Raw genomic sequence first — 72089 nt, 5'->3', positions numbered from 1 at the left:
ATCATTGCGTAGTATATGTCCTACCATGTTGTCTCTTCAAACTTTTTTGATATACCAAAGTATTCTCTTTTCCCTTATTCCATGTACTACTGTTAATTTTGTATTCTTTCCATCCGTTTAATCTTTATAATTTTACAATAACACCATATTTCGAAGGCCTCTATTTTTTTTTTCTACTATACTGATAATAAATATAAGTTGACTAAAAAAAAAAAAAAAACAATTATCGGATTAAATTCTGTAAACATATAACACCCTATTCGCAAAAAATTATTCAACAGCACGAATTTTTTCTCACTTGTCACTATTTATGTCACTGCCCGTCAGAGTTTTTAAACTAATGATGGTAATACTTTTAAATATATACATATAAAAGATACTTTAACATCACAAATGTGTGTATTTATCGTAGTATACTAATCCATCATACTTTAAATATTATATTTTTAATAAAAAATATGTTCAAAATAATTTTATTGTAATTTTTCTTCCTTATAAGTTTTGTCTCATTTTTTCTTTAAATAAATATAAAATACAATTTTTGGATGAACGATAAAATAAAAATATTTACAATCTAAATAAAATTTCATAGGCCAATATTTATAGACATATTTGAATTATTGTATTTTGCTTCACCAACAAAATATACATAAAATCAAACCTAAAGGCTTATAGTTTTATCAATTTTATGCCGGTATTCTGTCGGATGTAACAAGAAGCAATGGACAAAGGCAAATATTCAGTTTGTATATCTTATTAGATTAAGTACTTTTTAATTTTAGCAAAAGTCTATCAAATTTAAAATTTTAGTAAATTAACATTGCTTATGTAGATAATGTATCAAACATTTTAAAGTCTTATAAATCAATATAATAATAATAATAAAAAAAAACCTCTAAATTATGGGAGTTACATTGTTTGTTTAAGATGATATTTAAAGTTAATTCATCAAAGTTTAATTTTAAATAAACTAATTCAAATATTTCTACATATATTTTCTAAATATAGAAACCTAATTGAATTTATAGATTTAATCTTTATAACACGAGTATAATAAAATGGACAATACATTTTAACATAAATTAAATATAATTCTAAATAAAAATAATTGTTTATATGAACTTGAAGTTATTTTTTTAATATTAAATTGAATCTTATTCAGATGCATTTTATATGAGTTTATCAAGCATAGTATATATTTTGAGCAAAAACTTCTTGGCGTAGAATGTTTTCCATTGGAAATATGTTTGTGATTCGTTAATTTTACTTCGTGCAAATATAATAAATTAAAATTGTAATTGTTAATTAACTGTAATAGTTAATAACTAAAGGTTCTAAAAAAAAAAAAAAATTGTAATTATCTTATGATAATTTACAGTCTTATTTTGCCATTTTGAGTCACATTTATTTTCATATAGGAAAATCGATATTTTGTGGATTCATTATAAATTAGACATATCATGCTCCATCAACTTCAAATGTGTGCAACTGATATTTATGAACACTCTGTCATTGAAACATATTTATCGATTCAAATAAATGTATTACCTACATTATCAAATGATTTGATAAAATTTTGTTTATTAACATACATTACTATTAAACAACAACCTTGAATTCAATACCGAAATAATAAATACAAAAATGTAATATAAATAAATATATAATAACAATAATTTATTGTATTGATAAAAATAACGTAAAATCAATAGCAAACCTTAAACTGTAAAAAAAAATAAAAAATAAGTACTTTAAAGTTTACATTGTGTGTACGTAAGTCTTATGATATAAATATTATTACCTTAAGATGCATGAAATAACCGTTTTATAGCATATCTTAGATGCCATTATTTAACTTATCTAGAGGGTTGTAACACAATTGCGCTATTTTTCCCTTTTTACCTATTAAAATCACAACACCATTGCGCACCAAATAATATGTATATGTACTATGTAGGTATAATAATTTATGTACAATTTAAAATAATGTATACAATACATACTTTCTATATATAATTTGCACATATATGCACTCAAACTTATTATCTATTAATTCACAATTTTCCTTCCTAATTATTACAGGCTTAGGACTGTCAACAAATTATCATCGTTGGCTTGGTTTAAAATTGTTTTTTTTCTAAATTTCATATATGCTAAATGTGTATACTGACAAGGTCAATAGTCAATATTTATATTATAACTATCATTAGATCAATCAACTTTTCATTTCGATTTTGAAAAAGTGCATTTTATGAATTAATAGTTTGAGTGCATGTATATGAACATTATAGAAAGTATGTATTGTATACATTATTTTATGTTATACCTACATAAATAATTATATATAGTATATATACATATAATTTGGAGCGCAATGGTGTTGTGATTTTATCAGGTAAAAAGAGATCGGGGCACAATCGTGTTTTAATTTTTTTTTTTTGTGCTATCATGGTGTAATTAGTCGTGTCAAAAAAGAAAAAATTGCGCAATCATGTTGCACCGATCTGGAGATTAAAAAAAACGTATGGTGCTTCGAGAAAATAAATAAAATCCTACGAATTCATATGGTACGTGTTATAACTAAGTGTTTTGCTGTTTGAGCCAATCAGCAAATATTCAAAACAAATTTTATTCGTATAACTTATCATATTGAGTAGGTAGTTTTTTTTGAAACGTCTAGTAAAAAAAAAAAAAACTATTGTAAAAATACGCGTAATAATAATATTATTACAAATTATTAGTGTTGCAAAACTTGTCGTTTCGTAGAAAAACCGTAGTATGATCTGGAATAGGGTTTTTAGAAGCGTACCGCGATCGACCCGATTTCAAATGCTTGAAATAAACACATTCGTCCAATGTCATATATTAGAACCATTTATATAAATATTTTTATTTATTGAGAACATGATAAAAACTGTTGTTTTAAGGGCAAAACGAGCGTACGGAAACACAGCTATTCACCTGTGTGGAACGAGCAGATTGTTTTCTCTGAAATGTTCCCGCCTCTATGCCAGCGGATTAAAATTCAACTGAAGGATAACGATCCGGTGAACACGATCATCGGTACGCATTTCATCGACCTCAAATCCATATCAAACGACGGTGAAAGAGGTAACTATAATAAATGCTGTTGAGTCTCACACGACGAGCAACGAATATTCGCAGCACACGTGCTTATACGGACTGCAGATGAACACGTGCCATTATTAAATTCACTTGAAATATTGTACGTGTTACAATATTATTCCTCCATTAAAATGTAATTATAATTTTTATATCACGGTATCGAATGAACGGCTAAATTTAAGGGCCCGAAAGTAATTTTTCCTTGGAGTTTTTTCAACCTTTTTTTTCATATCAAATAGCTGTAGAAAATATAATATGTGAATTCGATATACAACTTTCGACTACTAAATAAAATGTGTCCTATAATACTTTCACTTATTACAGAAATTGCCAGTGTCTTGTTTTAATTACAAAAGTAAAATTGTCATTATAAACTATTGTATTTACAAATTGAAAAATTAAAAATACACAATAAGTTTTAACAATTCTGCTCGTGAATATAGGACGTATATAGTTCGCTATTGTTATGTGCATTATACAGTTAATGATGTGATAAAACCGATGATTGAATAGTTGAACATTTTGATTTTTTACTAAAGGAGTAAAGCATAAAAATAAATTTAAGATAATTCGAAACGAATATGATTGAAAATGAAAAGGAAAAACTTAAACTTGTTTTTTATCGATTGTTCAAACACAAAAAATATTTTACCCGAGTAACGTGAATATTTTAAATACTAATTGGCACATAAAATACACTTTTAAACACCCTATATCGTTATAACTATATTAAAATACTCGGTGCGATGAATAAAACATAATTGTTGTTAAAGGGTTTCCACCGACTTTTGGCCCAACGTTCATACACATGTATGGATCAACGAGGGATTACAGTATTTTAGACAAGCACGCCACACTCAACACTGGACTCGGTGAAGGGGTCTCGTACAGAGCTAGATTGTTGGTAGCGATTCGAACTGAAATCACCGAAAATACTGAATTTATGAACTCCGGTGTAGATGTTGAACCAACCTATCCGATCACAGAGGTAGAATATAGTCTTTACAAATAATAATAATATTTTGTTTGTAGATTGTATTAATTTGTACATGAATATATTTTTAAAATATGATTTTCAGACATCGTACTGTAGAAACGAAGAATTTTTTTTATTCATGACCATTTTAGACGCATCGATGATAGACAAAAAACTAGGAGAGAAACCGATATATTTCGAACTGAGTATAGGGAACGCCGGAAATATGATTGATGGTCATAACGAGTCTAGTTCTCAAGAAGATCACGATAAAATCAATGTGCTTGGTACTTGATTTATTGTTGCTCGGCTTTATGAATTATTTATATATTTATTCGTATTGTATTACAACAGAAAGTGTAATTTCGGAATCCTGGCAAAGCACGACGGCAGCCATAAAGCCAATATCCAATGATAAAGTGTATTATTACTTGCCGTTACGAGAGGACAAGCCCTGTTTACATGTTAAATCTATATGGCCGGATTACAGGAGGAGAATGTATAATTCGAATATTATTAACAAAATATCAGATAAACTAGTATGGAAATCTTGCATTTTATATATCCGATTTTAAAATTCTTATAATATCATGTTACGTTATATGCATATTTAGGAAGAAGGCTTAAACGAGGTATCATTCTTGGTTGACGATGATGATCCGGGTAAAGAAGAAAAGCTAAAATTCGTCCTAGATGAACTATCATCTAGTTGCAACCGATATGTAAATTTCACTAAGGGTGTAGGCTGTGGTCAAGGCTTAGGAAAAACAAAGTTAGACAAAGAGAGGATGAAACTATGTCTCCGGGAGATGGTAATTATTATAATCATTGAAATTGGTTATGAATAATGATTATGAATGGGATTTTGTATATATTAAAATACAGGAACAAATCGGAAAAATGTCAAGAACGTTGAAAGCTATAGTTACCAAAAATTCATTTAAAGAACGGTACCGAACCGCTACAAGCTATTTACAAAAGATCAAAGCACTCATCGAAGATGTAAGTATCATTACTTATTTGAAGTTTTTTTTTTTAATCTAACTGAGTGCGTTTGGTTTTTTAGCCGCAACATTCTTTGCCTGACATTTTTCTGTGGATGGTGAGCAACGGTAAGAGAGTAGCTTATCAAAGAATCATGGCTAGGCACTTGATCTATTCTGTAGCCGACGAAGAATGTGGAAAGTTTTGTTCAAAAGTTCACACCATGTTCTTGAAGGTATGTTTTTTATATTTTCCACTGGAAGCAACCACAAAATTAGAGATTATTAGTGAGATAGAGAGATTGGATATAGAATGCAGACAATAGAATACGAATTGTATAACGCGCATTACTTTTACGCATGTTGCAATGTATAGTTGTTGTTGTACGATCCGTTACGATTTCAGTTGCCGGGCAAGAAAAACTACGGTTCGTCGGGTTGGTCGGTGCCTGCTAAACTGCAAGTGTACACGTGGCTGGGAGAGATGAAGCACAAAAAGTACCTGGCCAACGGACTGCCGAAGGGTTACAATATCACACCCGAACTCTTCAATGCGGAAAACCCAAGATTGCCACCACCGGCCTACATTCATTATTGCGAAAAATACGTTAGTCAAGCGATCACGACGCGATAACAATTATAATTTACATAATATGTATATATTATATAATTATATACGTATAATAATATACAACTATTTTTTCAGACGTTCCAGCTGAGGGCGTACATGTACCAGGCCCGATCATTGATTGGTTCCGATGCGTCCGGTTTGTCCGACCCGTATGCGCAAATCATATTTTGCGAAAATTCGACCAAAACACAAGTGACTGCCGATATCATTATTGCTATTGTAATTTGTATCAAATTTTGCGTTATGGTTTTTTCCACGATTTGTCACAGGTGATAGACGAAACATTGAGTCCGACATGGGACGAACTGCTAATCATCGACGAGGTGATACTGTACGGGACGAAGGACGACATCAAAACGCATCCGCCCACCGTTGTCGTGGAGATATTCGATCAAGACAAAGTGGTAATCATTCAGTTTTGTATGGAAAATTTATACTGACAGTTTTCGTGTGTTGCGTAGGGTAAATCCGAATTTATTGGTAGAACTGTAGCCAAACCACACATAAAACTTTTGGAAGACGAATACGTCCGACCCGAATTTCCGCCGTCGTTGGAATGGTATGACGTGAACAGAGGAATGGAACACGCTGGAGAACTTTTAGCTACGTTTGAACTGTTACAAGTTAGATTTATTTTTTTTCAATTTTAATTTCTTTAATTTTCATTTCGTTACATCATTAATACCAATGACATTCTAGCTTCCCAACGCCCTAATTGGCGAAAGTGCATTGTTACCGCCTCTACCGAATCCTAAAGACGTTTATTCGATAACAGACGGTGGTCAACAATGTGAACTAATTTTACCAATTCCAAAAGATATCAGACCCACTTTAGCAAAATACAGGTAAAATAAAAATATATTAAAAAAATAGTAATAATTACCACAACTGTTCTACATAAAACGACATTGCTAGAAACATAAGAAACTGATTTAATTTTTAAAAACCGTAGATTCGTCGATTGCGTATATTACTTACGATCTGAAACGTGTACAGTGCCATTATTTATATATTATTTAAACGTTTAATAATTTAACAATTATTATTCAATGTGAATTTACACAAATTGTTTTAGGATTGAAGTATTATTCTGGGGCCTCCGAGATCTGAAACGCGTTCACTTAATGACCGTAGACAAGCCGCGGGTCGATATTGAATGTGCTGGCCATATACTATACTCGTCCATCATACAAAATGCCCGTAAAAATCCAAACTTCAGTACTCCTGTCAAATTTTTAGAGTTAGTAAGTAGAGCTTATTTAAAACCTATTATCAAAATGACAGGATGATTACTTATATTGCGTTAGTATACTTAATCGCAAACTCATTTCAGCTAGAATCAGTACTCTTTTCGCAGTTTAAACCGTGGTAATGGAAAATTTATATTTTACAGGAACTTCCGGAACAAGAACTTTATCGGCCACCTCTCACGATACGCGCCGTCGACTGTCGAAGTTTTGGTAGATTTACGTTAGTGGGCACACATCTAATAAATTCAATTCATAGATACATGTACGTTCCAATCACAAAAAAGAGAGAAGCACTCGAACGGAATAAATCACCATTACAACAATCACAACGTAAGAATTTTTAAATTATTTATAATATTATTAATTCGTGTATGAATATTAATCAACCACTCGTGACTTTTTATAGTATAACGACATTAATACTAATAATTTACAGCGTATTCAAACGTTTTCTAGTAAATTATTGGTGGTTAGTTTTAAACCACTCCAATTCATCAGTAAACTTATTTTATTACGAACATTTGTACTGTTAGAATTTGAATGATAAAAATTTTAAATGTCTTAAATATTCCAATTTCAAAATATTTTTACTAGTTTAAAGTAATAAACACTTATATGATAGTTTAGCGTTTCACTACATTAAAAATAAACTGTTATGTATTGTTAACTAATGATGTTATTTAGGTAATCAGTGTAATTTAATTATTTTTGTAACATTTCTATACGAGTACAATGTCTTAACACATTATTATATTCTTTGTAACTATAAGTTAAGTATTTTCGTATTAAAAATTACTTTAAATTATTTCATTCTGAAATCAGACAGAAACCATAGCATATCTTACACAGATTAACTTAAAAAGAAAACTAACTTTCTCGTTTTTGTAATTTTTACAAATTTTCTATTAACTCAAAAAAAAAAAAAAAGAATTTAACTTTCAAACACATCAATATGAAATCTAAATTTATCAAAAACTCGTTACAACTAATATTCCCTTCATATAATTTCTAAAACTGATTACCTGCAATAACTACAAAAATTTAATAACTGATAACAGTGCAGCATTGTTTGCTCTCTTTCGTACTTATAATTTAAATTAATTCATTATTCTAAAATATAATGTTAGAATATTTTTGATAGACTATTCCTGTATCTATACTGTGATTGTTTTTGTGTTCATGCCGATCCCTGGTACTGCTAATTCTTAAATAATATAAATTCACTTATTCCTATGTTTTGAGATGTACATGTCTTATCAGTCCTACGTTCAACTTCTAAATAGCTGATCGATATTGTCTTCCTCACAGGTGACTTATACGCCTTTCTTGAAGTTGCTTAATCTACTTATAAAATAAAATATTAAATTCGTGTTGTTTGGGTCACCGATTTTTACTTACTAGGCGTTTCCATATTAGTGTTACATACTCATAATATTTTATTAACTTAATCTTTACGAAGGGTGGCCCATCGATAATGTGGCAACTGAGCTAATTAAATAAACTAAAGCGATTCTCATTGTATTTATTCTTAAAAATATAACAGCTGCGTCCATATTAAACTTAGAAATGTCTGCAATTATTTTTGGATGAAGTACATACGAGGGCCGGTTCTCTTGCTGGTATTAATTCAGATGAGATTGCCAAATTCTAAAGTCCGTGGTTTCTGTACTCGTTTCAATTTCTTCAAATAGTCTTAAATTACAAGATAAGCTAAATCACTTCACGTTTGCTACACCGAGTTTTTTTTCCTATCAAAGCGCTTACTACGAATAATATTTAGTTGCTAATACTACGTTACCTCGCCAGTTATGTCCGTAAAAAGTCTTAGCCCACTAGTGATCCCAAATCTTGCTGGCTCATATACTTCCTACAAGTTGGTTGTTGGTACAAACTGTAGTGGCTCGTCTGGGTTTTCTGCTATACCCGTTGTTAAATTTGCTGATATCTTTGTCTCCAGATTCTGTCCTGAGGTCACAGTTAATCAAGTTAAGCTTGAATTCTTTAAGAATATAGATGTAAAAATCACCCAAATAATTACTAAGCATCCTTCCTATGCTTCTTTTCACGTGTGCAAATTATAATGATGCGTCATTTGCCCTTCGTGATGCTGTATATCAATGGATCATAAATTATGTCCCCGAGGTTACGTTCAAGAAATCTAATTTCTCTATATAGTTTTCAAAAAGGTTAAAAGATATTGTCATCCACAAAAGAAATGCTCACGTATTTTAAAAAAATTATATTAGCTCACAAGATTATTACTCTTTTTCGCATCCTTGGGCACAACTTAAGTATAAATCAAAGCTATGTTTTAAAAGATTCATCCAAGATACTGAATCCTCAATTTCGTTAAATCCTAAACTTTAGAAATTTGTTCGTTTAAAAAAATAAAACAGTTTCCATGCATCTATTTGCTTTGATGGCATTTCTAGAAGTAATAGGTGTGATATGTGTAAGTTTTTCTCTAAATACATTAGTTCTGTTTTCTCTACATATACTCCAATTTGGATACTAATAAAACTGAAAAATCTTCTTTTGATTTACCTTCTACCTGCCTGATTAATATTTATGATGTTGATGCTGTTCTTCGCAAATTTAAACAAGTTAAATCAGTCAGTTGGCCCGGATGGTTTTTCTGATATATTAATTCTAATTTCTTGATAATATTAATTCTTCTCTATTCTGCCCTTTGTTTCTTGTATTTAATATATCACTGCAAGAAGGAGTCCCTCATTGGAAAGTCTCATCAGTTACTCTATTTTTTAAATTTGGTAACGTGACAGATGTAAGTAATTATAGACATATTTACTATAATTAGTCATTTAGTGAAGCTTTTTGAATTATTAGTGTTGAGGCATGATAATAGCAGCGACGACGGTCGCCGCCGTCACCGCTAATCATGTAAGTCAATGACCTAATTAAAATTAATACATATGTCTACTATCACCGATTGACCAACACATACACGCACTTTAATATTAAGTTTATTTTAATAAATGTTTGTGAATTTTTATTGTGTGATATGTAACTGAAAAGGCCGATAATGTGTGTGTGTATTATTGTAATATTATATGTGATTTCTCTCACGCGCGAACCACCGTCGAATGCGGTGTAGAGCAGCGGTCTTCACTAGAATTTTAGAAAGGGCCAAATGTAATTTTTGAAAATTACTTGCGGGCCGCATACATTTACAATAATATTAACAACCGTAACATTGATTTTTTTTTCAGAAAAAAATCCATTTTTTAATTCAACTAGTTTGTCTTCCCTTATTTTAGATAGGTGGAGATAATTTTTAGAAAATTCAATTTACTGAGTTATGTAATGACGATTAATATTATTAAGTTTTGGAATATTTATGGTTTTACGACAAATTAAATATAAAGCATCATGTTTCTTACCAGAAATATAGAAAAATTCAATCTCCCAACTGTCTTGAAATATTCTGTGTTCATCTTTGATTTTACGTTTCGCCATGATAAATAATTAAAATGTACGTGATAAAATACAAACGGACAATAAGCGATAATAGATAAACTTATCATACAAGACTACGCGGTGGAAATGAATAAACCCATAATCGTAGGTACCTGCTTATCTGGCCAACTGGTAATTCAATATAAGTTTTAAATAAAAAGATAAAATAAATAAAAACAATAAGATAAAAAGCAACGTTCATTTTATTCCCTGTTATAGAATTTTGGATTTTCGATTAAAATTTAATTTTAGTGAGGGCCGCATTAAATTTGTTAAAGGGCCGCATGCGGCCCGCGGGCCGTGTAGTGGGGACCGCTGGTGTAGAGTGTGTCATTATTATTATTTTATGTGTGCAAATCGCCGTATTTTATTATATTATTATTGAAATTGTTATATGCACTATTTTATATTATTTATTATTTAAACTACATTATTGTGAGCGCTAATCATCACTGTTTTTTATATTACTATTGTGTGTGTGCTGTAATCACTACTATTTTTAATTATTATTATTGTGAGTGTGTAAAATTATTATAATTTAGGTATAGGTGTGCAGCTGGCCAGTCTGCGCTCCATCAATTCTTTAAGTTTTATATATTTTTTATTTTAATACTTATTATTGTGCCAAAAAGGCCACATATTTATATTTTATTTGTTGGGCCAGAAGGGCCGATTCTTAAAATTATTTATATGTTATTACTTAATTATTTTATATATTATTTATTTTTGAGCCTAAAGAGCCGATTCTTATAATATTCATATTTTAATACAGCAAAATATAGTTACCTACCATTTATACCATCTTTATCTTAGTTACCTCTTTTCCATAATTTTAAGTACACACAAAACACATACATATATACACACATTATACATTTAAACACCACATAGCTCACTGATATTTGCGCAGCGAACCCAAACACTGCTAGCTGAATTATATACCGCACTACACACCTTACAAACACAATGTGTCAGTGGCGTGTAATACAAGTAAAAATCGGTGACCGGGAATGCGCACATTATTTGTAGCACCCGGCCTAAACAATTAATTCTGAATTCCTTTCAGAAATCAATAAAAGGTGTTCTTATTGACGAGCAACATGTGTTTCGTCTTAGTCGTTCTATAATATCGTGCTATGTTTTTTTCACTATGTTCTGAAATTTTTTGGTAATCACTCACAAGTTGACATGCTTTACACTAAAGCATTTTATCGTGTGGACTATGTTGCTCTAATGAAAATATTGCTATTATTAGTGTTCGAGGAACCACTTGTTTTCTGGTTATTATTTTACCTCTGGTATTTCTCAAAGTAGTAATTTATTTTCTTTTTCGTTTTCTCTGTTTATTAACGGTATTTAAAAAAATTTTAATGCATTGTCATTTTTTAATTTTTGCTGATGACATTAAATTTCTTCTGCGTATTCATTCTATTCAGTATTGTATGCATTTCCAAGATGATATAATGTGTTGCCTAATTGGGGTGAAAGCCTCGGTTTAGACCTTAATATTAATAAATATTATATCATCTCATTCACTCGATCTCGTTATCCTTTTTCTTTTAAATATTTAATCCAAACGTTAAATATAGTGTGTTGGATCTTGATATAATATTTTAACATATATTAAACTTTCACATATAAATTTAGCTTTTTTAAATAACCTTATAAGTGGTCATTTTGATGCTCCTGCGTTACTTTCGCATGTCAACTTTAGAGTTCCAATGTATAACTCTCGTTTAGTTTTTCCATTCTAACTTCCTAACTATTCGGCGAACTATTTAAAAAACTGTCCCTTATTACGTATGATGAATTTGGATAACGAGAACCCATCTTCCCTCATTAAGCTGTGTATTATACTTTTTGTCTTGTTTATACTAGCATATCCTCTACTTATTATAACTCTTAATGTAGATTATTATTTATAGCTTCCCTTTGTCGTTATATTTTTTCAATTCTTGTATTCTTTGTATTTATTTCTAATTTTTTCTTTCTCTTGTTATCTTTTCTTATATATTATTAGATGAACACAAATCATTTCATTTTGATTAATTTAATTTAATAAAATAAAATTATATTGGGCTAGTCCCGTTTTTTACCAATAAATAAATATCTATAATATCCATAATATTCTAATTATAAAATATTTGAATTAATGACAATTTATTTGTTTTCAATATTCACCAACTAAATATTCGACGTAATTCATCACATCAGATAGAGTATCTATTTTAATAATGCTATGCAGTGAGTTGATTAACCGAATAAATAACATCCGACGTTTTCCCTCTTATCTATAGCTCGTCGAATGTATCTCGCTGAAAAGCAATATATATGCACCGTTCCACTAATTTCCTTTTAAAACCAACTTATTACATTTTACCTTTTGTCGGTTCCCAGAAGAAAATTGAAAAATTAAACTTTAGTAGATTATTGATCGTTTCTTTTCATCAAATCTACTAAAACATTTCTTAATTGGTTTTTGAAATAGCTTTATTATTTGGTTTCGTGTTTTTTTAAATTATATTAAATCCATAAATAAAATAAAAAAAAAAAAACTTTTGATCGTGTTCGGTTTTAGTGTGTTTTCTTCTCTTTGTCTCCATTAAATATTCCCAACTACTTGTTCAATTAATTTTACTGAACTTTTGTAGTTTGGTAGATAAAGTTTGGTCCATAAAGATGAAACAACAGATTTATAAAATTAACTATTGCCAGTGAACGATGGAAGTTTAACCATTGTTAACTTTTTCAGAATAAAAAAGTTTCTTCTTCTCCTTCGACTTTCTCCCAACTATTTGGCGTCGGCCACCTTTGTCCTACTGATTTTCAATCAAACATGTATTTAACTCTAACTATGTTTTAACATATTTACCTATATTATATTTTATATTATAAAACATAGTAGTTTTATTATGTCTAAAATGTCTATAGATTGTAAATAATATTTATATTATACTTTACGAGTACAATAATTTTAGAAGTTGACTTAAAAAAAAACCAAACAAACATCAGTCGATTTACCAAAAGCGATCAAAATTCCAGTACCAACAATAACACTCAGTTGATTGGAAAAAATCATTTATTTGATATAAAAGATAATGACATCATAACCATTAGCTATGTGAGTAGTAGCAATCATTGTGAAACAAAATTGAACTATTTGCTGTTTTTACTTTTTTTTTATTTTTTTTTTTTGTTATAAGGGTTCTAGCCATCTGACCCAAAAAGATATAAAAACACAATTCAACAAAAATCGTAAACAAAGTGCCGAGGAAGTGATAGAATTAAAAAATGACGACAGTCGAGATTGGTGGACGAAATATTTCGCATCTGTTGAAAGCGCCATCGTTGAAGTTCGTATTGCTTGAATATCATGTGCAGTTACGATGCATTTTATTTACTCTATTGTTCTATGGATGTTTTAGGAAAATCGAAAAACAGCTTACGGAGATACTAACGGGTTATTGCCAATCCAAATAGAACCTACCCAGAACGATGTTAAACAAACCAAAAAAAGTACAAAGACATCACGTTTCGTGGCGAAATTGAGTCCAAAAAAATTTCAGAGAAAACGGGAAATCACTAAAATCGCTACTATGAAGGTGAAAAATAAATAATGTTTCCGTATAATAAATTTAACTGAATTTATTCAATAATAAAAAATTACTTAGTGTTTAAATGTATATATTAAATTAATATAATTTAATATAATATGTAATAAATTAGATATATTCTAATGAACTTGAAGCGCAATCAGAATTTAACGGCTTTCGGGAATGGTTATTACCATTTGACTTGTATCGAGGTAAAAAAACCGGTGACGATGTAGAAGATGATGCGAGGATCGTGGGGACGTTTAAGGTAACTTTTAACACGCATCTCGCAATCAGGTCGCAGTAGACATACGTATAAGTTACAACTAATTTTAGGGTTCAATTAAAGTATACAAATGGCCCCTACCGAAGGACATCGAAGACCACACGATAATGGGGTTTGATCCTCAGTACGGATTCTTTCAAGGTTTACCTTCGAACGATCCAATCCATGTACTAGTAAGAGTCTACATAGTGAAAGCTAACGATCTCCATCCTATGGACATCAATGGCAAAGCTGATCCATATGTAGTGTTGCAATTAGGCTCAAAAAAAATTAGTGACAAGGATAATTACATATCTAAACAACTCAATCCGGTTTTTGGAAAGTACGGTCTATTCTGTAAAACTTACCAAAAGGTTTTAACGCATGAATAAATAAACATATTTAATATTGCGTATTTGTTAGGTGTTTTGAAATAGAAGCGACATTTCCTCAAGACTCTATGTTAACAGTACAAATATTAGATTGGGATCTGTTGGGATCTGACGATTTAATAGGAGAGACCCGAATAGACTTAGAAAATAGATTCTATAGTAGACACAGAGCGACCTGTGGTATTCCTAAAACTTATGAATTGTAAGTATGATGTCGGATATTTTAAATTTGGTGTACAAATAATTTTTAATCATTAAATTATACGTTTGTTTGAATATTATCACGCTACATTATCCAGATCGGGGTACAATCGATGGAGGGATTCGATGAAGCCTACACAGATATTAGCTAAACTATGTAAAGAAGCCAAATTAGATCCGCCAGTGTATTTAAACGGAACCGTGAAAATCGGCACGAAAACGTTCTGTCTTCAAAACAATACTGAGGATACCATTGAATGGTATAGCTCCAAAGGCAAGTGGGATGTGGGAAAATATGTACATAAACCCACGATTGTAGACTCATCCTAATGTCAATACTTTTACAGGCACGGAAGAACACATGGCGTTAGCCGTCTTGCACAATTGGCATGAAATACCCCGGAGAGGTTGTCATCTAGTGCCCGAACACATCGAGACCCGACCACTGTTCATAGCAGACAAAGCTGGAATCGAAAGAGTATTGATTGAAACGTTTGAAATAATATCCGTGGGCATCTTGATTTGACTTGTGTACGTTTTGTACTAGGGAAAACTGGAAATGTGGGTTGATATGTTTCCGATGGATATGCCTCTTCCGGGGCCGGCGTTGGACATATCACCGAGAAAACCGAAATCGTACCAGCTTCGGGTGATAATTTGGAACACGGACGACGTAGTGCTGGAAGATGACGCTTTTTTCACGGGGGAGAAAATGAGTGACATCTACGTTAAAGGGTATGTCTGTATGCTGATTTCGTAGCGAAATATTTCGAATAAAATGCGTGCAACAGTCAACGGTAATAATTTATTATATTGTTCGCGTGCGTTGTCTTAAGGTGGTTGAAAGGTCCGGAGGACTGTCAGAGCACAGACATACATTATAGATCGTTGACGGGAGAGGGTAACTTCAATTGGAGATTTGTTTTTCCGTTCGACTATCTGGTAGCGGAAGAAAAAATTGTTATATCTAAAAAAGAATCGCTCTTCTCGTGGGACGAAACAGAGAGCAAAATACCAGCCAGGCTCGAGCTCCAAGTGTGGGACGCCGATCATTTTTCGGCTGACGATTTTTTAGGTAGGTAATTGCATGTTTCGTGTTCGAATACTATGCAAATATCTTTCTATATCCAATCAAATCGAATCAAATGTCGTTTGTACAGGAGCTTTGACGTTGGACCTGAATAATTTCCCACGTGGTGCCAAATCCTCGAAATTATGCACATTGGAAATGCTCAAGTCAGATGGGTCAGTTCCAATGGTTAACATATTCAAACAAAAACGTGTTAAGGGCTGGTGGCCATTTTACGTCAAAAAAGAAAACGAGGAGATGGAATTGACGGTTTGTACCAGATATGCAGAAAAATCAATAGAACATAATATGACGTTTAGTATTGGTATCATACGTTTCGGATTATTAAATATACATTATTTTTCGCAGGGAAAAGTTGAAGCCGAGTTGCATTTACTTACCACCGAGGAAGCAGAAAAAATCCCTGCGGGTATCGGTCGCAACGAACCGGACCCATTAGATAAACCTAAGTATAAATTAATTTTCAATATTCCAAACCTCATTCCTAATATTGCGTGATATTATTTTGTTCGCAGCCGACCTGACGCTTCATTCATGTGGTTCCTAAATCCGTTTAAATCTATACGGTACATCATTTGGCACAACTATAAATGGAAGATTTTGAAGGGTATCATTGTATTGGCAATATTGGTTATGTTGATACTGTTCTTCTACTCTATTCCTGGTTACATGGTTAAAAAAATGTTGGGAGCTTAATATTTTGTTTTACCAAAAGTATCATGATATAAAATCCTCAACTCACTGTTTTAGTGTAGTAAGGTAAACATCATGTGTACTTTTAATCGTTATTTTTATTTTACATATCAATATCGTTATTAATCTATAACATATTCTAAAAGGTAAATTTTTACATTTATGTCCATCTTGTACCAAACTAGTATTCAATACATCAGTGGTTCAAAGTAGTTCCATATAACTTTTATATTATTATCCGAATCTCTACAAAAGTGTGTTCAGCAAAACGGTTTCCTGAAACTAAACCAATTTATTATATAATTGTCATTAAATAATTTAATATATACTAATATGTACTAGAGTAATTTCGATTTCCCGTTTATTTTTGATATGACACACAATGATGGAATTTGAGCTAAAATGTAATTTTTATCAAAATATAAATAAAAAGCTTTAGTAGTTTGATCATATTTCTATAAAAGTAATAAATTAAACCAATATCACTAATATGGATTAGAAAAATTGTACATTACATGTTAATTAAATTACATACAATGTTAATATATTAAGACAGCAGCAATAATATATATATATATATCATGATTCATTATTTAAGTTGAATGATTCTCTTAGCAGATATATTTGTTGTTTATGAACTTACAATACATTATTTTGAAAAAAATAGCTTAACCATTGTTATTAGTTTATTTTATTTGATTATTTTTAAATATTTTTAGATTTTAAGAAACTTTAAAAATAATAGTCATAAGTCTCATTATTGTTAAAACCAAATATTCATAATAACAAAAACTGATTAGGTATACACATAAATTAAAAAAACTCATAACAATAATAATTAAATTGTAATATAATAAAACATAATAATACGTAAAAATATAAACACGCACTGTGCATCAATTGATAACAACTAAAGCTACCTGAAAAATAACTATACCATTGTAATTAATAGTTTTTTTTTTTATTTCTTTATAGACAACATGTTTGAAATCAATCATAATATATTATATTATTTATTGTAAAATATTAAATATGACAATAATATTTTTATGTGAAACTTTTTTAGAATATCTACTCTGTCTTATTATAACCGATATAATACATAGGTATTTATTTATTTGATTTTATTAAAATATTTAATATTTTTTTTCGGCATATGTATATTTTTCTTTTTCTTTTTTTTTTTTTTTTTTTAATATCTGACCTATGAGTCACGTAGAATAATTGTCATTAGAATAATTTAAGCTAAATTATTCATTAATAATATAAAAATGTTCTTTATGAAGAGTTTTAAAATAAAATGATGTAACATGCAAATGTAAAATATAATAATTTTGTTTTGATTATTTAAAATGTTATAAATTTCAGTATTCAAAATATTTTAATATGTTAATTATAGTTTTTTCACTAGGTTTACACTGTTAACGCAGTGCTATGTAAAAGTTCGATTTCCGTGCCTATAATCAGTGCTCGTCTTTAGAGAGGATACAGGGGGACGGAGTACCTTTTCTAATTTTTAGACATTTTAGCGTCCTCCTACTCTTATTACGTTAAATTATAACGCTTAACAAGTTTTAGAAACACAATTTTTTTTCAAGCAAACAGAGTTCCCTTTTTTAATTTTACCAAGTCGAGCACTGCTTATACTTGAACTATAACATTCCTGGAATGTAACCTCTGTTTAAACGAAGGATTACTGTTACCGGACAAACGTTGAGGTCGATTTAGCAGATTATACTCAATTTCTATTCGTGTAGTGCGCTCTGACGGCCGACGCTCTACGTGCATTCGGCTGATTAGTGCAAACCTATACATGGGCATTTTCATGACTCACAAAATCGTTTCATACTTCCTGAATTAATTTTTATTTTTAAACCTATTAACTTGAGTCAAAAGTTAAAATTATTATAATTTTTAACACTTCAACACAACCTGGAAAATTTTATTCCTACATTAGAAATAATATTATAAATATTATACGTACAACATTAATTATTTATATTATTTTTTACGATTTGTCAATTTGGACGTAGTATGTACTGGATGTGAAGATGTGATATAGACGGGGAATAGTAAGTTCCTAGACGAGAGTAACAGGTAAATAATTACATACGTTAGTTCTTACACGATAAAAACTAGGTACATACGTCAGTTTCTACACGGCGGAAAAAATTAAATATGTATATAAAAATCTTAAAAAAAACAATGTATAAAGTGCCACAGCACCAACAGTCATATCATTATGTTGGGTTATTTCTTATTGAAACTTTGAAACATTCAAATACTATATTAAAGTATAGTATATTGGAGTATCAGAAAAACGTACACAAAATTACGGAAAAATACAATAAGATACAGGCTGATAATAATATCGCGACTTGACGTAGGAAAGGTAAAATATCTTATTATTACGACTTTTCTTTACGGATAAAAATGATACAGATTTGATTTTGGTTTGATAATCTTATAATTTGTTATAACCATACACCGTAAAATGTCCATCTAGCTTAAAAGTATTGTTAGTATTGTTCGAATCATCCGTGTGTCCGTACATATCCGTATATATCAGTCACAATGAGCGAGAATATATCATTCATGTTAAGTGAAAAAGACAAACAACTGCTGATTTTAAATTTTTTAAATATCACACATCTAAAAAAAATGAAAATACGGGCGTTCTGTTATATTATTTTTTTACCTGGTTTTTACCGTGTAAAAACTTACATATGTATCTATTTCTATCGTTTAAGAACTAACGTACATATTTTTTGTACCTACTACTCTTGTTGGAACTTACATTCGCCCATATAGACCAGCGAACGCCACAGATGGTCCACGATAAAATATTGAATGTTGCAAACAACTCTGAAAATTATTTGAATTGTATTAACCTTTGGTTTAGCGATCGATGGCGAAAGAGATATGACAATATTATACAAAAATATAATATTCAATAACGTCATAATAAAAAAAAATCCTTTATTATTATTGTTTTACTAATATATTTTTTATTTAATAGAATATTTTAATAATCTCTAAATAAAAACCTAAAACCTTGTGTTATAAATACTATAAACACTAACTTTATAGTGGTCCGTAGAATTTAGAGTTATAGATATAGTGGTATATGAGGCATAATAGATTAGTGACCACCAGTGGCGTATTTATAATGTGGGGAGCGGGTACCACCCCGCCAAAAATATATTTAAAAACGTCAAATTTTAAACTTATCAGTAATATAATAATTTTAATTTGTTTATTCAATAATGAAAAAAATAATATATATATTAGGGTGGCCCTTCGTCAAATAGGTGATTTTTTTTTTATAACATTTTTTTCAGTCTTACCCCCTAATTTGGTTCCAATACATATAAAAATTATGTGTACAAAATTTCATGTCGATAGGTTAAGTTTAACCCATGCCCCTCAGTCTTTAAAATTCGAAAGCACGATTTTATTCAAATAACCACGTTTTTTTTTAATGTTTTATTTATATCTCGTTTCAACTCGTTCATATATAAATATGTGTAGGATATTATTTATAGTAAATTCAATTTTCTATATAGTTTTTTGATTATCATCATATTTTTATATATAATTAATTATGAAACATACAAGTTTATAAAATGTATAAAACGTTATTTAATAATGTGACAATTTCACAAGATTACAAAATATCTAACATCATTATATTATTACATTTGTAACTGATTGAATTTATTATCTAAGATAAGCAAACAGCATTTAATAATTTAACTATTTGATTTGATTATCTTTTAATATTTTAATGATTCGAAACAGTTTTAAAAATAGACTACTCTATAAAACTGATAGTAAATACTAACATATTTGTATGTAATCTGACGATCGATTAGTATACTGCGGACCACGATAGATAGTAAAACAAAATATTATACATATTTTTTCATTATGGCTTGAACATCTACTTCAAATATTATTCTTCGTGAACAAGGTAAAATTTTTTTAATTGGTAGTACTTGCAACCAAATTATTGGTAGTAAATTACCGTCAAAAAGACAGGCGTTACGTGTACTTTTTTTTAATATGCGTAAAGTAAAACTCAACTTACACGAAAGTGCAAAACTTGTTATCCAAGAAATAGTTGTATTTTGGCAAAAAGCTCGCATTCCAATAAGACAAGAATACAATAACATTAAGAAGCTGGAATCATTATACGAAGAATGGAGAACTTTACAAAAACATGCAACGAGAAAAACCGAAATAAAGAAGATAAAACAAGAATGTTTTGTGAATGAGTTAGATGACCTCTTTGATATTGCACATATGAATGCATTGGAAATTATTAAAATAAAAATAGATCGACAATTCTTACTATCTCAAAGAGAAAAAGGCAGAAATGGTTGTATGCTTGGTAAAGATAAAAATTTACAAAAAACTGAAAAAAGAGTAATTACTCGGTTAGAAGCAGTTACAAAACCGAAAAAGAGAGCTTATGGAGAAATTGAACAAGCAAGTAAGACAGTAAATTTCTATCAAACCATTTTAAATTATTCTATAAATTTAATTTATTTTAAGACGTACTGTTGACAGCGAAATAATTTGTTCTACAAGTTCTGATAGCGATTCTGATGCTGGTGAAAATATTTCAAACAAATCGTTAGATATTGGTAACACATCCGAATTCCTAGATCTTCATACATTTCAAAGTAGAGGTAAGAAAAAGAAGTCGTATCGTACAAAAGCGCCCAAAATCCTAGGTACGCACCATATTGTGTAAGTAGTTTTTTTTTAGAATAAATTCCAACAGAAAACTGGACTCGTTGCCCAGCGCCTCCACCACTTGTAACGTCACCTCTTTAATGGGATTCCTTCGAATCTACAAACTGATTGGATCGAACTCTTTTAAAAGTATGTTTATTTTTACGAAGTCTCGGGGACTCGACCTCGGTGTGTGATACTTAATATTTATGGAATAGGATTAGCTCATATAAAAGTACAAGGTGAATGTTATTAATTAAAATATATTATTAATATTGTAATTTATGAGGTAGATATTAATGCTAGGAATAAGTGAGGACCGTAGTGGACTTAATGTTGATGGTCTTCTAGTGTCCCTTTTTGTACGGTAAAGCTAGCTGACTTCCTCCTCTACTGATTGTCCTCTACTACTGGTTGTTATTATATATCCACGCCAAAAATTCATAGTCAGCATTCGTCATGACCTCATTCCATTTTCACACACTCAACAAATTAGCCGTGTTATTTTTAAGAAATAATTTAAGATGTTGATATACAACAATTGTTACACATGCCTATTTTAAAAATCAAATAATATCTATAATTGAATAAATGTTGTGTTCTTAATAACCTTTGACGCATAAACTATTAATACTCGTAGTACTTGTCACTGTACTTGAACTGAAGATCCATACGAATACCAATATCTACTGCGTTTATCGAACTCAAATTGTTGAGATAAAGAACACAACAAGTATTCAACAAAATGAAAACAACGTTATTGCATATATAATAGGCAGTGAATTCTCAACGAAGTAATAGTTAATTAAAATAATTTTCCCCGTACTTTATAAAATTAGTATTTATTTCAAACCAATATAATTAAGCTGATTTTTCTCGTTGATGTATAAATAAATAAAAATAATTATGTAAACATTAGTAAAGTCTACGAAATATATTACATTACGACGGTATCAAAAAATATTACCATCATTATTTTTAATGTGATAATCAGGGCTCGCAACTTATAGCTCTAAAAAAGTAGTTATAAGTGCTATAATATGCTCTTAAAAATATGCATATAAGCACTTAAATATGCACTAAAATTACAGAAATATGCGAAAACGTATTTTATAAAAAACAAACAATTTCCATTTGTTATTAAAAAAAACATATCATGTATAAAAGAAATTTTAAACTTTTATTATTAAAATTCCGATCGCGTCGCTCTATATTATACAAACGAATATATATAATTTAAAAATCAAAAGAAGAAGAATAAGTTAATAAACATGAATTATTTACAAATATAACGATTAATACCACTATAGTTACTTGTTGTTAAGAAAAAACGGTTTAATGCTACAGAACTGAAAAAGACTTAAAAATCAAAATAGCACTTATACTTTGAAATATGCAAAAATATGCAACATAAAATTTTGTATTTAGCTTTTTAGTTATCTAAAACTCATATATAACTCGTATAGCTCACATAGGTATTTCTAAGACTTCTCAAAAAAAAAAAAAATATGTACATGTTTTAGGTTATGAGCCCTGGTAATAATATTGTTTTAATTTAATGTTATATAATTTTAAATTTGAATTCTAACAATATTGACAACACTCGTCTGCTATATAAGCTTAATCGGTATACAAAAATATTTATTATTTATGTTCTGTGGTTACGCCAAGTTCCTGGTTTTAACCCGTACGTATCACTGATAAATTACAATTCAAGTCCAATGCTAATTACATCTATACCAGATAATTATTCAAGACTAGACGTTACACTTCCTAATCAAACACCAGGTACCAAGTTGTAGTACGGCTGTAGTATACTACTAGAAAAAAATAAATAAATAAAATATTAAGCAGCTGAAGGTACGCGTTCCAAGTTGCGTCAAGACGTACCGTCTGGTCTGCTTTCTTCTGTTGTTTCTGATCATTACATTCAAACCTACCAATATTGTTTGAAATTTTGGATAGTATTAATAATAACGAAAACGTAGTATAGACTGTTGTTCCACCGACACAACGTAGCTCTTCAGTCACAAATGTTTATAAATATAAAATTAGTAGTTTATATAATATTACAATATAATTATGATATGTACCATGAAAATATGAAATAGGTATCATCGCTTCAATCATGTGTGTCACCATTGTTTTAACTTAACGATTTAACAGAATTTGTCAGCTCCATCAATATTTATGATTGTTGTATCACGTAGATTGCTACAATAATTAACAATTTACCGTTACAACTGTTGACATTCGATGTGCGTGGTGAAATTATTGTTTGCTACGAATATACTACGAATATATTATATCTATACTCATATAGTTATTATTCATTTTCCTTCGTATAATAGGCTAGTTTAATATAGAGGATAATATTTTCTTAATATAATTCATCCTCCTCTCTAACATTCCTTGCGCAATAGTTGGTTCAAGTATAGAATCGGTCAAGGCAAATTATTCAAGTTGTATTCGAATCGTTTAAACGTCATATTAATTGTGTTTCCTCGCGTGGTATGCTAATGCATAAATGAACATGGTGTTCTGTAAGTATAGCCTATGTGGCTACATCCTATCATTATCGATACACATGTTATTATACAATATAACATATCGTCTTACCGGCTTCTTACGAACTGGAAAAACTAACACGACAATAACTACAAATTAAAGATAAATCTGTGTTTAAAATAGCAGTTAATGTTCCATGTTATAGTTTATATATGGTTGTTATAGCTCGTTATCCCCAGTAAAATATACGTGTACTGTAAACGTAGCAACAGCTTATACCTCGCAGAAAAAACTGCTTTCAGTCGTAAATAAATGTGTAGTATTAACAACCGTACGCATCTTACGCGAACACCTAATAAATGTTTATGTGCACCCGCAATATAATCTCTAATAATTAATTGATCGATAGTCGTTACTAGTTATTAACATAAAAGTGTTTTTATATTATCTCATAATTAGTTGATTGATGATTGAGATGACGTGAAATACCGCTACGTTAACATAAGTGTATTTGTGTAACGATAACGTATATTGATTTAATTTCATTGTTAATATTATTATAGGCATGCTGAATCGTTTTAATCGAATAAAATAGTATGTAAATATTCTTGTGCGAGTTGTAATTATTCGTTACATTCAATAATAGAGTCTACGTCGATAATGAAAGTGAATAAGTGTTTTACATTACGACGTAAGTACCGTCTCACGGATTACCATCTACTTGTATACGTACTTATACCAAATTAGTCGTGCATTAAACTTAATTTACGACTTAGTTTTCTACGATAAATTATTTGTACGGAAAAAATTGATTGACTGACGTGCGCTTCAAAACGTAGAACTATATTATGTTTGAAAACTGTTGGTGGAGGCTATTTTTCATTCAGATATAAATTTATATTAAAAATTCAACCAAGAATTTCCACGCAAATCTATAACCGAAGCTATATAGTATTATCGTTTTATTCCCAATCAACCTCTATCCATACGAGTTATTGAAGTTTGATGTGTAGAAAATATTGAAATCAAACTAGGTTATAATATTAAAAACTATAGGTACTACACTTTCTAGTAGCTATCTTGCAAATTTTTACTTTCTGTACTAAAATAACAACGATTCGTTAAAAATATATTTTGTTAGTTTAGGTAATTAATAATAATAAAAGAGCGAGTACAATAACTTTATTACTATATTAACTAGTGATGCGAATTATTGAAAATTCTATTCTATATGTAAAATTATTATACGAGTTTGTACGAGTAGTTTTCTATATTATTGTAATATTTTATTTTGAATATACCTTAACGACCTAAACGAAACCACCATTTCATGTAGTACCGACTACCAAGTAGAAAAGTATATTGTTTTATTCATAACTGTAGCTGACCTGCGCCACACGGATGTTGTTTTGTGTATATATCGTTTGATTATTCTTGATTTCGTTATGAGACCTGTCTGAATTTAAACTATTAGTTCCAATCGAAGCCTTCTACTGAGCTCTAATACGATCTATACTAAACAATAAAACGCGATAATGTGGAATTCATTTTAAGTAAGCAAATGAGCGTAAGTAGAAAAAGTTATTAAATTTTTGTACTAAAGGTTGAACATTTTTTACGCGTGTTTATTCCTGTAGTGCTTTAGTCCTGTGATATGTCCCCTCTAGCGTACAGAAGGTTTTTAGTTAATGTTCAATTCCTTCATAAACTATTAAGAAGTGGTGTTTCCATTCCTTATATAACTCATACATTTTCGCAACTTCAAAATTCCATCTTTTATTTCTTAGATCAACTCTTCTTTCCTTATCACTAAATACATCACAAACTATTATAGGGGCCAACTCATTGTCGGGATGATGCGGAGTGCCAATAAGAACCTATTATTTTGGATTAATCAGTGCAGCTGTGCTTTGATTATTGTTATTACAGTAGACGCCGCTTATAAGACTCACGGATATAAGGTTCAGTCGCTTATTAGACTCAAAATCGTTTGGAGCGGTTCGGACGTATCCAAATACATTAAAAAAATAAATAAATCGGTTATAAGACTCGAATTTCGTAAAATAAATTGTAGAAAATAAACTTTTTTGGTTATAATTTAGAAATAAATTGGTATTGAAAAATTAAATAATATTCGTGTTATTATTTCTAGTTTCTGTTGGTACCTTATAACTAGGGCAGAGGACTTAAAGCATTTCCATATTTTTTTTGTACAGTCACAAAAATAGCAGAGTACGAAACAAATACGTTTCATGCTTTCACTAAGCTAGTTTTGAAATTTTATTTTGGATATAAATGCATATTTTGAGTCATTTTTCTTTTTAGGGAATATTTTACACTTTTATACACTATTTTATACTTTTTAAGACATATTTAACTTAAATTGATTTTTTCCAAAGTGACATTTTTATTTCAAACAATACAATCAAAATGTTTGGATAAAAATGTATTTATTTTTAATTTTTGTCGTAAAATATGGTTTTTGGCTGTCCGCAGGCACACATTTTTCCTAGAAGTGATAACGATCTAACGTCGTTTCTTTAGAGAAAATTAAGAAAATTGAGTAAAATGTATTTTTTTTATTTGGCTATGATACATAATATATTTAAATTATGTAATTTTTTTACCTTGTTTTTAATTTATTTTATTAATACTTTTAAATAAAAAGACTAAAAAAATGTTTAAGTGCATATTTTAAGTACATATTATGGGGTTTTTAAATGCATAAGTGCTTGCATATTTAGAGCTTTTTTAGAGCTACAAGTCTTCTGCCCTACTTATAACGTATAATAATTTTTATCGCAGATAAAAGTTCACATTAATCGCAACGATTATCGTTATTATAGTGAGGTATCTGATTATCTGGCGGCTGCACAGTTATCGTAATTAGAGTACATAAATATACATACGCACACATGCACATGTACGGTTCGCGGACAATTCACCGTGTGATAATTCACCGCGCGACTATTCACCGCACATAATTCACCGCGTTTACAATTCACCGTGTTTACAATTCACCGTGGTTACAATTAATCGCGGTAACAATTAATCGCGCGAAATTATTTATAAAATAATTAATATAGGGACTCGTAAAAAATAAGATTACATATATAAAAATTATAGAAATATTATAAAAATTTATTAAAAAAAATTAAATTATAACATATATAAAAATTATAGAATTATTATAAAAATGTATGAAAAAAAACTACATTAAACATTTAGCTGAAAATTATGGGCTATGCCTCTTAAATAATCTTCTATTAATATATTTCTATAACTATCACATACTGTTTTTAATCTTGCAGCGAAGTCCTTATATTTTTTTTTTCACTACTGTAGAATTACCTAATAAACATTGTTCAATTTGAATTTTATTTAATGTTTCTTCATTTTTGAACGCCTCAATACACTTCCAAATATTTGGATGAATCACATTTAATGTTGATGAAAAACTATTATGCCATCCTTCGACAGAATTGTTAGTTCTCGGAATATTTTCTTTTAAGCATGACAGTTCCATAGGCTGATTGGAAATAAGGCTGGTTTTCTTCTATTTCTGCGGTCTACTCGACCTATCCACGTGTCTTCAAAATAATTTGTCAATGGAGTTAAAAGCTCTTCATGTGTTGTATAATAATTAGTGTCCATCAAATCGTTGAAAGCCTGTTCAACATCATCTACTGGTACAAAACTAAGAGCGGTCATCATTCTTATTTGAAGAGCAAATTCTGAATCTTCAATATATTGTTGTTGAAGTCCAGTTTGCTGAACATGTCTCCAAACAGACTGGGTAAAATGAAAAAAACAACCTCGAATTTTCATATCTGGAAAATGTTTTGAGATGGAATTCATGGTAGCTTTCTCGAAATCAACCATTATTGTTTCCGGGCTTAGTCCAGTTTTTATTGATTTCAATGCTTCAAATAAACGACAGTAAGTAGATTCCATTTTATTAGGCAATAATGCAAAAACTGACGGGAATACATTACTGTATTGGATACCATGGATCTGTAAAAAATCATAATATACACATTTATTAAATTTCTATATATTTCTATATGAATATATTTTTGACAAAATCTAACTTTTGTTACATATAATAATAATTGTATGTATTTGTTGCGTATCGCCAAGAAGACGGAATTATTATTATGTTATCATTATATTGTTATTATCTTTATCAAGTAAAAACAGGTTAAATACATTATTATGACAAGTGATAGATGCTATACGTATAGGTATAATATTATACTAATACTTCACGTTTATTGCACGAAATTGCAATTGTTCGGGACGACTAATCTTTATAATGTAAAGATTTACGATTCGTGATTTACGATAAGAATTTTTGGTTTGTTAACCTTTTATTTGAATATAAGTTTAAACTACCTAACTTTAGTTTAATAAAAATATTACCGTATATATTTGTGTAAACAGTGAAGGTGATGTCGAAAATGTTCCATCTGCATACCAATGCTTACAGTTTTTCATAAGACGTAAATTTCTTTCGGTCGAAAATAAAAGTATTCGGTCTTCTCCTGGGCCACTATCATGCAACAAAAATGGATGTTCATCGTTTGTTAACCGATACTTTTGGGGTATCACTAAATCACTAAGTGATTTTGGGTTAAGTGGTATAGTCTCTTCCTCATTTCTTATCCTCCGAATCGTCCGTTTAATTGAAGTTAATTTTGGTAGATGCGCTGCTGCTGAACTTGTCAACTACAGAATTTATAATAGTATAACAGTTACAGTATAAAACATTTTAATTGTTCGTTTAAATTATATTTTGAATAAGTGAACTTACTGATGTCGAAATTAAGCCTATAACTGCACGTGGTCTCAAGTCGGGTCGTTCGATTGCTTTTTCTTTTAATTTATTCATTGCTATATTCACCTCAATTTTTCCAGAGTCCGGAACATGATTGTGAATTTGTTCTTTTATTATTTCATCATTTCTTACATGTAAACGTCCCTTGCATTTCATTTTTTGATAATTTTCACACTTCCATATTGATTTATTTAACCCTGATTTTTCGTATACATAAATGTACCCTTTAAAAGTCAATTTATCTCTACCCCGTTCACTTTTAATATATAATATATTCATAATTAACAATTAATTAATAAAAACTAACGACGTATTACGTATACTTACGTTCCGGACACGATTGAAACAAAATGTACAAAACGGCCAATAGATATAACACAATTATAATTTAAGTATGACATGTTTTCTGTATATTTTTAAATTTAGCTTTTAGGTTTGGTAACGTCAAACCCGAAGATATTTAGAGCAAAAACGAGTTTTACGTGAACACGTCTTATTAGATTTACAATCACTCAAGAGACTATGTCTACGTATATAATATGAACGTGTATATTATGTTACGATAAATTTTAGCCGCGATGAATTGTACCGCGGTGAATTGTACACCTGGTGAATTGTATTGCGGTGAATAGTCACGCGGTGAATTGTCCCGCGGTGAATTAAATGCGGTGAATTGTCCGGCTACCCACATGTACATACACAGGGAGTTATCAGTTTCCGCTAAAATAATATTGGCTGTTTCCGCTAAAAACGAAAAAGGTATTTTTTTTCTTAGTAAAATATCCATTACTCTATTAAATTTGTCTTGGTCTAAAAATTCTCGGAGAAGGCGATTGCCCCCATCGCTCCCCTCAAATACGCCACTGGCGACTGCGAATTAACACATCTACAGCAAACGTCACCAAAAACATGAATGTCGATAACAAAAATAACAAATACGATAAGCGAAGATGCCAGCAACGGCGAGAACCGCAAGTCGCAACCGTTGCCCAGTGTACGACCGCGACGAAAACGTTACGGAATAGAGGGGGTAATACGGTCTCGTGCGCTGCTGCGTGAAACGTAATAACTAAAAACGGTCGAGCATATCTTTTTGCTTCAAAAATACTTGACTTTTTTGCTAATATATTCGTTATTATTCAACCAATTTTTTCGAAAATGACAAAGGTATAATCTACAAATCATGCCCGATCTATTGATACCACAAACAGACCAATCCGTTCATTCATTAGGTCTGTATCCCTGGCTAAAGAAAACGGGCAAATTTACACATATTCAATGGGCAAACTCTGGCTCGTGTAATATACTACGGTAGTGACCGCTTCGCTTTTTTTTTTTACTTAGCTTCGCCCCACTACCGTCGCGCTGGATATGTAAAAGACATTTGTAATGTATACACTGATAATCTTCGATAATTGTTGATAATCGTCAATAATAACGATTAATAATAATAAGGGTACACTATACGATACACTGTATTATAGTTTATTTATAATATATCTTAGATATTATCTAAGATTAATCTTAAAAAAAATATATTGATGAAAATTCGAAATTTCCGCCAAGTATGTGGGTCTCACATACAGCGAAATTACACAGAACAACCAACAATTGTGAATCTTTACAATCTCATTTCAATCAAACATTTAATATGGCACACCCATAATTTTTTACAGTTTTTACAAATACTTATATAAAAATTAACAATGCTCAAAATAATATAAAAAAAATTTCTAAAAACAAAAAAATATTAATACTTTTAAAAACTATAGAAGACGCAATTACAAAAAAAAAAAAAAAAAATCCAATGAAATTAATAAGTACACTTTTGTCAAAACTGTTTCTTTTAATTATAAGATTTTTTAAAACCTGACCTACAGTTGTATTGTAATTTACATTTTTTGTGACATTTTTAAATATTTAAAAATAACGATACGTGTTTTTTTAAAACTCTATCAAGACAATATTTGACCTATACTTATTTTATACTTTCTAAATAGTTTAATAGAATAGAATGGACATATTATAATATGAAATTATGTAATATTTTAAAAACTCTAATATAATTGTGCTTATATTCGACTAATATATTATTATTATTTACTTGTATTAAAATTTATAATATGTAACAATTGTATTTGGTTCCCAATCGTCTTTTTACAAAAATAAATTTTGGCAGACACGAGAATCATACCTTTTTCGTTTAAAATAATTTTTCAAAATAAATAATCAATAATAATAATTTGTAATTAATGTATAATTTTTATAATATGTATTTTTATCAGGATTATTAAATATATTCAATAATAAGTATGTTATATGTAATATATGTTAAAGTATTAAAATTAATGCAAAATATGTAGTAAAATAAAATTTATAAATATGTAATTAATTTTTTTTACCCACTTCGCCTAAAAGATTCATTCGGTTATAAATCTCACTTTGTGCTGGTCCTAAAGTGAGTCTTATAAGCCGCGTCTACTGTATTACGTAATCACAACAATCATAAATTTATTATTCTTATTCTTTTTACTTTTGTGATTAATATGTTACTCCTAGTCTAAATGATTTGTTGAATAAATATACTAGTTATACTGAAATGTACGGCAACTTTTGATTTCAATCTGTCTATTTGAAAATAAATAAATAATTTTCCGCTACAATTTAATAAATAAACAAATTTTATATATTTTTAATTTATATATTTATGACTATAATAGTTTTTTCATTCCGTGCTATTATAAATGAAATACATGCTTCGACCCCCGTCCTGTTTGTATAATCAGATAATATGGTTGCAGTACTTAGTGTACGAGTTTCAAAAGAAAATGTACATGATTTTTATTAGAGATATATATTTTGTTTCTTCGTACAGTGTTTTGAACCATTAATACTCTAAACATATTATTGTGACGGTACTGCAGAATTGTAGAAAATATAAATAGAGGATTTGCTCATTTCGGGAATTGATTATGTTTCTTTGGCACCTAGCTTAAGGTCAATCAGATCAAGTGTACTGTAAAAACCGTTAACATAATTTGGCTAATTTTGGGAATAGGTTTGCGTATAATTGGCAAAAATATTTTTGCTATTTATGACATTACCATAAAATTTAGTCTGGAAAATAATATTTGGGTGAGCACTCGTTATGGACAAGATTTGCAAGCACGAGACATTGATCGGTGAATATCACGGCGATGCGAGTGTCCCCGTACGATAATATTATACCAATTACACATTTACGTGAGTACAGAATAGGCGTACGACACCCGTTTCGGTTTAGTAAATTGTATGTCAAATCACAATTAAACAGGACCAAGTTCGTAATAGGCTTAATAATAATATCATTATCTGCGATGCAGAGATGATGGGACGCGTGTACGATATTACGTACTGAAAGGTGAGGGGAATGGTGTATCGCAGGAAACGGTCATCTAATACAATGAGTTATTTATTTAGGCAATTCCGTGCGCTATAGTTGCAGTTCATTCGCGAGTCAGTGTAAAAAGAACCATGATTAGGTACGAGTAGAATATTTAAATATTATCGCACGGGGTTGTATATTATGAAAAGGTGTTAAAATAAACGAAAAGTGTTCTATAATTTATTAATATATTTATTCATTATACAAACGACCACAAAAAGTCAAGTCCAGTATAGTTCATTTTCATAATCTTAAGAGTAGTATAATGTCAGGTATATAGATATATTGTATGATATGGTAGTTCTATGATAATCGATGATTTAAGAAAATCACTTATATCACTCATTAAACTAAAACGAGAATAATTAATAATACAATGTATAATTTAGTTTAAATAGTATCAAATGTTGTTATCTTATAACATTATTGGTAGCTAGGACAGCACTGACTTGGACTAAAACACAATGACCTCTAATATGAGTAGTCAATAAGGTGTATAAATTGTCTCTGAACAAATCTAAGCGATTCAATGAAACTATAATAAGTAGTATGCATAATAGTGAGTGTAATGTTGTAAGCATCTTCGTGGTTTTTTTTTATTTTTTATTTAATATAATCACTGTTGATTTTAATATAAATTTATTCAAAAAATTTTCGAAATCAAACAGGTCGATTTCTTAATAAGGTAGGTTGAACTTTTAACATTCTGACCTTCACCAAAAAAAAGCATCTAAAATCTGGGAAAATTACAAGTGCCTATAAACAGCATAAATGTCATTAAAATATTTTAAAACTATGAAATGTATTTAACTAAATCATTATTATTGTTTTATAAAAATTCGTTGAAACATCTGACTTGTTAATATCGTTAATATTTAATTTTGTAATACTCTTATATATTTTTTAATTGAATTTTTATAATCAAAAATCATATGTAAAATTGTTTATTCAATTTTCAAGCTTTAAGTATAATAATTGTATTGTATTTTATTTTTTTTTAATGAATTTTAATTATTTTTAAATTATCAATGATAGATTTCTATAAAGAATTTTGTAGTACATTTTCAAAACTTTTTGTGGATTCAAAATATTGTACCTACCCAACGTAAACAAGAATATTCTAGAATACATTTTGAACAATAAACAATTAAAATCATTATCATAAAAATTATTGTAAATAACCGATGTAATTAAAATTGCAAAATCATCTATTGTTATTAAATCAGTTGAAGTTCAATGTTTAGATATTCACATGCTAAAAATATTTTGTTTAACATGACCTTATTTTATAGAATTATAGTTCACTATAATATAGCGTTAATTAAATTTAACATGATTTGATAAAAACAAAATAAACAAAACCAGAATTTCACGTTCACTTGATATGTTAGAAAGTATTAATTAATTAGTATAAACAATAATATTAATGTAAACTAACAAGTAAATCGAGATTTAAATTGCCTTTATTTCGTATTATCGTCTAACATCGCTATCACAGTGTAATGTAGAAGTAAAGTTTAACGAAAACTATTTCGACCATTCAAAATGCGATTTAAATTTCAGGTATAATTCTATACAATGATGCATTAAGTTGTAGAAACACGTCTCCAACAAATATTGCACAAAAAGAAGCGAATATTATTTCTTATTGTGATAACTTTTTATGAACTCCTCCCTCACGTATTTTTGTTGTGCATGAGCATTTTATGACTGAATATATTTACAAGCATATGACATACTCTAAACCAGTGTTTTCCAACTGGTGTTCCGCGGAACCTAAGGGTTCCGTGAGTTTGCGCGAAGGGTTCCGTGGGAAATTTGGGAAAATATAAATTAATTAGCAATATTTTAATTTGAACTATGATTTGAATATAGAACTCAACATAGAACTGGAATTGAAACATTTTGCGATGTGAGGTTCGTAGTTTGTAACTTTTCTGCGTATACATAGACTAAGTTTCGAAATCAAGTAAATGCGGCTCCGGGCTTACAAATCCAGCTTTCAGGAATAACTCCAGATTTAAAAACAGTTTTGAAAAAACACTATGGAATGATTCTTATCTTCTCATTGAATCTATCTTCGAAGTAATGAGAGTCAAATATTGTATTTTAAGCTTTGATATGTAGGTACATTTATAATATTGTAATAGTAGATAACAAACAAAATAAAATGTTAAAGCGGTCTTGTTTTTTTTATATTAATGACACTCTTGTGCCAGAAGTTTCCGATAACCCACTCATTTAAGTGTACAATACATATGTCTGTATTAATATTATAGAAAAAATATTGGGGTTCCACAAAACGTTTAAACTCCTGCAAAGGTTCCGCGGGTAAAAGAAGTTGGGAAACACTGCTCTAAACTATACACATTAAACCACAGACTTATTGAACACCATCACACAACAGTCATGCATTTATCAGTCATAAATCCATTGGATCTTATTATTCTTATATTATATATACATATATTTACCGGTTCTGTGTATTTATTTAATAATTAATAAGAAATAAATTAATCAACTAAACACTCCTACACACAATTAATATTTATTTGGAAGAGAACTTTAAAGAATAAGCAAATATAACAGTGAGTGAATAGTATATAAAGTTGATTTTAATGTTTGTAAGCGTATTGCATGTTATAATAAATTACTAATAGTAGTACTATATTATTATTAGAATTATTTCATAATCTATTATATTATTAAATATTATTGAATAAGAGAAGAAATTTAATAGCTGATCAACGTTTTGAGATGATTCTTTTATTGAGATTCAATAAGTATTTTGATTAACCTGTCCATTGTATTGTTTTATTTGTTTAGATTTTAATAAAATTAAATAATATTAAATATTTATTTTAATGTTTTGTATCAAATATATACATTTATTACCTGTATAATTTTATAGTTACACTTTCAGCAGCAGTAATTATTTTCAGTTTTCATACTGTTATTGAACATTAAAAATAATACTTTTTTAAATTATTTTTATCATATTTAATCTGTATGAAAAATAAATAAAAACAAACGATACATAAATTACCATCAAATTGACATTTGAGTGGTTAAAAACAATCCCAATAAATAAATGTATATTTTTCTACTATAATTAAAGTCTAATAAGATTTTTCTGCGTTTTAATAACCGTTAGTGTTAAATAAGATCTGTTGTAAATTGTTAATATATATCACTTATATCAGCATTTAATTTAAATATATTTTTTTTTTTTGTAATTTACTTATTGCAGTAAAACCTCGATAAGACAAACATGCTTGGGACCATGATATTTTTCCGTCTTGACGGGGTTAGTTAATTGTATGTAATTTGAAACGGGACCAAAATAATGTTCCGTTATACCGAGGTTTCCGTCTTACCGAAGTTCCGTCTTATCGAGGTTTTACTGTAATTGAAGTTAAATTAAGTTAACGATATTTTTTAACTTCATTTTTAACTTAATTGATGTAATTCTCATGTGCATTAACTTAATTGTTAACTTACTTAAACATAAACTCAATTAACTTAATTTAACTGAGTTAAAAAATATCATAAAAACTTGCCCAGCCTTGATAATAAGTACACAAACGTGTATTTGGTATTAGCTTTATTATATTTTTCTTTTCTCAATAATGATAATCCCTATTGCCTTTTCGGTTTAATCTTTAATATCTGTAGTACGTTATTATAAATTATTATTTATAACTTATAGTAACTCAATACCGTACAACAAATACTTATTCATAAGTAGTTTCACTTATATACATACATTCATATTTTTTAAGTTATATATAATATATATAAGGTACTATTGGAATTCAAGAATCGTGCAAAACAATTCAATGGTCTATAATAATTAATTTAAAACATATTATTTAAAATACTTACATTATAATACAAGATTATAAATAATATTCGATATTTCTGATAATTATTATTATTTTTTTTTTACACAAAATACTATTTTAAATATATGGGTTTTATATAAAGAGAAAAAAACGTAACAAGATTGAAAAATAAATAAATTCGTTAAGTAAGAAGTTATTTTAGAAAAAAAAAGTATTTCGTTATGTACATAACTTAACTTAAACATTTTAAATCTTTGTATCCCCAGTATTACAAATACTATAGGTTTCAACTTCATTATGCATACCATTGAACTCGTTAATTATTGATAATTACATTTTTAATTTATTAACTTTAGCTTTAAAAACACTCTTGTATACAATAAACCGTCAACAAACGTTCATAATATATATTTTCTTTAGTATATTTTTTTTTGGAAAAAAAAAAAATTTCCTCTATTCTTTATATGAGAGTATAATACAATATCGCTATGAAGTGGAAATAAATTATGAAGAAGAAAATGCTATCTATTATTTTGGGCTATAGAAATCTATTGAAACAAATAATATTGCATTTTTGAGTTCCTTGGGTATTAGGATTACACGGGAGCATAATATTTTCCAAGAGTGTCGCCACACAAATTTGGGAACCGCTGTTTCATCGGGTATTTAAAAAACAATCATAAAATTATAATTAAGTTTCAAAGAAAGTTGGTCTCATTTTTTTATTCTTTTTTATCCTACGATATTATACTAACTGATTTATAATCTATGTCAAATTGAACATAATTAGTATACCGAACGATAACAATGAACAATTAATTAAATATTATTATCATTTATCTCATTTATAAAACGGTCGTGAACGGTTGGTAAATCAATTATAAGTATCTATTGTAAATAATAATGAATTCTAACGTCTCAAAAAATCTAACATATCTTTTATAAAACTGTATATAAGTAGAGGTAGAAGTGAAGTTCTCTTACTATCTATAGCTTGGGATTGAACATTCTGTTTCCTAATGCATTATATAATACGCGATTTAAGAAAAGAAAAAAGAAAACAATTTTCATTAAATATTATATAAATTGGTAGTACATATGCAATAAAAATATATTTTATGACTTTTTTTTAATTTATCACCAGTATTAATAATTTTTTGGCGATTTGGTTTTGACCTTCACAAGGCGAAAGAATATATCACTGACCACAATGCTAGAAGTCTTATATATAATGTATAATTTATATATTTATTTAATGCTTTAACAAAAACGAGGTATGTATTGATATTTTTTTTATTTTATTTTTTTTTTTGTTTTTGTTTTCTTTCAACACTTTTTGAGTATCATAAATGATCTCTTTCAATATTTTATTAAACTCGAAATACAGACTGATAGGTCGTATTTCTTTAGTTTTTTTTCGATTTACCTACAAATATAAAATAGTTTTAAATTATGTTAAATTTCATACAGCAAGCGATATTCACATTTCTTTTTATACAAATATTTTATGATTTTGAGTAACTAACCGCAAGAGAAATTATTTATATTTACAAAAAAAAATGTTAAATTTTATTTTTTTTTATAAAATCATCTTTAAGTCTTAAAGGATTTTTGAAGTAAGATAGCGCCAGCAAATTGTCTGACAAAGGAAAAATGTTGACAATTTATTCATATGGATTCGTTTGGTTATACTATTTAATATTTAAACTGTAATACCGTTATGTTCTGATGTATTTACATCAATCAGTAATTTATTTCATTTACGATTTTAGTTATGAAATACGGCAAAGTTGATGAATAGTTACAATTGTTTGTAATCTTTTATGATGTACAATTTTCTTAAAATATTTTTTAGATAAAACAAGTACTTAATATTATGTTTAAGACTTATAATTGTTGTGCAAGTATATAACATTCCTTTATTACGTGATAAATTTGAGTAACGAATAAAATATAAGATAAGATATTCAACGTACCTACTTACCATACCGAGTTTCGTCCAAAAATTTTTCTAAATTTAATAATTCATCATCATCACGAATACGATTTTTTGTTAAATTGTATACAAAAATAAAAATGTCATATATTTTAAAGTTATGGAATAAATAATGATTTATTAATGTTACGCGTGATTGATAATCAATACATATTATATTATTCGAAAATAAATAAAATAACTCAAAATGATACATGTATAAATGATATATTTATACATTAAATAATTTTTAAAAGAATAATATAATTATTTTTAATAAATTAGTTAAACGGTTAAACGGGGCCATTCTAATTACAATAGTTATATGGAAACATAAAAGATTAATATACAGTATAGATGTAGAGTTATACAATATAAATTTATACTATTAAATTACTTAGATATAAATTATAGGTAATAATAGTTAAATACGAAAATATCAATACTATAATTATTTACATGTTGTATGGTTCTAATAAAAAGAGAGTTTTTCCCATTTAATGAATGCTGGAATAACACATTTTACAACAATTATAAACTAAAATATAATATTATGCATTTCAAAGGTCCTAAAAGGAGAAAATCTGATACTATTTTTATTACCTATCACTGCACAAATTACTGTGGTTATGAATCAAATATACGCTCGTTTACGCATGTTTGTACAAAGTAATATATGATACACTCAGTTAAATCGAATATGATGATAATCCATATTATGCTTGAGTTAAATTTAATTATTATTTATAAACATCAGTAATTATTTTTCCATTAAACTGCTTTGTTTAAACGAATTAAATATTTACAAAAGTCGCTATACACAGGTTTATTAATCTCAAGTGGGCGGTTGACATTGATGTTATTGCGAAAAATTGGATTAGAATACAATTAAAGACTAATAAGTATTAGTGAACATTTCCCATCATGTTTCGCGAAAAGATAATAATTAAAATAATAATAATATTACGTAGCTATTGCAGTAGCGCACTAGTAAAGCCTGTATCTTACTTAATATGTGTATGTGAAAAAAAAGTTGTTGTATTGATGTATGTATATATATATGTATATATTTATAACAATATTTACATAGGATTTTATTGTTAATTCACCGCAGACGATGTTCCCGTAATTGAAGTGTGTTGTAAAAATAATTTGATATAATATAACGTTTCCGACAAAACTATTAGATTTCTTTTTGCCGCAATATTCAGTTGTTTGCCGCGAGATTTGTATTTTGTGTCTAACGCGTTAATATTTCTACCATAATTTGCACATTCTATAATTATTTTTCATGCAAAAGAATTCCTATTTTTAATAAAAAAATAAAAATAAAACACAATTTTTGGATTTTCTTCGTGACATAAAGAAAATATTCAACATTAAAAAGGTTAGTTGTTTCCAATGTTTATTTTTTATCAGTTTTTGAAAATTTAAATATACTTAGAATTATTTTCAAACCAATAAGATGTTTCTAGTGTACTCGTAAAGTGAATGATATTTTATTGCAATTTGATACTTGATCGTTCAAATTATGTGTTCTATTATCATGAATTTATCAGTGTCATTTAACTATAAGCAACTAGGAAGTTCTAAATTTGCCATCATAAATTGTTTTTGTAAGTTATTTAGATGTACCCAAGAGAAAATATTGTGAGTATTAAAACAGTATTTATTCTACAGTATTATGGCTCTAGTCAATTCTATATTTCTTTTAAAATATTCGGTAAATAAAGTGAACGTGGATTCATTCACTGTTCTCAGGCAAAAATAGTAGTTCGAATTTAACCGTTCAATAAAAACAACAATTAATAAAATATCAGATCTGAGTTAACAGCAAGGAGAACGATTATTCGAATGAATTATTACTTGACCTTGAAACTGATCAAAACGTGCACAGACATATATAACACAGTTAAAGGTTAATAACCGTATAAAGTTTTAAATAATATTTCGTTTGTTTTTATCGTATTTGAGATAGATAATCAAACTTTATCACGTGTGCAAAACGTTTCTCGATAAGGCAGTGTTAGCTAGACAAACATTGAAACCATTTAGTTATGATAACTATTGGGCGAGGACCGAAACTCCGAACACAACCGTAATCGCGTTTCTAGTGTACTTGGGCGTGTGTTCGTAAGTATGAGAATACCACGTAGGCCGACGGTGCGTTATGGTGACGTTTCAGTGACAGATAGGTCACATAAACCGTTAAATAATTATAGGACACGTAGAGGTTATCGGAGGATAAAAACTAATCGAAATTATAGGGTGGTCGCGGACCCGTCGTCGCAGTTGAAGAGTACGTAAACAAGTAATAAATATAAAAGTACGCGTAATGAACACGCGGCTATAGGCTATATAGCGAGCAGGTCCGAAAATCTTTCGACGACGTTGCAAATCTTAGCCCGGCGGTCCTTATGCAACAGCTAAAGGGTTGACTACCGTCTGAGCTAATCGTTCAAACCATCCCTTCATCCCTCCCGAACTTGTGAGGTAATTTTTATTTTTATTTTCACGTCCACGATTAACGATCGGTTCACGATCGCACACGGTTTTCACTATCTTCTGCGGCCACAGCGGACGCGTTTTAACATTGATCTCGATCCGTTTACCTTCGCGCGCGGGACGTGGATTCCGTTTCCGCTCCTCGCTCTCCACTTCTCCACGTCCTAGGGTCAAGTCCGCGCGCGACCGAGCAAATCACTGTCACGGCCGCGGGTCCGATATACGATGACGTCGACGATTCGGAAAACGTATCGAACGGCCGTATCACCGGTCCAACCGTTGGTTCGGCGAACACCAGCGAAGTGCCGCGAGATAATTAAAAACCGAACTCGGGAGAAAAACGTATTGTATAACGCATGTACACGTTTATATTGTCAAGTCGGCAGCGCGCGCGCGTAACAATACCGCCGCCGATCACGCCCGCGGCGCGACAGAGTTCAGTCACCTGATCGTTGACATGTTTTTGAATGTTTACGCTCGGCCGTATGACAAAGTAGACATCGCTTGTCGTACCGATGCAAAAACAACCGTTTCGTGTAACGGGCCCGAGGCGTTGGTCGGGTCGGGTTAGGATAGGTTATAAATATTCGACGACGATGATTTTCGTGTTAGATATTCTCATTCAAATTACCGTTTTAAAAATTTCGTTTTTTTTTTTATTATTTATTAATTAGAAAATTATACAATCCGTACGCATATGGTACAATAAGCATAAGAGAGTACAGAAATAAACATTAGTATAAGTGATTGGTTATAACTTATAACTAATCTCTTATACTATAACTTATATGCATAAGTATTTACAATAGTCCCTACTTATATATATAACACTAATATTATTTTGCTTGAAATGCGTGAATTTGAACGAAACAGTCGTCCAGTGACAATACTTCGGCGGGAATATTTTTACTATAGATGAACTATTATTATTATTTTTTTTTTTTACATTTAATCTACGGACCATGATAACCAGCATTTTCGTGAACTAGGAAATCTCTAAGCCACATTCGCTCAAGTCTCCTTGTAGTATAATCGGGAAGAGAATTTGAGGATAGCTCGGAAATAAGAGGGTTGATATTTAAAAAATAATTTTTTTTTTTTCTATAGTAATCGTTAACGTAGTCAAAAAACAGCAGAACATTACGTGCCGGTACCTCTTATAATACGTAATTTTTTCCACGTGGTTTACCTATTATATATATACTAGCTGACCCGACAGATGTTGTCCTGTCTTAATTATAAATATCGAATTCCAATTGGTATAATTAATAAAAAAAATATTTAAAAATAAGTGTTTATTATTCTAATGATATATGGTATAAAACATTCTTAGTTTTTCTTTCTTGCGCGTATATAACTGGTGTTACGGACATACATAGATGTAAGTCCTTACTGCTCTTACAACATAGGCGGGAGCACATAAATCGTAAATCGAAAATCGCGAAATGATTATAAATAATATAATATTCGCAATAATAGAAAGGAACTATTAGTTTAAAATAGAGGGTAACGCAAACACATATTATAAAGACAAATAGTATGTAATAAATATTAAAAACAACTATTATAGACGGGCATCAGTAGGACATGTGCAAAATGCGGAATTAACGAGGTCAACTGATTACATAGGTAATCTTGGGTTGAGCGCACAAAGTACAAGTAGCATCAGTCCATATTGACAAATGACAAGTGATTTAGCATTCGCTAGATCCGGATCAGCAATGAGAAACGGGGTATATAAGGGAGTCCCGAATAGACCAATATTCAGATGTGGTTTATACGAGTATTAGCAAGCACCTCCACGCCAGATCATCTTTTAAATTAATCATTTGTACTTAGACAATTTTTAAATAAACAGTTAAACTAAATTGAGTATTTTTATTTGGAATATTTTCCTAATCTTCAACATCTTTACGATTGTTCGACGGCACGCAACACTGGTCATGTAAAAAATATGGATTTTCAAAATTGATACTACAAACACTTAGCGACTGCCATTGAGATTTAACCGTTTCAAGTCGAATGGCATGTCGTTCGGAATCAAAGCGATCCACGGATCGCACGCAATACCTGAAGAACCAAGTGCGATTTCATTTTGCGATCGAATCATCGCCAAAATCAACGATCTTAAAAACATTTTCCCAATCCCACCGGGAGCATTTAAGAAAAAAAATCCGCCAGTTCTATCGTTCGCTACTTTCATTAGCGTATCGTAGACATATTTTTGTTGCTCATTTAAAAAGGGAACGTTTCTCAGGATAGTTTCTTTTAATGCCTTGAAATCATATTGAATTTCGCGTCTCAACTCTTGATTAAATGCGTCGTATATTGGACGATTAAACAATGACATTCCTAATTGTATTAATCTTTGTTGGTAAATATCAAGCACATGTCTTCAATTACAATTAATGCTTCATTGTACATTTCTTTGTTAATTTGCAAATTTGCATTTGATATTCTCAGACGCTTCTGAAGTAATATACCTTAGGCCATATGATCTTTATATTTGTTCCATAAGTTAATCGGTGTTAATAGAAAGCATTTAGACAAAATTATAAAAAATAATGTTCAAAAATGTTTAGCATTTAACGAAATTACAGCATCTTCGAGAATGTAATCCCAATGAGTGTAATTCTCTAGCAATCTCAAACGTGGACAGGCTTCTCTGTACGTGCAATACACCATCAATAGTTCGTAGATTTTGAAATGATGTTGAGCCACGAACACTGACTGAGAGTAAACGCAAATAAAAACATTCGTCTTGGCTGGGATAGACTGTGTAAAGTCATCCTAGTGCATCGGTGAAAATACTTGAGGAGGGTAACTTGGAACTGGCTGTCTTTGTTTCCGTCGTTGAAATTGTTAGGTATAATATCGTGGTATTTCAGAATAAAACTGTGTTCTAGCAAAGTTATCATTCTCGCACATTTCAAAGAAGCTGGTCAATATTGTGGATAGCGGCCTCTCGACTCGTTGTATTACGTTTTCCGTTATAAAGTACACCCTTTGACCAGATGTAAGGCCAAGTGAACTACAGTGTGGTGTCTTTCGTGTATTGGAAACGAAAAAATACGCCAAATCGCCTCGTTACTACTGACATAGTTTCCCATTTGAAAATGAATGATCTCATCGTTTGAATTTTTAGCAGCTACTCCAAACACATCTATGTCACTATCTTTGTACACGTACTATGGATATATTTTATTGATTTTACGGAATGGTAATATTCAGCATTTATATGCGCTTTAAATTTTTTCGAGAGTAACGGAGAAAATGGAACAACTCTACGATTATCAACTTCAATTTCTTGCTGGATTCAGGTTATTTCCGTTGACTATTATTGACTTTCAGTTTTCATCAATAGATCGCCGATAATAAAGTGGATAACCATCATTTCCACTTATAGGTTCTTCTATTAATTGTCTTAGTAACAGTTATTACCTATAATATTATAGGTAATAATATTATTATTATATTATTAATATATATTATATTATATTATTATATAATATTATAATATATATTATACTTTATTTATTCTTATATTCTTATTCTATTAAGTATTCTTAAATTATCTAATTTTTCGAGCAATTTTCTTAATTTTTTCTTTCGTTAAGGTACGTTTTCCCTGCAGCGTCCAGACGCAGCGTCCAAACGCAGAAAATCGAGCCGCCTAGACGCAGCGTCAAGACGCAACGTACGCCCGTTTTCTCTGCATGCGTCTAGACGCAGTAATTTTTGTATTTTTGATCAAATTACACTCATCGAAATTCAATCATAGTGCTTACGACCGTGATCTAATACACACGTAGGTTTCATCACCTTCATCATGATGCAACGACAATTAATTTTGAATAATAACCTTATGATTTGCGAGATTCTCAGACAAGAGGCAGCATTTGAAGATGAATTACTTTTAAGGATGATTCCTAAACCGAGAAATGCACCCAACAGCATAATAGTTACTAGGGAAACCGAAGGATTTTTTAAAAAACTAATTGAAGGACATCTTTTTAATAACGAAGTTAAATTTCGAGAATTTTTCCGTGTAAATAGGGAACAATTTAATTTCATTTTGTCACTTGGGTATCAACTAGTTATAGTTTGAAAATTATTAATTATTAAGATTCATAACAAAATTAACAAAATAAAAGTAATTTCCAATATATCGTAAATCTAATCGTAAAAATAAAAATAAAAATAATCAACTTCTAAAATGATTAAAAAAATATTATTAATTAATATTAATGATATCGAAAGAAAAAATTAGTTAATTGTCATCTTCATAATTATGCGTCTTGTATAGTTCAAATCCATGCGATGATGACGAAGTGGATGGCGATGGACTTGGTTGTGTCACGTGACTCTGTTGAGATGGAAATTGATAATCGAAATATTGGGGCTGATATACTTGAGGTTGTGGACCAACTTGTGGTTGAAAGTTAGAATATTTATCTTCCAAGTGGCTGACAAGAGTTAAGATTTACAGCTTTGCTTCGTTTATGGCACGCGGTGGTAGTTTTTTTACCGACGTCGAAATACTTTTAAAAAACAGATCTACACTATCCTCATGCTGATTACCAATACTTGAGACTAAAATCTCATTTTGTGCCTGGATTTTGGATAATAAATTATCCGTTTCTTTTGATCTTTTTGATAATATTGCACCTCTTTGGACCTAATCCGTTTTCCTGCGTACGATGATATTGATGGTAAATCTGAACATGTATTTGGAGATTCGAATGTTTCCTCGTCGTTTAGCGTATGATTTTGTGTGTCATCTCCGTCTTCAGCAGTTGACAAAGAATTATCATTTTCTTGATTTTTGACGTTTGATGTAGTCCTTTAATTTTTAAACTTTAATTTCAGTACATTATTAATAATTAAAAAAAAATATTTTCATTACTTTCTCTCGTATTCAACTGAATCCATGAACGATAAGTATGAGAGTGTCCTATTCACTTTTTCAGAAGTTGCTGAACCAGTCGATAGTTTTTTTTTCTGTTTCATATATGTATCTCTTATGTTCCTCCACCTTTTTTTGCAGTCTTCATCTATAAAAAATTAAACTATTTAGGTATACTACTATTAACTAATAAATAATTAATTATTAAACTATTTAAGTATTTAAACTTCCATAATTTAAAAGTTTATAATAATAACAATTATATAATCATAACTTGTATTTAAAATAAAGTAGTATTTAGTAATTACATTCAATATGATTTTAGTGATCTAATTAATACATAATCAGACAATTATATTAAGTACGTACCTGTTCTACCGACTTTTTCAGAAATAATTTTCCAAATTTTTTCTTTAAAATTAATATCTTTATGCTTAGGGTGAGCACTGTCAAAAATGTCCCTATTTTGTTGGACATATTCAATTAAAATTTCGTCCTCAGTAGAGGAAAAAACAAATTTTTTCGACATTATCAAACTTTTGACGCAAGAGGTCCGTACGCGACACTAGTCCAGACTAATACTGCGTCCGGACGCACTGCGACATTTACCGACGCGCTGCGTTAAACGCAAGTAGGAAAACAGTCACAACTAAAATGCATGTACCTAGTAACAATGCGTCTAACGCTGCGTCTGGACGCTTCAGGGAAAACGTACCTTAAGAATCTTCTCCTAACAATAACAAACACAAAAAAATATATAATTAACAAAACGTTCTCGCGTGATGGCGTGACCAAAGGAAATAGGGATTCATTTATATATACATAAAAAAATGTTTCTTTCAGAATCAAACTCTTTGGAAATATACATCATAATTAAAAACATTGTTGTATAACTTTTACAATTATACAAAGTTTACAGATGAATATCAGTGACTCCAGTTTGCAGTGCTACAGCTGAAATTTTTCAATAACCAATAGAATAAAAACCTACAACAGATCAACTACAACTGGAAAACGATTATATGACCTAGGTTTAATATTGATCAAAAAAGAAAGTGAATATTTAATGAAATATACAGACAGAATTTAATTTGCATGTGATAAATTGAGAAGATTGCATTTTTTAATATAAATTTTTACTTTATACCATTATCAATGACTAAATGAAATATATTAATTTTAAAATAAATAAACAAAAATTGTTTTGTATTATGTTTAAATTTTACTGTCTTATCCGTATTAATTTTGAGGGTTATATGTATGGGTCCATCCAAAAATACGTTCTTGAATCCGTACCTGGATCTATTGCACTTATATGTGCAAGCATATACACTAGAGCAGTTGTTCTCAACCTTTTTTTGTTCACGGAACACTATTATATATCACAAGTTTTCACGGCACACTCATGCACTTAACACCAAAAACTTTGGCTACGCGCTAAGATATTCAGTTTTATCAATCGGTATTTTCAATTTATTTCCGAACAACTGTACAGTTCTAAAACTAAATAATTCTAATCTACACACGAATGATTTATCTATACAGATAAACAAATGTAAAGAAATAAAATACATTCTGTTTTCAATATTTTTATATCAGACTTTTTTCGCGGCACAGTAGTGTGTCTCGGCACACCAGTTGAGAACCACTGCACTAGAGGTACGCCGACGGGTACAATTATTTCAATGCTTATTGAATCAAGATTTGGCGAGTTAAGCCACTTTTAATTAAACTATTTAACGAGTTATTATTTTCTTTTAAATTACCTAACTTCCAAGTTCTAACTTAAAAAGTTGAATTGTTTTTCGTGCAGTTACTAATCAATTACATAATTTATATACTCATGTTAATTTTTTTTCGTACAATAAATTATTGTTTTTTAATAAAAATAATCGAAATTTAAGTTCTTTTGAAAAGTGTTCAATGTACTATTTTTGAATCCCAATAGAAATCAGACTACGTACTTAACTAAGAATTAAAAAAAAAATAATAATAATAATATTTAATAGAAAAAAAACTATACTTTATAATTATTTACTTTAAAATTATTTTTTCTACCAACTATTTATGTAAATTTCTTTTTTTTTTAAATATTTTACTAATAAATATTAACTTATTTATTAATATAATTATTAAATATTAACAAGTCGTATATAAAACGGCTCATTTAAATGGCGAAATAAAACTCGTTGAAACGGACTTGTCCCCCCTTTCATACCTAGGCATCGAGCTTATCAAGAAAAAAGAAAACACTATAATGGGATAACAATGTTATCATAACATTCATTACTAATTATTATTATCTAAAATTGCTGTTCTTTTCAATTTCTTGTATTATGTATAATAACCAGGGCTCGGGAATTCTAGCACTTAAAATCAATAAAATAAGCGCTTAAAAACATCATTATAAGCACTAAAATAAGCATTTAAAAAATGTAAAATTAAGCAAAAATATTTATTTAAAAAAAAAAAAACTATAAAATTCTAATTAAAAATTAAACAAAATAAAAATCTTCTATTTCAAGATTTTAAGAATTTTATGGATTTTCTGAGGGATTTTTCTGAAAAATAAAATGTAAACTGTTCTTTCTGTTTTTGATCATTCTGACGTTTGACACTCAGTTCCGTTTTCAGCATTGGAATATCTTTGTTAACCCTAAACTATGCCTCGAATAGCGACGAACTATGTGACAACGTAGATAAGATAAGAATTATTTTTATTTTTAATTCTATCAATAACGCTTTGCAGGAGAAAACTATAAAAACGTTAAAACAACTGGTTAAATAAGCAAAATTAATCAGAAAAACTGGAAATAAGCATTTCTTGAAAAAATTGCCGAAAAAAGCACAAAAAAAAGGGACTTTCAAATTTCATAATTGTACGAGTTATTACTTGACATACAATTCTATAGCACTCTGCTAAATTTTAAGTCAATCCATAAAAATAAGCAAATGCTTTAACTCCCGAGCCCTGATAATAACGTGCTATATTTAATTTTGTACAATTTTCTTAATTAATTAAGCAATTGAATATAATTCAGTAATTGTTGAGCTATAATTGTTCTTACTAAAAACTCCTAAATAATAAAAAGAAAAAATCGGGATAACATGAAATGGTGTGCCGAGGTTATCGACACCCGGATTTTTATATAAATATCAAGTTATTTAACATTAAATAAAAGTAGTACAATTAATTTATTAAAATTATTCGCGGCCGGCGGTATCGGACATGAGCAGGTGCGATAGAGAATTGGATACACGGTCGACAGCAAACTTAAGCAAGCGAGCGTATCGACCGAGATCACTTTACCAGCGGACACTTGAGTAAGCGCGCCGGAAAGGTTTGTACGGATATTGGCCCTGAAAAAGACCGTTTTTAGTATCGACGAATAGGTCCACGAATCGCGGATCCCCGAGTGTAAATGCCGCGCCGTGAACGCCGCAATTACCTTCGTCGTATTTGTCGTCGTAATTGCAGTCGAGTGCTTCTATTCTTCTTATCTTTTGAATGTTGTGAATGAAATAATAGAGTGTCGATGCTCTGAAAAATGACCGGTATATGTACTCAATCAGACATCGACGCTCCATTCTCATTGGTTGAGTTTTTTATCGATCCAGTCGACTATGTAAAACGACACTATTCTTCCGCTGTATTAGTTGTCTTCATGCCGTTTTACAGCGTCACAATGATGTTTTTGGCGGTCCTGAAAAGGGCCATTTTCGTCCGAGCGCGTGCTCCGTTACAAACATCGGAGGGAGAACAACGTGTATCGTTTTGACGAAAAAATAACCGACAAATCGCATTCTCGTGTCATCGTATTACTCGTATACTCAGAGTTGAGATGTTGAGATTTTTGATTTTGTTTTAAACAGAGTTTAAAACATATTTTAATCATTTAATTTAATCAAATGCTTTTTGTTTTAATCGTTTAAATCATTTGATTTAAACAATGTAAAAAAAAAACCGTTGTTTTAATCAGAAAAAACATGATTTTTGGCGTATAATCTACCACATACAAATAAGTTTTATTAAATTTTTTGCAATAGTTATTCATTATTTGATTTTTTATTGTTCTGTGATTAAACGGTTTTTACCTTATGATCTAAGGTGTTTGAGATTAAACAACTGTAGATAGTGTAATCACAGAATATATTATCATTATAGCATGATACAAACATTTTTTTTAACTATGCAATATTTTAATTTTTAGTTGATTATTAGATCATTTGAAAAATAGGAAACGTAGACACAAAAGTTTTATCACATTCTAACACTTATAATCACAATAATAATAAAACAATTGTATAATATTGCATGGAGACTAGAATATAATGCTTAATGTTATGTATTTTACTAGTATTTATTAGTAAATAAATGATTCTATTAATTCATACAGCATTAAAGTATACCTAATAACTAGAGTCCGGATTTATATGCATTTGCATGTTTGTACTAAGTGTATGCACGTCTATGAAGGTTTAAAATGTCCGCGATTCATATCACACCGAATTTAAACACTACATTTTATTTTGCATATTTTGCATATTTCGAGAGTTATTGCATATTTGTTCATAAATGTAAAAATGCAAACATTTTTATATTTTTTTTTAAGTTTTATATTGGTATTTTGAGCGTAGGTAACTTCAAATGATATAAAATATTAATAAAATCAAAAACATTTATTTTTAGCTTTTTTTTTTGTATTTTCGTTTTTAAGTTTCCTAAAAGTTTTAGGTTGATTTAAATTATTTGAAATATAAAGCAATGGATATTATCATTTTTTTGTTTTTGATAAAATATTTAGAATTTTATTTGGTATAAAAATTTGGTTTTTTTTAAAAAAAAACACATTTTATAAAGTGTAACATAATGCATATAATTGCATATTTAGTCATCTTTTCTTTACATATTTGCATCATATTCGAAACTTTTTAAATGCATATAAATCCGGGCTCTACTAATAACTAATCAAATCAAAATCAAGTCTACAGTAATCACTACTACAAAAAAATCTCAACGTACACCTGCATTAGTTGCCAATACTTATTTTAAATTTAAATTTAACATACTTATTTTTATTTTTATAATTTATTTACATTCCAAACATAGTATACTTCTGTTGTTACATTTTTACTATTTAGTAATTTGTATGTTATTACTTTTTAATTATTAGTATTATTACATTATTACTTATTAATTGTTCGCCGTAGAACACGTAGAATACTAATTGCAACATTATTTAATATTATATTTAATTATTTAATTATTCTCATTTAAGTACATATATTATATTATAAATTAAATTATACCAATAATTTTATTTCGTTTAATATTCGATTAAAATGTGTTTTAAACATGTTTTAAAACGATTAAAACTTTTTTTTTTTATATATAATAAACATGCTTTTATCAACTCTGATTATACCTACCGTCTTACAGTGTTCCAGAAAGTTCATTACAGGAGGCAAAATTCGATTTATTGAAGTCACCCTTTAATTATAGAATTTTTTTAATTGGTGGATAGTAATTTAATAGTCAATATGGATTTTTAAACGCCGTGTAGTTGTAGAGTACGAAATAATCTCGGTATTTGAAGAGGTTTTCAATAACAAACTAATCGTTCGAGTGTGTTATGATTCTCATTGTCCGCTGACATGAACCTTTATCTTATATTTTTACCGTTCAAAAGAAAAACACTATTGAATCGGTATTGTAATTCACGAAAATTCTTTCAAGCAATAGGTAATATGATCGGAGCTAAGAAATGGCTCGGATGAATTTGACGAACGCTCTTAAAAAATAACTGAACTCTATGTTCGAACTGATCGTCCGGAAAAAAAAAAAAAATAAAATATTTTACGAACAAACGATTTTGTCGCCCGAAAAAACTTGAAGTCAACTCTCCCGAACACCCGCGCGTTATCGTTTCCGTACGCGCGTCGAACGCGATCCCAAGGCCCGTTCGGTCGGCCGAAAAATAATCCCACTCCGGCCGGGGCGCGCGTCGTTTGTTGCGAACCGCTCGCGCTCACGTGTGCAACTGCACCAGTAGTGGTTTTCGCCGTCGTCGTCGTTCACTATATATACGCGTCGAATCCGCGCGCGATAGATCATAGTTGCGACGGCCCAAGCAGCGCAGACGACTTTCCCGTTAACGTTACGATCGTTTTTCCGGTGTTTTCGACGCGCGTACCGTATCGTTGTAAAAGAAAAAAAAAACTAAACAAACTACATCGTAAACGGTGCGAAAATATTGCTGTTGTTGTTGTCGTCGCGCACACGCGCACGTCCCAGACGTTTCTTCCCGTGTACGTATGTATCGTTTTTATCATCACTACTACCGTTATTGCTATTATTGTAATTATTGTTATCGCTATTAAAATTACTACAACAATTGTATTTACCGGTCGATGTGAACGTGCAGTGCACTCGACGAACTCGACGCGTATCTATCGGTTCCGCGTACTCGTCACGGCCACTCGAAATCGGTAAATCCGTAGGAAACCGAATTCGCAACAACAGTTCCATAACACGCGGAGACGATTCGATTTTGATTTTACACGTACGTCTTCGCGCGTGTGTTTCGTGATTTTTCGCGGTGACGTCGACGAGGGTACGTGATTTGTACAATATAATTGCAATCGATCATTTTTCCATCGACACCGTGCGTGATAACTCGTAAGTTTAGTTTTAGTCAGTCGCGTCGGTTCGGCTGGCGAACTCACTGTCGTAACTCAATGCGCGAACGAACGATCTAACATCGTTGTTTGCTGTTTGTCCCGCGGAATGCTGCACGTTGGTTTTTTTTTTCTAGGATATTCCGGAAAAAATATTCTGTTGCTCTTGAAAACGACTGCATCGCGTGTTCGAGGTCGAGTTACGATTCGAGCGTAAATACGTTATGAAATCCGAGCAACTTTTACGGTGGTCACTTAAATGATTTCCCGAACTACCAAAACGTTGTCGTTGCAAAATGGGAACATTTAAAAAACCGTACAATTCCGTTTCCTTCGAGCAAGCGCTTAGATATTTGAAACTTCGGCTGTGTCGAAAACTTTTTCGTATAGGTTTTTAGATTTTAAAAGATTTTGGTTGTGCGTTTTGACGATCAACGATATTCTTTATAGAGATGTTAGAGATTTATACAAATAATAATAATAATGATGAACATTTAAAACCCGTGTCCATACAGCGTTTTTACGACTCGACAGTAAATATCAAATCACATTTGTTCTGTTAATACTACAAAATTTTCGATCACATAAATTTTACATTAAAATGATTTTTATATTCGTAAAATAATGAACCCTTATAGGTACTAAAATAATTCAAGCAAAATATTTAAATAATATTTTGTTTTTATTTTTAATTCATAGAACGATGTGTTATAACTTATAACTTCATAAGATTATAACATTATTAATAATTCTGTTCTGGGTTTTTCAATATTATCCTATATACAACTGCATTGATTCATGACATCGAAAGATGACTTATTATCAAAGTATATGATTGTAATTATTCCAATAATCAATTCGTCTGAGAATTTAAAACTTTTAAATTATATTTTCACGGTACTAATATTTTTACGTTTGGTCAGTGTAACTGGTTTAAAAACAATTACACAACATAAAAACCTTTTTTAAAAATACACCTGTGCGAAACACGCATTTTATTCGTTTATTATTTCATTATTTATTTATTTATTTTTTTGTAACATCACTGTAAAATAATAAATTTTGTTTTGCGTGCAAAATTTTAAATGTTTCCTCAAATAAAAATTAGTTAACTTACAACATGAATGAAAATACAATATATCCAGGCATAAGATATGTACTTTAAATGATTATGAGTTAACGAATTATATGCGTTTTATATTTAATAATTTAACTACAGTTCCAAATTTATTGATTTTCAAAGCACATAAAAAATGGGAAAAATTGTAGTATAAAACGCTGCATACAAGCAAACTTAAATTTCTGTAGTGTTTGATGTACTAAAGAAAATTAAAATCAATCAACAATAATAATTAACAAGTCTATGCACAAAAAACACTCCTTAAGAAAAATGTCATTACAAATTATAAATTCAATTCAATCTTAACATTTACAATATCCATAATAAGTTGCTGACTAATACATGAAAGGCTGGTGCATAGCGGGAAACCTAAGTGATGGCCAGTGTTATTTATCGTGTTACATGGTTGATAGGCAAAAAAATAAACTTGAGATCGGTCGGGAAAAAAATTCGGCAGTGAAAACATTGTACTTCTGAATGTTAATAAATCAAAACCGTTACAAAAAAAGTATCGAAACCTAGAAATGTGTTCGTGATGTCAAGGATTCTTTTTTAGACACATGTACAATATGCTCATTATCGATATCATATCGGTTCCGTACACCGATGCTCCCTATATCGATCGTATGATTTTAAAATTAAGCAAATTATAAATATTATGACATAGAATAATTGTATTATTATAACCAGTGGCGTATACATTACTTTTGTATGGGGGAGGGGATTATTTGCAATCAAGTTATTATGGAAGGAAAATTCTTAAACCTAAGTATCTGCACATTTAAATAATAAATAATAAAAGATATATATATATATATATATATATATATATATATATATATATATATGCAAAAATTAAATATTAACTTTTTGAATTCATTTCGTTTAATTAGTTTTGGGACCGACCGCGTAAAATACAATTATTTTATTTATTGTGAGTTAAATTAATTTAGATTTTGAATATTTACTTTCAAAAAAAAAAAAAAAAATGTAAATAATTTTTGAACTTGTACAGTTGAAAATGTGACTGGAAATTTTCACTGGATGGATATTTATATTTAATTGAATTTAAATGATAACCATAGACTCACAAAATTGGGTATAAAATATATTTACCTGATTAATTGATCTGTACTATACTGAAATATATAGACTCCAATATTCACAGGCGTGCCTAAGGGATCTTCAACCCCCCCCCCAACATTTTAAAGGATTTTAAAAAAGTATTACTTAATATTTTTGTAAAATTAATGTTTAAATTATAAAAATTCGACTAAGTTATTCATATAAATCCACTGTCGATTCATCTATGACTAAAAAATAAAATATTGCCAATATTATTATTTTGCAAAAAGAATACGTGGTCGTTAAAATATTGAACTCCCTCAAAAAAAAAAAAAAAATATCTAGGTACCCTACCAATATTGCTAGCATTGAGATTAGAAAGAGATAATGTTTTTCCGAACTTGTTATTATTATCAATTATAATTATTGACTAAATGTTAAATAAATTAAATCATAAATTTTCTAAATTATTATTTAATAACAATCATATAACGCATAGCTTTAAACTGTCAACGGTGATTAATAACCCTAGTAACCCTAGTAATTACTAACCCTCAAAATATGCTTTTAAAAATGCTGTAATATGCTATAAAATATGTATTTATTTTTAAATATGTACTTAAATATTCACTTAAAATATTGTTTAAAATGATGTATAAATATGTGAAATGTATGATAAATGTAAAAAAGTTTGGCATTTATAATACCACCAATTTCGTTTTATGATTTTTTTAATGTGGTTTTTGCGTTTTTAATTTTGATCATGACTTCTGATAATATGTAATCTTTTGATTCTAATATTTTTATCGTGCTCTGAATTATTTCAAAATTTGATTTAATATAAATTAAATTAGCTTTCAAATTAGGATCTTTTATCAAACCTTGTGATTTTTTAATTGAAATAGAGTCTTCACTATTCAGTCGAAGAATTATTTCTTTAATAATTTCCAAGTTGTCACAATAATAAAAAGCTGCATTTAGCCATGTATCCTAATACGTTAATATTGGTTGTGGTGGAAGTGTTAGATTAGGGACCATATTTTAAAAAAGTGTCGTATGCGATGGAGCTTTTAAAAAACTTTTTTGACGTCAGAAATGAGTTCATCAACTTAAGGGAATTGATTTCTTATTTCTTCGGCAACCTTGTATATTTGACCGCAATTTTATCGATATTATGAGGCTGTGAACGTGAAATTACGACAAAAACGAATATATGTGCTATTAATAATAATATGCACTATAAAACTACAAACGTGCATTGAATATGCATTTAATAGATTAAAACGTTGAAATATGCAAAATATACAAAGTAAAATTAGTGTTATTTAAATAAGAAAGATCTAAATCGGGGACAATGCTCATCAGATTTCAAAAAGCTTATTCCAATACATAAATGCATTTGCATATAAATCCTATCCCTAGTGATTATAAACAATTTAATATGATTTACAAAAATTTATATGGATATAAATGTATTTAATATAATATTTTACTATTTTATTTAAACCTTATTAGCTATCGTTTTATTGAAATTATATTTCACAATTATGCTTTAGACTTAGTTAATTGATCTCTGTTTTGAAAACCATACCACATTATCAATATCAATCATTTTTATTATAAGAAATTTTTGAGCTTTAAAATAAAACTTTATTTGCATTAAGAAAAATATTTGTTATGGATAGTATGATCTATCAAAATATTATTAGCTATACATAATTATATAGCAAACACAATTCGAAGAAAATTTCACATTTCAATTTCGTATATCATATAAAAAATTATTATTATATATACTAACTGTACTATATCTGTGTACTCATAGATATTATTTTTTATTAAGTCAAGAATTTAATTTAAAATTATTTATTTATTTTATTTATTTTGAATACGCGTCTACAATAATTGTGTACATTAAATATAAATATGACGGAAACGTATACATAATATTCAAATTTAATTGAATATCAAATTAATTTACCATTGGATAGAAAACGTGTAATATAAATAGTTGACTTTGCGCAATAGTTTAAAATTATTAAAATAAGCAGAGATTAATATCTAGAGAAAATGTTTTTTAATAAACCGTTTGACTCATGGTATATGAATTAAATTAAAATTAATTTAATACGCTGTACCAGTATACACGTAATAATTTCGGAAATGCTTCATGAAGGTGTACTATTTATAATGTACATCATTTTAAACTTCGTAATATATTAACATTAAATGTGTATACTAATAATTGCCTTTCGATAAAACAATTCTGAATAAACAGTAATGATCGGTATAACACCGAGTAGTAAGATGAAATCTTATATAAATAAAAAAAAAATGAGAATGGACATTTATTGCTGATTAAAATATCACGCAGATGTTATTTTAAGCAAAGATAATAAGTATAATAATACATGTATACACCAATAGAGGTATTTTATGATATTTACAACCACAATGACCATGTGGATTATATTATTAAAATGTTTCTCAAATAACACTTAGATTAAATGTATTAATTTTACGGGCCAAAAACAAAATTTAAACACCATTATTATAATTTGATCTTATCTTGTCTGGAATAATATTTTGCAGGCCCGTAATATATTAATTCAGTATGACAGTTCGTAAGCAGTCAATCGCCAACATTTATAACTGATAACAATGTTACACGATTGATTGTTACGCGCTATAACCAAAAGCTTTTGTTTATAAATTTAAAACAAATTACCTTGGCTCGTGAATTCTTAACTAAAATAATACAAAATAAATAAATAAAATTTCAGTCAGTAATGAAAATCATCAATGTCAGCATGATATCACCCGTTGGGAGTGAATCGAAAATAACACGTTAAAGCATGATAAATATAGTATCATGGTGTTTTGTGTTCGAAAATGAATTCAAACTTAATGTTCTTGCATACAATTTGATAAAATTTTGTGTAAAATAATTACACATTTTTAATTAATATTTTTATTTAATTATTTTAAATTTTGTACTTAAGAGATTTAATCCCTTCGTGAAATAATGTTCATGATAATATTCTTTTATGAAAATAATATTCCCTTAATAAACAAGTCATACAATTTCATGTAATTTGAATCAAAATTAAATGTAGTTCACAATTTTACGTCGAAATAATATTCTTTTATATTTTAAAATAATTATTATCAATTGTTTTTAATTAATGTAAATCATATTTTTTTATTTATTTTTTTGTAAACCTTGAAACTGATAATAACTGAACATTACTGTACAATTTAAAATACCACAAAACAAAAAAAATCATAAAAGATGTATCACATTGATAAAAATGTAAAAAATATTATAACAATAAAAAATATGGCTTTTTAATATTATAACTATATAAACTATACATCGCGAATACTTACTGCTATTAGCTGTCCTTGGACGATTGACATTAGAGAATCTAAACTAGTCCTATAATACGATATTTTATGAGTTTTAAATTTTATTTATATAGAACTAATTACATATTTAATTTAATTCATTTCAATTTTATAAGTTTGCAAATAACTATATAAACTTTACGTAGATTTTTTTCATTTAAAATAATTTTATTAAAGTTCAAACCCATTCGTCAAATAATTACATATAAAAATATATCATGAATTCATATTATAGCAAATAAGAAAACCGAAAAAACAAAATACATAGATAAAACTAATCGATTTAAAATCATATTTGTGTAGCTATATATATATAATAGTAAATTTAATTACAATAATTTATTATATAATCTCTAATTTTTAACTAATTTGTTTCCTCATAAAACTGTCATTCTCGTCGCTCTTGTTCTCATAGATTTTCTATTTCCCTATTATTATTTGATTAAGATTTAAAAGTTTCCTATACTTATAAAAAATACATTATTACATAATTATAAACCAATATAACTTTTACAATATAAGTTTATGCAAATCCAATACTTGAATTTATACGAGAATATATTATATTCATTAAAAATTATTACATCGGTCGAATGAACATACGTTGGTGTATAAAGTCTCATTTCCAAGAATATGTTGCAGATTACATTCACGTATATTGACTAGCCATAAAATAATTAAGAGTACGTGATAAACCAGTAATTTAAGCGTATAAAAATGTTTTATGCAGGACAAAACCATTCAGTATAAATTCATATTAACCTTTCCAATGAATTTACATTTTACTAAATAAAAGCTCTAATTATTTGTACTACAGCTTTTTTATTTTTTCACCAACAAAAATGGATTTAATCATAGAATAAAATATTATTTTCATATTTTCATTGAAAGAAATAAATCAACCTCTACTATGAATTTACACTAAACGATTCTGCTCAAAAATCGTAAGAACATAAAATTATTTTATTAATCGATCCATGGACACGATTACGATGTGCCTGTATCCACATCGCCGTCAATCTATTGAACGTTACACCCGAACTATACTTTTAAGTACGACGTCCTCTAGAGATTATACTTCAAATATTTAGAGATTTTGACCGATATGTTATTTAAATTAAAACACGATCAATATTTTCAGATTAAATCGCATTAGTCCGGATTTCCAAACTCAATTTACTTATTCCGAACGTTAGACCTAGTATACGAATTACAGTTCAAAACCTTATGCCTAACATTGTTTATATCTAATCAAATTTTAATCGACTGAGATCAGAGGTTAATTAATACGATGATTGAGTATACCTATTGGGGGAAAAAAATAAATGCATATTTTACACGCATGTACGGTTTAAATTTTAATCAATTAAAAAAAAAAATTCTCGAATCTCTCACGCCATGGATTTCGACAAATAACAGAACGCGTCATTTTTCATCCGGTCATCGACACATAGGTGTTGGTGAATCGAACGGATTACCATAGCATTTTGTCCGTTTCGGTTTTGTCCCGGATGCGGATTCATTTGGATTTGACGATCGGCGTGGCATATCCACCAAACACTCCCCTTGTATACGCCACTAATGAGTATACACCGATTATAAATAATACATTTATATTGTTATTATTTTTTCTTCTGTTCACTTGATCCTGATGTAATAGTTCTACTACTAGAAGAATGAAGTAAGAAAATTATCAACAAAATGGTTGGCATACATTTTTTTAGAGTGTATGATATACGATTAATTGATATAATTATAAAAAATAATTTAAAGACAGTCTACTGAATCAAATATTATATTTTACTATCTAGTACCGAAACGCAATAAAAGTTGATTCCCTAATTGCCACCCTTATATTCATCTAATTAGTTGATTTTTCTCGGGCATGCCCTAAATTTTAAGTCTGAGTACTCCTATGGTAACGATATTATAATATTATTATCTAAGTAAATTATCATAATAATGATCGCATTCCGGAAAGAGGTATCCCTCGCAATATTATTTTAAAAACCGCGTGCGTTTCAGATTTCCTAACACAAGTTTAGAACACTTTACATTGCCTTTTCTTCGTCCGTCCGTCGCGGTTACCTGTACACGATATAAATATATATAATATCCGGTATTATTCAGGTTTCGAAATACCATTGATTAGGAAGGCCAATGTCACATTTTGAAGCAATTAAGATTATTGGGCCAATCTTATTGTAGTTAAACACAAAATGAGTCTTACACTGAAAAAAAATAAAAAAAACTAATTACATTAGATTTTTCGAGCTGCTATATAAAATTTAAAAATTGTATATATACATTAAAAATTGGCCACATAAATGTTTAAATCCTGAACATTGCCATAATATTACATGGACCTTTCTTGAATCGAGCCAAAGATATTTAGATCACACAAGCAAAGAGGTCATTTCCCCAGCACCTCCACTTTCAAATTTTGGATCCGATTTGGTCCATTACATCGTTTTTATTGCTTTAAAAATGTCATGTCATACCAAAACGTGTTATTGCCGACAATAATTTATGTAAATATAAATTTATAATAAATAGTATAAATAATAAAAAAAAAATTAGGCAAAACTGTTTATTATAGAAAATATACGATAAAATATTTCAATATTGGAGTTCTAATAACAAAATAAATACCAATGGATAAATTTTAATAAGACACTTATTACTTTTTATTAAGAAAAAAAATAAATATATATTTTAAATAGTGAATTCAAAAAAAATTACGTATATAATTTATTAAAACAGAATTAAAGTGAATTTGATTAGTATAACTTTCATTACAATTTACATACATATATATTTATATTCAACCGTTTGTATTTTAATTCATTTTTTATTAAAAATATATTGTAAATTTGAATATGATGTATGCCTAAGCTTACACTAGTCATGGAAATGCATCTGATGCGGAAAATGCAAAATTCCGTAAAATTTTAAAAATTTTAACCACACGAACTTAAGAAATGTTGAAAATGTACATGACAGTAAACAAGGATAACTTAAACTAAGTTAATGTATGTATCATAAACAAAATTAAACTTTACACACAATGTTTTTTATTTTCTAGAGTAAAAGTGTGATTTACTTGTATCCTCCCAAGTAAAAACAGGGATAACTTAAATACAGTTGAGGTACAAACGAAGAGTTTAGAGGTACAATCAGGTACAAACGAGTTACAAACGATTGGGACCAAATCGGATCCAAAATTTGAAAGTGGGGGTGCTGGGGAAATGGACCTCGACCAAAGTGCCGTTTCATGCAACTGTTATAAATACATTTTGCATTCCAGTAACAAAATATTTTTCGCGTGTGTGGCAAATACCGTTTATTGTTTCGAGTACATTTGGAAATCACAGGAAATGAGCGCACCTGCGGGATCAAGCTTCCCCTTGCTCGTTTGTCATCAGTGGCGGATCCAGAATTTTTTTTTTGGGAGAGGTTAGAAAAAATGTAACATTTCATTTTTTTGAATTTTGTGTGTTTTTATTATAATCAATAGACAATAATTTTACATTAAAAATGTTCGGGGGGGGGGGAGGTTATAACTTCCCCTGGATACGCCACTGTTTGTCACCATACCAAATCCTTCTTATTTTAGTGTTTTTTTTCATTATTCCGTCGTTTGCAGGATCGATCAATCGCCTACGCACGTCGAGGAGAACACGGGCGCACACCGCTGTGATACATTTTGTCGTACGCGCACACCACGTACGTGCGCCAACAGGAAGGACCAGTGGTGCCAGGACGTCGGTCCGGACGAGGAAGCGGCGCGGATCTACGTCAGGCCGAGGACATGGTGGTGCACAGCGGCGCGTGCGGCGACCGGGTGCGTGGCGTCCTGTGCGGTTATCTGCCGATACTGACGTGGATGCCGGGCTACCGGAAGTCTGACCTGCTGTACGACGCGGTGTCGGGCATCACGGTTGCGCTCACGCTGATGCCTCAAGCCATAGCATACGCATCTCTAGCCGGACTGGACCCACTCGTAAGTAACGACGTTTTACTTCCTATGCTTTCAGGTTATTAGAATTATAAGCTTAACGAAAATGTTCCCTTCTTTTTGAAATGCCGGTCAACACAAACTTAAAATATTACCGTGCAGTTTCTTAGTGTCTCCACGGACAGGAATTCCCCCTCCTTCTGTTGGCAAACACTGCTATGATTTTTCACTCCAACCGATTGCGATTTTTCAATAACTGTACGTGTGATTTTGTTTTGTCACAGTTTGGACTGTATTCGGCATGCTTCGGCGGTCTGATGTACATCATATTCGGATCGGTACGGCAAATCACCATCGGTCCTGCGTCCGTTGTCGCATTGCTCACGTTCAACTACGTTAATCCAGCGTTCCCGACGACAGCGGTGATCCTGTGTTTTGTTTCTGGCATAGTCGAGGTGGTCTGTGGATTTTTGCATTTGGGTGCGTCCATATGTATACCGATATCAAAACCTAATACGATCGATTCACATATATCACACCGAAGCTTTTGCTATCGATTCGCGGGCAAAATCTGTGTATGTAACGAAACGCATTGACAGTTGACATTGATTTAAAACAATGTACCTCGGACAAACGTTTCATATAGGGTAAAATCTCCAGTTATTGAGTTCCCTCCAGTAATTGAACAACGTTAACTAATGTTTTACACTTAACATTTATAAAGATATCTAATTTATTGAATGATTAGCTTAATTATCCGGTCACACCAATTACTATTTTGATGTAATTAATAGTTTTAATTTTTTTTGATTTTATTTACATATCCCTCAATCAGTAATTATTCAAATCAATATATTAAATAAGCAATAATAATTCCTAGATAACCAAAGTGTAAAGTTTACGCATCCGACCCAGAACCCAAAACTGTTTTGGCCCTCAAAAATATACGATTCTCAAAAAAATCCCTTCGTATTGTAAATCAAGATTCTCAGAGAATCCGCTAGGTATTTAAAATTTCTAACCCTTATTGATTATCGTTTTTAAGTAGAAGTGATCAATGAGTGAGTTGTATTTACATTTTATACTTATACTGTATAACTAAAGTTTGATACGTAATATCTGAAAAAAATATAGACTACCATTTTATAACAAAATGCTATTGGAAAAAAAGGCACTACAGTTTGATAATCTACATGATGTGATCATACGTTTTGTTCGATCACTAGGGTTCCGTTTAATATTTCAAACCAATTAATACGTTTAAGTAATTTACTTTAATATGCTTTTAATGATATTAATTTGAAAATAAAACAGATTTATCAATATATAAGTTTCAATTGTAAAATCATAATATTGAAAACTAATTAATTTATGAATATATTATAATAGCAATTAAATTCTAAACTTTCCAATCACTGTTTCAACCTAAATGAATTCAAATTCGTCATTATTAGTATTTTCGTCATAAATCATCTTAAATATTTATTTAAACGATTCTTGCATGGAAATCGACCATGAAAGTTGAATAATACATGAGTTTCTTCGGTGATGTATCAAATCCTCGTTTCTTAAACAACGTATACAAATAATGATCGTAATTAGTCTAATCAGGCCATAAAAAATTTAAAAATACTTTATCGTTTCGACAGTATATAAACTACAACAAAGGTTGTTCAAAAGTCTATTATTTTTTTTTCGTCAAATTCTGATCTGTAAAAAGCGTTACTCATAATAAATTTATAAAGTAGCTACGATTATTGTGAACCAGAAATTATGATTTTTTTATTGAAATTCGAGCAATAAATTATTACATTTCAGCGGTTATTATTAAAGCTACTACAATTATTATTATGTACAAAATTTAAATATTTATACTACATATTGCCATTTTAAAGCCTGATAAAAGAATGAAATTTATTATATGAATTATAATAAAAAATTAAGTCAAACATCGTTTGTATTTGATCAATATTATGAATTTATAATAACAATTATCTTTAAATCCATCGGATCATCAAATTTTAGAGAGAGTTTTGGCACTATGATCAGTTATATAAATTATGTAGAAAATTATCTAATATATAGTCACCGTTTCTGGAACTCGTACGCTATGTTGATTCTCTCCGTACTAACTGTTGACAATAAAAGTATTTTGTTCTCTTACAGCTTAATTTCAAGTTAATAAATAACTCGGGTGTGTGAATTTTTTTTTTGTCATGCAGGATTCGTGGTAGAATTCGTATCGATGCCGGTAACAGGTGGATTTACGACAGCTGCAGCCATCATCATGGCTTCATCTCAATTAAAAGATTTGTTCGGTGTTTCTTATAAAGCTAAGAACAGCATGGAAATGTGGATTAAATTTATCTCTAACATCAAAAACATCCGAATGACAGACACCGCGATGGGGTTAATATGTATCATCACGTTGATTGGATTGAAGGTGAGTGAAAAAAATATGCGACGCTTAAGAGTTCATACGGGGTACTGAACAATCGCATTACAATATAATTATTATAGAGCTTAAAGTCGTTAAAAGTTGACGCCAAAGGGATGCGCTCAAAATTATGTTCAATCTTATTATTCGTGCTGACCACCGGAAGCAATGTGCTGGTGGTAATCGTTTCATCAGCCGTAGCATACGCTTCCATCGATCAGAACCAATCACCATTAGTATTAACAGGTTAGGTTAGATTTATATGTACTCGAACCTATATAAACATGATTTTTTAACAACGAAAATAATAATAATCACCTACATCCATGATTCAACGACTTTTAGGTCATATAGCTAGCGGCATACCACAATTTCGGTTTCCATTTTTGGACTACGAAGACGAAGACGAGAAATTTACATTTTTTGAGGGCTTGTCAAGGTTATGGCCCGGCGCGATAGTCGTACCGCTGGTATCGATCTTGAGCACCGTGTCCGTCGCCAAGGCGTTTAGTAAGTTATTTTGACATCTTCTTTCTCCGTTATTATACATGTAGGAAATAATGTACACGTCCCCCAGGTAAAATGTGTAACTATGCACATCGCAATTACAGCGCATTTCGACGATCCTCTTACGTGCAGTAATGAAAAACGAACTATAATAAGTTAAAACTCGGGTTCGAATTTTGTAGCACTAAAAATTAATGAAATATGACCTAACCATGAAAAATCATCACAAAATAAAAATAATTTATTCATTTTTTTTATTTTGGTGACAATCTAATAAAATCTAAATTTATTTTATAATTATTTCTGATTAAGTAAATATCAAACAATTAAGCGAAAATATAAGAATTTTCTTATTCCAGCACCAACATTTTTTTTCTCCAATTATATTTTAAGTTATAAGATTTAAGATTTGAAATTACCGTTGCATAAAACAAATGTATAGCATATTTTATTATTTTTATCGATATTCTATAATAATTGTTATATAATAATTATTATCAAATCTATAGAATCTGAAACCTGGTAACATGATATTTTTAATTCGTTTTTTATTCCATCCGCTAAATATTACTATTTCAACGTGAGCACATCAATTGTAAGCATCATATTTTCTTTATTTTTATATAAAAGTGCTTTTATTAAAAAGAAAAAAAATTACAGTACAGCACACACAAGCTCTTATTAGGTGTTTAGTAGTCAATATATAATCAAGCATATCATTTGCATAATCGAGTACACTTAGTACGTGTAGTAACTGATGTTTTAATCACCGGTTTTTTGTAGGCGGCGGAAAAGTGATCGACGCGTCTCAAGAGATGGTGGCTTTGGGAATGTGCAATATTTTCGGCTCGTTCATGGGATCAATGCCGGTCGCAGGCAGCATGACTAGATCCGCACTGAACCATACCACCGGTGTTCGCACGACGTTCAGCTCGATATTTACCTGTAAATGAGAACCGTAACTACTACGCGCACAATCGTCCGAATGGTGTCCACACGATAATATGTATTAATTACTGCATTTTTTGAAATTGACTCGTTTAGCTATTCTGGGCATGTTGTCGCTGCTGTACTTGACGCCTGTTCTCTATTACATACCCAAGGCGAGTCTATCGGCCGTGCTCATATGCGCCGTGACGTCGATGGTCCGATACGATATGGTAATCTCACTGTGGAAGACCAACAGTAAGTGTGACAGGATTTCCATTAATTTTTTTTTCTTTTTTTTTTTTTTTTTTCTACAACTCAACCTAAGATTATTAACGGAAATCAAAACTAAAACGCATATATAAAAACGAATGACAGTTCTTTCGCGCGGTTTTCTAATCGAATATTCAATCGGTAAGACATTAAAACGTCTATCTTAACAATATTATACGCAAACTGTAGTCTAGTTTAACTCGATACGGTGAATCATGTTTTTATCATTGTGAAAGAACGTTCGTTAATTACAGGCATAATACATAATAATACGTAATACATACAATAATTCATTATCTCTTAAACGTAGCAATTTTCCCGCAATGATGAATGAATGGAGTATTAAAATGTTTGCATATAGCTTTTACTTACACGTGGTCATCTTATCGGTAATAATCAAAACAATTATTATCACCGCCGTTTGTAACAAACTTAGACTTAATGCTGATGTTATAATAACGATAATAATGAGAATCCATAAACGATATTATAAAAATAATTGTTTCTGAATTGAGGCCGACTTTTAATTCCTTATCATTTCAAGTACTGCAGGTTATAGTGATATTAAACGACAATAAATGTGTCGAGTAGAGGAAAAATAAAAATAAGGTTTATCGCATTAGAAAGAGGGTACACGAAACTTTGGGATGTGTCTTTGAGGGATATGCGAATGAAAAAAAATTTGCAAACACTTTCGATGTAGGCCATAGTTTTTCGTGGTAACAATTTGCCGTTGTTTAAGTCTCATGAATCAGACATCGAAAATAATACGATATTTAAATACTATTAAATGTATGTGTCTGACGGTGTTTTTGTGTGCTGTAGAACGCGATTTGGTACCGTTTGCGACATCCTTCGTCGCGTGTTTGATTTTCGGAGTGGAATTAGGACTACTCTTCGGCATATGCGTCGATTTGCTGTGTGTGCTCTACCGCAGCGCGAGACCATCGATTTCAATCGAAAAGACCACCGTAAGTATCTATATACATATTATCAGCATAATATATTATTCATGTAAGGATATTATAGCTCTAGTGAAATTTACTTGGACGTTTTGAGGTATAATCATTAATTTACAAACTATATAAAAACCAATTTGCATAATATTGGTACCAATGTGGAACTCATTAAACTATGTCGGGGGGCTAACTTCACGGACATGCATAAAAACATTAAAAAAAAACTAAATAGAAGCATCTAAAGTATTTTTTAAGTAAAAATACCTATAAAAAAAAAAAGAAAAAGATGGATAAAAAAAAACAAAGAAAAAAGAAAAATTTTATTTTGATAATTCATTTTACGCAGCATATATAAAAAGTTTAGATTACACAACATATCATTTAAACTATAAAAATGTGTGACAAATCGCGTACAATAGAAATAAAACTTGTGCTCTGTTTTAGGACGTGATAGGGATTTAAGCAATGGCATATTTTTAAGCCAGAGCTACTGAATTGACTTTCCTACCTAGTGAATCTATAGAAAACTCATGATCATGACGGTAGAATCAACCGATTCTGATTTTATTCAAATATTAAACAACGATTTTATATAGTAAATAGTGGCATAGTGAATAGTTTCATAGTAAAATTATAGTAAAAATCATATAGTAAATGATATTTAAATACTATATAATAATATAAAAAGAAGAATTGATTAACACTATGGTTTTTACTACGATCTTATTTTGATAATATATAAATTTACTAGGACAACCAAATCGTCATTGGAGTTGGAGGCTCAAGTTGAAGCTTCTGATGACTATGCGTGATTCCATGTATCTGACTTATGCTGTCATGCTTATGGAAGATTCGCTTCAAATGCCTATAAAATCTACTAAATTTGAGTTGTTATAAATAGGGTTGTAAATTTGAAATATTTCATAGTTGAAAATTTCATACTTTATGAAATATTTCAATGAAATATTGAAAAATATTTTTTTTACGTTTGAGATAGTGACTGTCAAATGTCATTTAATCAGTTGATATTATATGATATCGCTTCGGTACAATCTTGGGCTTTCCCATTTAACGTGGTATAATCTATCAGCTGCCTATTAATAGGTAACGACCACAGATATGTTTAATATTAATAAATATATGTAGTAACGACAAAACCGGCGCATTATCATTGATAGCACCTATTTTTATGATAATATTCGTCTAATAAATAATACTTCTAATCGCCTGTAATTTATTTACATGTTACTAGTCAAATTTTCTGAAGTGTCTACAGTCATCTAAATTTTAATTTCCATACTTTATTGAGTATATTAATGAGAACATTATACTTCCCTAATTTATGATTTGTTTAACTATGCAAAAGAGTTTATTTTTATTTTATTATATTGTTATCTTTAAATAATATATTTATATTATATGAATTCAGACATTTTAATTTTATTTTCCATACTTTCAATAGTATAGTATTTAAAAATGTATATTTACCTAATGACTAATTATTATGATTTTATATTTTATACTGATAAGTTAGTTGTTTAACTATGCAAAGGTGCTAATTTTTATTTTTTATTAAATTAGATTTATTTGATTACATTATGTTTATTATCTTATATATATATATATATATATATTTATTTTATTTATTATTTGTATATAAATACAATTCAATATTGTACTCCTATATTGAATTGTAATTTTCATCTTTCTTTAAAAACATTTCCAGATGCTGGTATAATATTGTGTGTTTCACAATATTCACAATAAATTTTATAAATATGTGCTTAACTTTTAAACTCACTAGGTACCGATATATTTTTTGATGAGAAACTTCTGAAATAATGTGATAGCTGATGAGTTATGGAACTACTGGCAACTTATTTATAAATTCATCTATATTTTGTAAAATTTCTTCAAGTGTTTCAATGACTATAGGTCTCTTACTTCTTAAATCAATATTTATAAATTATAATAACTATAAACTAATATGGTTTTAATTTTTAATTTATATAAATTAGTTTTTATTTCTATTTAGTAAAATTAATAATACATAAAGTATTCCATAAAAAATAAAACATAAAGCATTATATTTTTAACGAAATGAAACAAAATTTTTATTTTTTACTCAAATTATATATTTCATGAAATTTTACAACCCTAGTTATAAATATTGTTTTTACATATTGTAACACCTAATACTTTTATTTTCAGAACTCAACGGGTCACGTTAAGTGGATTGTCAAACCCAGCAGCGGATTGATGTTTCCCGCGGTGGATTACATGCGACAAAAAATCATAGAGGAGTTGTCGCCTCTAGACCGAGCTAGCAAACCGAGTGTTATCATCGTGAACTGCACTCACTTTGATAAGATTGACTTCACGGCTGCTCAAGTATATAATTTTTCTATCCCACTATACGTGATGTACTATTAAAATGTTACGTTACGCATTCACCCGTAGCGAGAAATTGTATACTAATTCAATGTTGATTTCTTATTTATTCCTTTCTGTCGCACAGGGAATAAAATCATTGGTAAACGAACTGAACGTGGAATCTTGTCGACTCGAACTGGTCAACGCCAAGAGATCCGTTGCGACCATACTGGAAGCCACCTTGCACGTAAAAATTTTAAACGTACCATCCATACAAGACTCCCCTAAAAAATGCAATACGAGTACGTATTCCTTGTGTTGACACTAAACGAATGTTATAAATAGAACCCGGGTTTCAATGCATAGAGTATTTTATTTTATTTTTTTGTTTTTTTCCGTTTTCAGAACATTAATTAGCAGTTTTAATTTATATTTCAAAATTGTACGATTTAAAAATCTAAATTAATCTAATTTTATAACACTAATTATAAATGATTTATTAGTTTGTATTTTTGATTTTTTGTTTAATTATTATCAAGTCACTATGAATTATTATTGTAAATTAGAAATTGGGTACCTTAAAATACCGTATAAATTTGATAAAAAAAAAAACGTAAGATGTATTTTTTTTAAATTTTGTTATAAATTATATTTTTGTTTATTTTTACAAGAATTTTTCGATTATTTTCAGGAAATTTAAATTCGGGTCCAAATGATCAATTCGGGATACCGGTTAACTCAACCGGTTATAATGACATTGAATCTATGACGCTAAACGAAATGAAAATAAAAAATGAATGTGAACGCATGGCTTGAGTGATTCTTAATCCAAATACACCTATATATATATATATATATATATATATATATATATTTTATTTTATTTATTTAATTTTACTTTTGTATAATATTTATTTATACATACATATATATAGTAATTTATTTTTTACTCATTCAATTATTTCCTATTAAAATGTAAATTTTAAATTATAAAACCAATACATGTTTTATTATTGAAGTATTATTACAGTTTTACGACATCATATTATCAGCATTATCTGTTTTTGTAAATATCTATGTAACTACATCGAAAACCGGCCATGTACCATACAAACATAAACCATGGCCCACACACTATCACTGATATTGTAACTGTATATACTAATACATTACTTGCTCTATATTTGACTGCTCAAGATTTTTGATTTAATCTAAAATTATTAAAAAATAAACCAAAAATAAAGTCAAATTATTTATTTAGCTTATGTAGCTAGCCTATAAATGTCATGAGTATTAAGCATGTACTTCACCGTGATCGAAATCTTCCGTGATTAACTACAATTTATTAGCTGCATCCAAATTGCATGCAAAAAAAAAAACAAAAAAAAAAGAATTGCATACCAGGTCTTAGAGGGTTCTGTCCAAATTGCATGCCACGTCTTAGGGGTGTATATCCGAATTGCATGCCGGTTCGATTTTAGCAACTTTTTTCTATTATTTATTTTTAATATCCTGGGATGCTGTATTTTATTAATCGATTTCCACTCTTATTTTGACATTAGTTATATCTTTCTTATCTATAATAGGTAATATTTCAAAAATATATTTGTAATATTTCATCATACAATTTTAAAGTTAATCGTCTATACCAGCGATTCCCAAAGTGTGTTCCGCGAAACCTAAGGGTTCCGCGAGATGTACCTGAATATTGAGAACAGTAATTGTAATATTAACAATAATCATAAACTATCTTTAAAACATTTTTTAGATTATTGGTTTTTCAACAATGAAAATAAATGTAAATACAAATAATTACAGATTTTGTGTTAATTTGAAGCTAGAGGCGTTGGGGTTCCATGAAACAAAAAATATTTGTTAAGGGTTCCGTGGTCATAAAAGTTTGGGAACCGCTGGTCTATACTATTCTATATATATAGTCAATACTCTATATTATCGATATAATAATGTTGTTATCTGGTATTGGACATCATTAAATGTTTATACATACGTACGTACCTATACATATACATACTTATAGCTTAAAAATTAAATTTTAAAAATTTCTAAAAAAAAAAGCTAAATTACCCAAACACATCGCAATTTTTAAAAATTCGCCCAAATGCATGAATTTCCGGCATGCAATTTGGATAAACACCTCTAAGACGTGAAATACAATTCAAACATTCCAATTTATGTTTATTTTTTTGACATGCAATTCGGAGGCACCGAATTTATTTTATTGTAACTATTATTGAGTTAATCAATACACGAACAAGACTGGATACAGATTATTGTAATTAATATCAAACGAATATTTTGTCCACTTTATTTGGTTTAATATTAATATAAATAATATTAATTCTTCAAAATGCTTATTTTATTCGAATGTTGATAGATATATAACATTATAATTACCAATCTACTATCAAGTTGTATGATAAAATTACTATTAATAATTTCAGCCAACGGTTTTCGTGCTAATCATTAAATAGTAACATATTATTTTACTTCTGATTTATATGACTTTACATTATAAACTGAAAATATCAATACATTTGACGTTCAAAATTACTACAATGAACCTAATTGCTGGGATAAACAAAAATTTACTTGTTTTATAATGGAAACCAAAAAAAAAAAAAATAAAAAAAAATTTGTCAAATAGACAAGTTAAAAAGCCCTAAAATATAATGATTCTATACTTGACAAAAAATTCGCTACTGCTGCGATTCTCGCAAGTTGTGCTCCCCTCTCTTAGGAGACTCGACCACTTAACGAGGAAAGCGTGAAATTATATGCCTACATTTTATCTCTATACCTATTTTTTGTGCGAATAAAAATATTTGAATATTTGGATAACAAAAAGTCAAACTGTAAACTGTATTAGGTTAAATTTAATTTATTCGAAGGAAAAGTGGTCATTTTTATTATTCCTGGGAAGATTTGAATAAAAAAGTTGATAAAATA

At 29.4% G+C, this 72089-nt stretch overlaps 4 protein-coding genes across 12 annotated transcripts in view; 2 read left to right on the top strand and 2 right to left on the bottom strand.

Annotated features, from left to right (window-relative positions):
• The window catches only part of LOC112686005 (otoferlin-like), a 175491-nt gene extending 158261 nt beyond the window's left edge, over positions 1 to 17230 (top strand). For 2 of the 4 annotated variants that reach the window (XM_025558095.1, XM_025558097.1), the window contains exons 11-37: positions 2928 to 3111; positions 3900 to 4114; positions 4206 to 4389; positions 4457 to 4641; positions 4717 to 4914; positions 4988 to 5104; positions 5169 to 5321; positions 5492 to 5692; positions 5792 to 5908; positions 5986 to 6120; positions 6178 to 6339; positions 6416 to 6561; positions 6792 to 6960; positions 7110 to 7296; positions 13422 to 13564; positions 13647 to 13796; positions 13869 to 14045; positions 14170 to 14304; positions 14373 to 14644; positions 14725 to 14895; positions 14993 to 15168; positions 15242 to 15372; positions 15442 to 15629; positions 15731 to 15969; positions 16055 to 16233; positions 16333 to 16433; positions 16500 to 17230. In XM_025558095.1, the coding sequence (XP_025413880.1) occupies positions 2928 to 3111; positions 3900 to 4114; positions 4206 to 4389; positions 4457 to 4641; positions 4717 to 4914; positions 4988 to 5104; positions 5169 to 5321; positions 5492 to 5692; positions 5792 to 5908; positions 5986 to 6120; positions 6178 to 6339; positions 6416 to 6561; positions 6792 to 6960; positions 7110 to 7296; positions 13422 to 13564; positions 13647 to 13796; positions 13869 to 14045; positions 14170 to 14304; positions 14373 to 14644; positions 14725 to 14895; positions 14993 to 15168; positions 15242 to 15372; positions 15442 to 15629; positions 15731 to 15969; positions 16055 to 16233; positions 16333 to 16433; positions 16500 to 16680 (4596 nt within the window). In that variant the 3' untranslated portion in view covers positions 16681 to 17230. The remainder of the gene's footprint in view (positions 1 to 2927; positions 3112 to 3899; positions 4115 to 4205; positions 4390 to 4456; positions 4642 to 4716; positions 4915 to 4987; positions 5105 to 5168; positions 5322 to 5491; positions 5693 to 5791; positions 5909 to 5985; positions 6121 to 6177; positions 6340 to 6415; positions 6562 to 6791; positions 6961 to 7109; positions 7297 to 13421; positions 13565 to 13646; positions 13797 to 13868; positions 14046 to 14169; positions 14305 to 14372; positions 14645 to 14724; positions 14896 to 14992; positions 15169 to 15241; positions 15373 to 15441; positions 15630 to 15730; positions 15970 to 16054; positions 16234 to 16332; positions 16434 to 16499) is intronic. The other 2 variants (XM_025558099.1, XM_025558098.1) reach the window with 2 other exon arrangements.
• Positions 17231 to 25406: 8176 nt separating this feature from the next.
• LOC112686138 (sodium-independent sulfate anion transporter-like) lies at positions 25407 to 69955 on the top strand. Of its 6 annotated transcripts, none has more exons than XM_025558303.1 (12): positions 25407 to 25492; positions 61335 to 61691; positions 61931 to 62126; positions 63869 to 64089; positions 64167 to 64329; positions 64429 to 64593; positions 65374 to 65535; positions 65635 to 65775; positions 66616 to 66761; positions 68961 to 69140; positions 69268 to 69424; positions 69814 to 69955. In XM_025558303.1, exons 2-12 carry the CDS (start codon positions 61500 to 61502, stop codon positions 69936 to 69938), a joined length of 1848 nt encoding a protein of 615 aa, XP_025414088.1. In that variant the 5' UTR covers positions 25407 to 25492; positions 61335 to 61499; the 3' UTR covers positions 69939 to 69955. The 6 variants fall into 6 exon arrangements, with proteins under 6 accessions (XP_025414088.1, XP_025414090.1, XP_025414091.1 ...); XM_025558305.1 differs by having other exon boundaries at positions 25458 to 25478; XM_025558306.1 differs by lacking the exon at positions 25407 to 25492 and adding an exon at positions 39376 to 39393.
• LOC112686139 lies at positions 27162 to 29578 on the bottom strand. The gene is made up of 3 exons (XM_025558307.1): positions 28739 to 29578; positions 28348 to 28653; positions 27162 to 27939 (listed from the first exon to the last, which is right to left on the bottom strand). Exons 1-3 carry the CDS (start codon positions 29039 to 29041, stop codon positions 27433 to 27435), a joined length of 1116 nt encoding a protein of 371 aa, XP_025414092.1. The 5' UTR covers positions 29042 to 29578; the 3' UTR covers positions 27162 to 27432.
• LOC112686140 lies at positions 44754 to 46127 on the bottom strand. Its single transcript, XM_025558308.1, has 3 exons — positions 45787 to 46127; positions 45418 to 45565; positions 44754 to 45354 (listed from the first exon to the last, which is right to left on the bottom strand). Exons 1-3 carry the CDS (start codon positions 45944 to 45946, stop codon positions 45105 to 45107), a joined length of 558 nt encoding a protein of 185 aa, XP_025414093.1. The 5' UTR covers positions 45947 to 46127; the 3' UTR covers positions 44754 to 45104.
• Positions 69956 to 72089: the final 2134 nt, after the last annotated feature.

Source organism: Sipha flava, unplaced genomic scaffold (genome assembly GCF_003268045.1).
Source record: "Sipha flava isolate LNK unplaced genomic scaffold, YSA_version1 2_pilon_pilon, whole genome shotgun sequence".
NCBI classification, from domain to species: domain Eukaryota; kingdom Metazoa; phylum Arthropoda; class Insecta; order Hemiptera; family Aphididae; genus Sipha; species Sipha flava.
This window is presented reverse-complemented; position numbering and strand designations above follow the sequence as displayed.

Bases quoted from the DNA above. Each gene is read 5' to 3' on its own strand.
- LOC112686138 (XM_025558303.1), top strand. From the start codon at position 61,500: ATGGTGGTGCACAGCGGCGCGTGCGGCGACCGGGTGCGTGGCGTCCTG. The intron at 65,776-66,615 runs GTAAGTGTGACA...TGTGTGCTGTAG, and splicing joins CTCACTGTGGAAGACCAACA to AACGCGATTTGGTACCGTTT. The intron at 69,425-69,813 runs GTACGTATTCCT...GATTATTTTCAG, and splicing joins CCCTAAAAAATGCAATACGA to GAAATTTAAATTCGGGTCCA.
- LOC112686140 (XM_025558308.1), bottom strand. From the start codon at position 45,946: ATGTCGAAAAAATTTGTTTTTTCCTCTACTGAGGACGAAATTTTAATT. The intron at 45,566-45,786 runs GTACGTACTTAA...AATTTTTTATAG, and splicing joins TGAAAAAGTCGGTAGAACAG to ATGAAGACTGCAAAAAAAGG. The intron at 45,355-45,417 runs GTAATGAAAATA...TAAAAATTAAAG, and splicing joins TCAGTTGAATACGAGAGAAA to GACTACATCAAACGTCAAAA.
- LOC112686139 (XM_025558307.1), bottom strand. From the start codon at position 29,041: ATGAATATATTATATATTAAAAGTGAACGGGGTAGAGATAAATTGACT. The intron at 28,654-28,738 runs GTAAGTTCACTT...TAAATTCTGTAG, and splicing joins TAGGCTTAATTTCGACATCA to TTGACAAGTTCAGCAGCAGC. The intron at 27,940-28,347 runs GTAATATTTTTA...GATTTTTTACAG, and splicing joins TGTTTACACAAATATATACG to ATCCATGGTATCCAATACAG.